Source organism: Cheilinus undulatus, linkage group 11 (genome assembly GCF_018320785.1).
Source record: "Cheilinus undulatus linkage group 11, ASM1832078v1, whole genome shotgun sequence".
In the NCBI taxonomy this organism is placed as follows: Eukaryota; Metazoa; Chordata; class Actinopteri; order Labriformes; family Labridae; genus Cheilinus; species Cheilinus undulatus.
Genome location: NC_054875.1, coordinates 39453267 through 39525355, shown reverse-complemented (window position 1 = coordinate 39525355; position 72089 = coordinate 39453267). Strand labels below are relative to the sequence as shown.

Genomic DNA, 72089 nt, shown 5'->3' with positions numbered 1-72089 from the left:
TGGCCCACCTTAGATAATCAAGCTTGGCTCAGCTGTATTGTACTTTTTAGTTTCAGCACTAGGCAGTGCTGTCATGTTGATTCTATAAACAAACATTTTGACAAGAAATCTTGATTAATAATGTCCTGATGGATTGTTTCAGCAAATAGCAGCACCAATAGCATTTCAGGGGCAGAGCCAGTAGTAGCCAGGGCCAAACAGGGCCCCTGAAATCTGATTGGTTCCCCTTCATCCTGCTAAGCATGTATTGACTTACATTAGATTAGTCTTACTTACTTAAATATCCTCAATGCGAGGAATATGAAAGTGGCCCCACCTGTCTTATATATTTCTATATGTGGCCCTCAGTGGAAAAAGTTTGGACACCCCTACTCTAAGCTATGTGCTCATATTTGCTTGTTAACACGCTCGCAATAGACTAACATGGCAGGTAATGTTTACCATGTTTATTATCTTGGTTTAGCTTGTTAAGCCTGTTAACCTTCATATAACCTCTCAGCATGAAACCCATCCAGTGTCTGAGCCAAACTTCTGCTCATCTGTTGCCCACAAGAGAAGATAAAACAGTAAAGGCACAGATAACAACAAAAAAAAAAGCAAGAGCTGTTAGCATTTATACAAAAGCAACTATTTCAAAACAGAAAATCGTAAACTACTTCAAACATTACATAGAAAATTCCTGACATATTTAAAGACAATAATATATATATCATAGGAAAAAAACGCAACTGACACAAAATATTTGACTTAGCTTTTCTCTTTCTCTCTCCGTTTTGGAGGAAAATGAAAAGGTCCCTGCATCCCAGTCTATCACATGGCACATCACTGGAAAGCCCAAGACGTCCTCTTTAAAATACAACTGGGATTGTTAGAGTAGCTTAAAAGAGTTAAAGGAGACGCATGTGAACTAATATATTTACATAAGTAAATGGGCTGGGTCTGGATATTTTCTTAATTTCTAGTAGTTCTGATGCTTACCTGTTGCGCCCCTGCAAACTTGGGTGGTGAAGCCCGTTTATCAATCTGATATTATGGGATGCCCACGTTCATTTACATAAGGGTTGGTGGAAATACTTTAAAATAAGTTGGTTTTTCAAGGAAAAGTAACATTTATCTATAACATGCGTTTTTTAAATATATTTTTTAATCTATTCCAAATATTTCTGTGACATTATTGATTTGTTGTAATTTATTCAGTTCACTGAGTCGCTGTGTTATGCTGATTGTAGCTTGTTTTATTATGCTAATTATAGCCTAGCTTGTTAACTAACCGTTATCTCTGTGATTTGTTTCCGTGTTTTAGCTTTTTTGGAGCTGCAAGGATGACTGCGACACACCCTATATGCTTCTATTGTTATCAGGTACATAACAGGTAACGTATGGAATAATAAAGTTATTATTATAATGCCCAGGTGCATTTTTGGAGCTTATAACAAGAGTAGCTGTGGGAGAAACAGCACATATTTCTGTTTTATGTCGTTTTGTTGGCAAAAGTAAAAATTCCCCAGTGCTCTAGGAATACACAACACTTAAAATGTAGTAAATAATTTATTTTCTTTATTCATTTTTTCACAGATGTTACAGTGCCTTAGAGCAGTGATACTCAACGCGTCATGAGCCTCATGTGCCTTTTTTGTAGCAACTTGCGGCTCTTTTAGGTCGAAATTAAGCGTCTAATTTAATCGTCAACGTTTAGTTTCTGGTCAGAAGGTTTCCCGTTCCAATCCTTGAAAGGTCTTTAAAAGTTTTCATTGGACTAGAAGTATTCTTTTTAAACTGCGAGAGGTCTTAAATTATTGTTGGCTCTTTGACTAAGACATGTCTTTTTTTTTTTTTTTTTTTTTGCTTTTTTTGTTTGATTTCAATCCTTCTGTTTTGCCTTTTTTTAAGTGGCCTATCAAGCCTGCCACATTGTGCAATGATAAATATCCTTGTACAGTATATAGGTTAAATCAAGGTATAATATATGTCAAAATTATAAAATTTTGGTGAATAAAACAAAGAAAATTTTCTATACCGTTTGACATTTAATAAGCAGTGTATTAAATCTGCAAATTCTGACCCGGTGTACTGCAAATCCTGCATGTCTTTCCTTTGAAAGCTTTGCTGCAAAAAGTGATATTAAATTTTCTCAATTCAGGACGTAAAAAGTAAGAAGTAAATGTCTTAAATTTGAATTGTTAAAGTGTGTAGGAACCCTGTGTTTATTGCTAGAACATTTAAGATAAATATCACTTATTCTTGAGAAAAAGGACAAAACAGGTTCCAAGCTGGAGTTTGTACTTTGGTTTCACGACAACTATTTAAGCTGTTTATTTGTGTAGTTTGAGGTCTCAACTAGCAGTTGTTTGAAGGAGTAGATTTTTATTCAGTATTAAAAATTATCAATCATAACCTGTTTTTTGTTAACTATCAGACATACTAAAATGTATTTAATTTAATTTTTTTATGAATTTAAGATGGATGTCAGGCTTTGAGTCATCTAATACTGGTTTTCAGTAATGATATTTAGCAATAAAAGGAATCAATTTCACTTTTTTTTACTCAGCTGCAGTATCTAATCCTAGAATTTTATGACTTTCTAAATTCATCTTTAATATGAATTATTAAATATTTGTAATCTTTTTTTAAATGAATGAGTCATTATTGCATGTAGATTAACTGGTCATTTGACAAATAAGCAGAGCAGAATGAACAGAGGATAATATATTTTTTTGTAAAATAAACAAAACCATCATCTGACAGAGCTGACAAACATCTGACAGAGTTGAGACTAGGGGTATAAAAGGTTATGTCTAGAATGAGACTTTAACCCGAATACTTATCTTAATTGACTGTAGACAAATAAAATATTGAAAATGAAAGCTGAAACCACGCTCTCTGCATTCTCTGATTAATATTTATTTGTTTAGTAATAATGGGATCCCTCTCCCAGGTTTGGATTGTGGCTCTTGTTAAGGTATTTATTCTACAATCTGACTCTTTGGTTGGCAGGGTTGAGTACCACTGCCTTAAAAGGCTGTGTCAAACTATGAGGAGTTTCAGTCATTCATGGATCAGACAGATAATCATAGCCTACTGTAATAATGGCCACGTCTCGCTTGCATACACCCTTGTCATAATGAATTTATTCAAACTAAATACAGAGATAAAATAATTAAATTAATTAATTAAAACAGAAGTTGACCATTTTAGATGACTATACTACCTCTACTTCTTATGACTATAAAGGAATAACAAACAAAGTAACTGTAACATATATAACACCTTGTTTGTGCAGTGTAGGATGTGCAAAACCTGCAGCTACTTCAGCCCTCGGCTTAATATTCCTGATGCAATTTAGCCCCTATGATAAACCAGTGTGTTACCACAGTTAGCTCTATCAGACTCATAAAAGCAGAAAAGAATATTAATGATAAGACTTATTATTTATTAGTCTGTGTCTGATTTCTGTTTTCAAGCATCAACAGGCGTCAGATACAGGCCTGGTTGAAAAGGTTAAATCCAGATAAGAATAATCTAGAGTTGGTTATCCATTTTTTCCTGCCAAGGACACATTATCCAGATTACTCTTATCCCGGTTTTTCAAAGAAAAACTCTACAGGATCAACCTGAGTACAGACTTTTGAGGATTACCAGTGTTGTACAGACTTCAAACACAGCTGACTTTGTCCACAGGGGAGTGCCAAAATCCACACAAACTGAATGATCCACTTAGCTGCTTCACATTAGAACAGGGGTTCTTGACTGGTCAGGCATCAGGACCCACTGCCTCCTCCTTAGAGAAATCACGCATCAAATTTACAAAATTTCCAAATGTATTTAATTTAAAATGTTGCAATTTGAACCCTGAATAGAAAAACTGTTAAACAAAGAGGACAGGACAATACAAACATGTTAAAACGTATATTATTACAGAAGGACTTCCATGCATGCATCTCATTTCAATCCATTTTCCAGAAACAACATAGATATTTGGTAATTTCTCCAGGAATTCTCTTTGGAAAACCAGATTTATTTTCCAACAGAAAGTGGATGAATAGGTAGAGATCTTGGAACAAATACTGAAATTTACACATCATAACAGGACAAACCTTAAAAATAAATGATGGACTTAACTGTATGTCCACTCAGGGCTTCTGTAGATAGTCTTTTTTGCCCCATCCAGTTATAAAATCCACCGTAGTTTGCTTCTGAACCAGCTTATTTTAATGTATAATTATTTTAGAAATAACTTTAACCATGTAGGAGTACTTTCAACAATACGGCCACGTAGTTGTTGATGGTTTGTGTGTCATTGTTGTTTGAGGATTTCACCACTAGGTGGCTGTCTGAGCACACTTTAAATCCCCTCTCTGATCTGCCTCAGTGAGACACCTCTTTTTCAGTCTGACTTAAAATCAGTGTTGTCTAAAAGCAGTCATTCTGTTTGTGTATTTCCTGTGTGATTCTGAAATGACAAACCAGACAGAGAGCTTTGTGTTGCGCTAACTCTGAGATGATCACTGGGTTGCAACATTCAGAGGTGTTGACAGATAATGTCATGCCTGTAGAGTCATACTGTAGAGCAGTGGTACTCAACCTTATTCTACCAAAAAGCCACATTGTCTAGAAAAAATTTTAGCAAGAGCCACAATCCAAACCTGAAATGTAAGGTAGATAATAGATCAGTTCATCTGTAGTTGAAATGGAATGAAACTGTGGATTTGTGGATAATTATGAGGTTAAATGGGATGCAAATGTCTGTATAGTGTCAGAAGAACCAATATGTCACTGATAATGAGCATGTGTTTATTTTATCTATTACTGACATCAGGCTAAAACCTTGTATCTCAATTTTTCATTATTTTAATTTGTTTTTATAAATCATATTTATATCATTTTATAAATTATAAATTTTTCATTCCCTGAAAAGTGATCATTTTGGAGATAACAGTCTTTGGCCCAACACCAGCGTTATGAAAGTTCCACCTGGCCTAAAGATTTTTTAAGATATTAGAATGTGCTGGGTTTGAGCTCTGAGATGCTTTTCAAAGAAAATGATGAATGATTGTTGTCTATTTGGGTATTTATATCTCACATTGGGGCATTTACTGCAGTTCTGTGGCTTTATTAACATAAAAGAGATGCTTTATAATTTTTTCTGCTCATTTTTAATTCTTTAGTTAAAGGGGGAGGGGCCTCATATTGGTCTTTGCCCTGGGCCTCCAAATGACTAAAACCAGCCCTGCCTCACACCTGCAGCTCTCCAGACACATTGTTTCTCTCTGCCTCATTTTGGAGCTTTGGTTTTATATTTCTGCTCTTTTGACAATATTTATGATCATTAGTGCATTAAAGATCAAATAAAACACCCATGTTTGAACAACTTTCACTAGATATTAGATAAGACGTTATCTCCACATGTGATCCATATGTGGTATGCTGGTTGATGACGTGCATTGGCGTAATTGTCATAAGATCTGGGTGTGAGAGAGCATCGGCAGGATGGGGCTGGAGAAAAAGTTAAAACGAGGAAATGGGAAGCTTCAATTTGAACATAAGACAGCAGACCTCAATGCAGAGGTTGCGCTGGACTTTTTTTTTGTCCGTCACTCCTTTAAAATCCCGCTGGATCCATCCTGACACAGAGCTCTATACAGCACACACTCATGCGTCACAGCACAGAGACAAACTGGAGAGATGGAGAACAACTTTCTAATTCTGTCTCTGTTATGACCTGTGAGTAGGTTACAAGCATATGCCTTTATCTATTAGATTTCCATGACTGATATCATGGAAACTACGGTGTTAAAGTGAGGTTTCAGAGAGAGAGAGAGAGAGAGAGGGTGGGGGTGAGCGAGCAAGAGAGAATAAAGCAACAGGCGCTGATCTGAATATTTCCATGGTTGATATCCACATGATAAAAGAGCAACTTTGGTGTTTAAAGTGAGGTTTCAGTGGAGTGCAAGCGAGGTGGAAGCAGCGGGAACTGTTTTGAATCATCAGTCATCTTGGACACATACGAAATTTCGCATAAAATTGAACCTGTTAAAAAACGGGAAATAAAACAACAATTTCGGCATCAGTGTGCAGACATGATTAGAACAACATGAAACAGGCTCACTGTGCAAAGACCTCTGTATGCTGACCTGTGTACTGAAACACCAGCAGCAGCAGCCTCTCAGTGCGCTGTCAGCACGGAGACCAACGCGCTTTCATTAAGTTACGATTTTGAGAACAGTGAGAGAGCCCACTGGCTACAAGATTTTTAATAGATTAAATAAGCTCATTGATAGTCCATGTGTGCAAAATGGAAAAGGTGCATCTGTCTGAGTGTGTGCGCATCTGATGGTCATGATATATGGATTTAAAATAATCATTTAAATTTGGAAGTTAAAGCCAGTCTTCTTTGTGTGGGAAGCAGATTTATTGATGTGACTTACCATGAATCTTTACTGATGACAGTGTTTACCTTCATAAATATTTTTAGATGAAGTTTTTTTTTTTTCAAGTAGGCCTTTAAAGAGCCGCAACTGGTCACTAAAGAGCCACGTGCGGCTCGCGAGCCGCGGGTTGAGTATCACTGCTGTAGAGTGTGAGCTACAGGAGAGTGTGATAATCTCTAGTCTGACTGAGGTTTTAGATGTTTATTTGAAAACACAACCACAAAAGATACCTGATAAAGGGTTGGTAAAATGATCCAACTTCATATTTATTTACAGAGTACTTTTAAAGGACAACAACAACAAAAAAAACAAACACTGCACAACCAAAAAAACAGCATAATAAAAACGAACAGATTTAAAAACAATAGAACAATGGTTGGTTAAGTGTTCAGAGCAGCTGGAAAGTGAAAAAGATTAAAAAGACAAACTCCCGCCAGGCCAAAAGCCAACTGTGTTTATGTTATTTTTTTTTGTTTATTTTTGTGTTGCTTCAACTTTTTTTCTCTTTTTCTTAGATAAGGCAGCAGGATGTAAAGGTGTGACACGCAGAGGGGAAAACCACGCGCCTCGAGAAGCTGTAGCTGAACTTTGTCATGCAAAGTAAGAGGAAACATATTATGTACACTCTCAGCACTAAAAGTGCTGGTCCAGATGAAAATTTGTGCTGCCACACCCACATCTTCCGTTTCAGAGCATTTCTCATTGGCACCTCTTATTTCACAAACAGTGACTCCTGCATTCCTTGCTAGTGTCCATTATGTTTTCCTTTTACATGGCTACATTAAGATTTTCCTCTAGTCAATGAAAATTCACTCAATATAAAATATAATAGGATATATCATAAATCCTGTCCTGGCATTAGCATCAGCACTAAACCTGGAAACTCTACTCCCTAAAAGACAAAATCCGGTTAGTTTGTCCTTCTCCATTATTGTAACAAGCTGTAATAAGAAGCCCCGCCCCTTCTTGATTTTGATTTGATTTTGATTGATTTTGAAACGTTTTAAACAACGTTTTTGACACAAATTTCAGGTTAAAGTAATAATGCAACTTCAGCGATTTGAAAATTGCAGCAGACCATATTGTGATTTAATCACATTTTTGATTAATTTCCCAGCCCTACTAGGATCTGAGAATAATACAAGTTATGAATAATCAGAGCCATGTAGCTGTTTGTCAGCAAGGTTAAAACTTATCTCAGCTCCACCTCTTTTTTTTAAGAGGCGGTATTTTCAGTATGATGACCACGGCAGATTGTCTTTAAAAGATGGCTTCAGTAACCAAATGGCTGGCGTCCCTTAGACTCCTTCCAGTGCTTTACACAGCCCATTTTTGTGCTTAGTACGCTGAGTGCAAAAAAGTTGCATTATGTTGGTTTTGGATTGAAAATGACTGCTGCTTGCACGAGAACTGTCAGCAATGTACACAAGCCCTAGAGAAGCCATAATTCTTAAACTGGTGAAAATTTGTAGTTAAAACACTGTTGGTAAATGCAGTTTGAATATCAGAGGTTTGAAAATGTGTCAATGTAATGTAAATGCATGGATGACATGGTACCTCACAGTACAATTTAAATATAAAAGGAAAAACTGAAATACATTTTTGAAATAGCAGATGTACTTTTGACATGCAGGCTCAAGACTCCAAAATAACATAAATAACATTCGCTTTGAAGCAGATTTGAAACCAGGCTTGCCTTTCCAAGTGCAAAAGCAATAGAGATTTCTACATGTTCTGTAACCTCTTGCACCATCTGTGTATAAGGGTGTGAATTTCACACCAACCCCTCCACTGAAACTAGTTTGTTACTGAATTTGTGTAATTGTTTATCTGCTCCACTGAGACACAAGTTTTATCTTCAGTACAGCGTTAGAGCCAAACGGCATACGTTTTTTTTTTTTAATCCTTTATTTTTAACATGTCAAAAGAGGTTATCATTTAAGAAATGATTAGTTTAACTTCTTTTGAAGACAGAAGTGAAACAGAAGCGACTAAACAATCCACAAATAGGAAAGTACAATATTTGTAATAACATAAGAAAAATGTAGATTTTACATCTTCAGTGCAGGGAATTGAAAAATAATCACCTTCATTTATAACTGGACTTCAGTCTTAAATGATTATAAAAACATAGTTTTGCAATTTTAAACATTTTGCAATACACAGAGTATTGTGATACCATCTATCACGATATATTGCTATCGATACCATTTTTTCAACTGTTTAGCTGATTTAGCAGTAGCCTTGCCTTCATTTTTATCATAATGCCGCAGTATTTTGTTTTCCTGCGGCACTCCTTGCAAACCCCATGTGTCATGTCCACATTCATGCCCTGCTTGCATTCCTTTCCATGGTGCTGCCATATCGGTTGCCATTGCCATACCCCTGCCGACCTCACTGGACAAAGGGCCCAACAGCATCATCAAGTGCACAGAAAAGCAACTAATGCTACTTATCAGGTATCAAAGACTTCAGTTCATATTAGCAATTAATTTGAAAAAAATCTATACTTGGCAGAAGATATGATACAATATATACATAGCTGCTCAAAATATTGCGATACCTTGCTGTATTGATTTTTTTCCTCACCCCTAATAACAATGTATACTTCACAGAATAGAAACACTTTGCTTACAAATATACACAAAATTAGAAATCCTTCACCTAAAGTGCAAATTCAAGTAACTGCAGAGAGACGTGATTTGTTGAACACCATGCTGTGATATGTATCGTATTGTAAATTAAGTGTATTCCATAGCTAGGGTGCACAGATGCAATGGTTTAAAACCAGTATTGCAGGGCACCCCTGGAAAAGGGACCACAGTCTCAGTGGGTTCTCCCTGCTAAAATAAAGGATAAATATATTATTAAAAAAATCACCCAACATTGGCCCTGTTGACAAACATCAGCAATTGGCAAATTATGTTACATGACCAGTGGCCAGTATTTAACTGTTGTCTGATCAATTCAATCTGGCACCTGGTACATCTGACTGCTGTTTTCTTATTAGGAAGAAGACCTCCCCAGTTAGACAAACTTTGGTTTGTTTTCATAGTCAAACATGAGATCAAACACTGGCACAGAGGAAGTCTTACAACAAAAAACTCATGAGTACATAAAAAAAGGTTTCAGTCCCAGTTTTCACTTTTTCTCTAGTTACATACCAGGTAATTCAGTTTATCAGGCACCACAAATATGAGTTAACTCTCACTTTAACAGCAGTAATTAAATCTGATTACTCTGAGGTGTTCTAATAACATCTTGTAAATAATTATGCATATTATTGACATATCTGTTTTTGAGATTATCTTAAAAATGGAAAAATCTCTATCAGCAGATATTAATTCTTTTCCCCCCATATTAACATCCCATAATTTGTCTATAAAAATCTGCCTATATCAGCTGTAAATATTGGCCATAAGAACAAATAAGTTAGGCTGGACTAACGGACCTATGTCATCTGAAGTCTTTTTCTTTATTCATCATTATTCCTTTAAACTTTGAAGCGTGGTTTAAAGACCTAAATTTGTTAATGTATTCATTTTCAAACTTTACATTGTGTATTCTAAGGAGGAGGTTATAGTTATAAACTACATTTAAATAAAAATGTCCGTATCAGCTAAAATTTATTGGGAAATACCAGCATATTTACAATGATGGTATAGTATTACAGTGACCAATACTTCGTCAATTAACATCATTCTTACTTCTATAATCATTACTACAACAGTTTCATTGACTCCAAGAGCAATACTACTTTACTGCTATATTGATAAGTACTGGTTCTCCCTGCTTTATTACCATCCTAGCTGCTTATCCTAATACTGCATTATTATGTTTTCTATCACGTCTGTTTTCTATCAATCGTAGTAGTTCCAATTTTTCACCTATTGCTACCATCATCTACAGATAGGTTTATGGTCACAACTGCCATAAATTTTTCTTTCATTTGGTGTTTTGTTGCTTCTCCTGTCCCAGCCCTATCTTTCCCTCTGGCCCTTTCCAACCCCTGGTCTGCTTGACAGTCCTGCCCCCTAAGGAAAGGTTTATATCGCCACTTTAATGGGGCTAAATACTGGGGCTAGTGCTGTGCTTATGGTGATTAACACTGGTATAAGTATAATAGGGTCCATATTATAGTAATAATGATTAACACTGGTCTGTTTAATAGGCCTCATCAGAGAGTATGGTCTAGACCTGCCTTCTTTGAAAAGTGTCTTGAGAAAACTTCAGTTAATTGGCACTATAAAAACAAAGACTGATTAATTGACTGATTAGTATTTCAGACTTACAAGAAAAAATAATGTTTTTTACTCATTGCTAGATAAATTAAAGCATACCAATATTGTAAGTGTATAAAACTAAGCTGGACAGTAGTCATCATGGGAACAAACACATTAGAAAGAGTGCTGTAAGATATTTGGGTTGCTTGGCATCAGTTCAGTTTCAGTTAAGATGTGAAACTAGTTTATCTGATAGAGTAAAAAACTGAGATCTATTCTTATTATTTTTTGTCTATATGTGGTTGTTGAGTTGTATGAAAGCAATGAAACACCAGAAGACAGGATGTTCTGGATATCAGCATAGTGCTGAATTTCAGTGCAACATTTATCTGCTTTTCATGTAAGATTGCTAGATTTATAACTGTAGCATTGTGTGTGTTTGGGATGTGTTCTGTAGTTTTGTTCCTTTAAAAAAGTTTTATTTCCTCTTTGGCCAGTTCCAGTTTTTCAGTCATTTTGATGGAACATTTTAACCTCTTTAATGCTTTAAAGAAAAGCAACAAGTGGTTTGGTTCGGCATAGTGATACAGACTTAATGGACAAAATCCATGAAACTTAAAATAATATAAAACATTTTATAAATAATAAAAAAATAAAAACCATCTTCAATTCCTGATTTAAAGGACCCAGTATGAACAGTCAGACAGTCATCTTCACCAGTGTAGCTGCTGTTGTCTTGAGTACCTGATACTAACAGCTCGAAATATCTGGAAGAACACAAAAGGGGAAAAAGTTAAATGTTACTTGGTATTTGTAAAAAGAAATCAAAAGAGTGGTTAAAGCTTGAAAGAAGCCTCCCACTGTGCATGTTACACAAAAAACAGTACCCCCGAAGAGGAAACGGTGCTTCAGAGCGGGAATTACTCACCCACAGGCTGTCTACAAGCAGTTTAACAGCAGTGGAAGATTTGTCAGAGACGTACTGTATTAGTCACCTTCAACATACAGCCACTTATACCTCTAAGATGTATGTAGAAGCACATGTATATCCACTTAAAAATCATCCCTGGCGAGTAAACATCATGGTGACTGAGGGTTTTTGGTAGGTTTAGTCACACAACAGGCATTACAAAAATGTCTGAATGGATGAAGTGTTAATTTACGTTGCAACAACATAAAAAGGCACTATTTGTTCATTCATTATAACTACAGCAATATTCAATATTAATCTATATTCTTTTATTTATTTGGTAAAAATTGTGGCTTCATTTCTACAAAAATGATGTGAACAGCATAGCCTGCAACATCTATCTAACAGTGATTTCATGCAAGGCATGCACCTTTTGCACAAGAACTGTTAATTTTGTCAAGATTTCATTTTATTTTTAATGCATCCAGAGATCTAGGTTCAAGAGACAAGTTTTGTATTTGATTTAAGGTTTTATCTTTTGATGAAAGATAAAGAGCAGATCCAGAGAGCAGTTTGTTTTAACTGAGACATTTCCAACAAAAAAGTGCTTTTTTGTATATTTTAGCATGTTCTCCTCCCAGACACTTGGTGTTTAACTTTTTTAGTTATTAACTGTTTATTATGTCCAGTAATTGCAGTGTGCCTGTCACTGACTCTCACTAAAGGTGGCAGACATCTTGTTCAGTGCTCAGAGAGAAAGACTCAATAAAATTTGAGTTAGCTGTTAAACCCTACAAAGTCCCCCCCCCCCCCAAAAAAAGAAAAAAATAAGGAAATTCTGCAGCAGAAAAAAAAGCTGTCCAAAAACTCACCTCTATGCTTGTTTCTTTTATGTTTAAAAGCATTGCACTGATTTCCACAATTCAACTTCTATTCACCTTCAGTCATTTGTTTAAACCTCAATTTTCATTCCAATCTTCAATTTCTATCTCTTTTAATTGTAAATGGAGAACTGTTTTCATGTACTTCAGTGATTAATTACTTCTGTCCCTAACCTCCAACAAACACATTTTTATTTACACTGTGTATCTATAAAACTTGTTTAATGTGCTTCAGTAATCAAATAGACTATGTCTGCCTCATAACCTCTAACAAATAAAAGTTTATTACCGATATGCTGATGACAGATAAGATGATTTTGAAGAGTGCCACTATCGTGATGCATGTCACGATCCACAGCACAGGCAGGTCCTCCTCACATTCATGACTGGGCAGTTGAGTCGAATTTAGGGTAGTTGTCTTTGTTGTCAGTTCATGCTGTGCTGCACACACTGTGTTAAACAATGTAAGAGACAGAAAAATAAGATATCGGTGTGTTCATACAAATTTCAGCTAAGAAATCCAGAAGTCTTTTATTTAAAAATCATTTCTTAGAAAGTTAAGCAAAAATGTCACAAAGTTTCTTTGCTAACATTTTGACTTTACCTAAAAAATGTTATTTTATCATGCAGAGGAAGAATGATAGACGCTGTATTTGTGAATAAATACAGGAACCAGTATTAACTGAAAGTGTTGTGGTAGTACACTAGAAAGGAAATATCTGTAAGTTTTTGAGGCGACGTCTGTTTCCTGCTGTGTTGTGTGCCTCTGCTGTGAGAGCAGAAATGAGGTTAAAGTTTTCCAAATTAGGTCATACAATTTTCAGCTAAATGAGTTCAGCTCATTAGTTCATATTTTCCCAAGTGCACTTTCATGTATTGATTGTATAAATAAAGTAGTAGATTTTTTAGCTTTTTTCTGAAGGTGTAGCAAGACAAATACATTTTTGGACAAAAGGTGTTGAAATTCACCATTTATTCTTATAATATCGTAACGTTTCATGGTACCAATAGTTATGCTTTGGTCGTGTCAAAATTACTTTGACTTTGACTTTTCTATTTAAATATGTTGTCTCTTTACTACTTTGTTCATTTATGTCTTCCAGTGTTAAGGTCGTCGACTAAAACTATGATTTAAAATGTCTGGCCTTTTTTCCATGAGAAAGACTAGATTAAGACAAGCCAAAATAGATCTTTGATGACTAAAACTAACTAAAAGTAAGTTTAGTTTATGTCAAGATGTTTAAAACTAGACTAAAATGTACTTTATTTTTCATTGGACATTCAAAGTCCATGATATTTCTCTACTGTGGGTAAATCTGTTAAATTACAATGCATCTGCAGCTCTTCTGCCTCTCAGCTGTAGAAAGCAGGGACCCCAGATCTGGCAGGGTGCATAGAACACACTGTTATGGTTTGGTACCAGATTTAAATGCTTGGACTTAAAGTCAAGACTACAATGTGAGGACTTTTATGGACTGAAACTAGACTAAAATGTTTTTGAGTTTTGGTCAACTAAAACTGAATTATTAAGGGTAGAACTGACTTAAATTTGACTAAAATTAAAATGCATTTAACTTAAAGACTGAGACTAAAATTAACACTGATGTCTTAAAGGTCCCACCCCTACCACCCACAAATAAAATTATGGATAGGATTTTTAAACTGGGGAGAGAGAGGGGACTGACATGTAGGAAAAGAGCTGCAGGTCTTAAGATTGAATTAAATTAAAGTAAATTAATTGTCTTTTGGTGATTTGTAATTCCTCAGATATTTAAATCATGAAATGTAACTTTGGCCACCAGGAGGCTCTTAATCAAAACAACAGTGATGCACATTATTGGATTTTTGCTGATGTCCATTATGCCAACATTTCCAAATTGCTTTCAGCCAATACAGATGCTGATACCTATATTTAAAAGTAGTTCAGATTAAAAACTTCAACTCTCAGAATTTGTGCTCCATGATTTGGTAATAATGTGCTATTGTGAATATACTGGATAATATTCAGATTTCTCATTGTGATTACGCCATAATGCAGAAATCCTATCATGAGTCTACTTGCTTGCTTATCAAGTAAAATGTAGAGAATAATGATAGTTTAGAAGTTTGTTTTTCCCAGCTCAAAACATACAAATATCAAATAGCATTGAAAAAACACAAAACCTGAAGTCTTTACAGTTTTCAAAGTCCTTTCTCCAGACATTTTTTTTTTTTTTTACCTTTCTAGTACTATGTAAAACAAGAATAATTGCAGCAGATTATGTCATTGTGAATGTAATTGTGACTAGAATACACTTTAGAGTTTAAGGAAGGAGGATGAACAAAGAAAGAGACTTCAGTTTATATGGGTGCTTTGGTCCTGCCTCAACTCTAAAAATATAATTTTACATACAGTTAATATTTGCGACTCATATAGGCCAATATTACAGTTGTAAATATTGGCAGACACCATCATATCTGCCGGTCCTGCTAGTTTCAGTTAACGCTGATATCATGCAGATAATATTACACACCCACACAACAATAATAAAAGATGACAAGAAGAAACATGCATCCACATCCATCCACCATCTTGAATTAAGGATTCTACTTGATAAACGACAACTGCCCTCTTTAAGCTGTACTTTGTAAACAGTAAATCACTGTTTTCATTTTGCTGATGAATTTCACATTATGAGGGAGAAAAGCTGTTAAAAGTGGGCTCTGGTTAATGCTGTAAGCTACACTCAAAGCATTCAGGGACCATTCACAGTAGGGCTGGGCAATTAATAGCAAATTAGATTAAATCGCAGTATGGCCTGCTGCAATTTACAAATCACAGAAGTTTCAATATATCTTTACCTTGAAATGTGTCAAATTACGAGTTAAATACGTTCAAGTTTTGCAGCAGCAGAGTTTTATTCACATTATGCAAACATTCAATTGTTTTTCTTTTAGAATGGTTTAAAAAAAATCCTCCTTTCTTGAGCAAAAATTATTGCAATTAGATATTCTTTAATTACTCTGCCCGAGTTCATTCTAAGTCATACCCCACAATCAGCTGATAGCCAGCTGATAGCAATTTTTGCCTCCTAGCTCCCACAGCTAATCACAGCTCTTTCTCTCAACACAGTGGTCCTTTCAAATATGATGTTTTTCTCACTAATCCCTGCTTGCATCAATGCTAATGCAAAACGTTGTTGCTGGCAAAGCTTCACATCCCCCACCCCAGCCACCTCCTTTATAGCATATAGCTGCACCCTCATATTCACATTCATGCTTCTATTGATTAATTGCTTCTGAAATCATTTCATTGTTTTCAACACACATTCTCATAAATGTATCTATACATACAGGGGATTCTAGCTATGCACTCCCTGGAGAGTCAAAGCCTGCTGCTTGACTAATTCAGGGAGCATCTTTTCAGCAGAGTCTTCTCTGCCAAGTAAAACTGTAGCTCCATTTTGCATAAAATGGTTGAGTGTATGATAAGAGAGTTCCTTACTAAATGTAGGTTGTAATATAGAATAATTTATTGCTTGAATTAGTTGAAAAACACATAAGATGAGGAACGTAATAATAATTATTAAATTGCAATCACCATTTTGGGGAAAAAAATTGAGAGGCATGTCTCTTCTCAACTTGGAAATGTTTAGTGGGCCACAATGTTACGCGGTAAGTGGGAGGTGGAGTTAGTTATTACAGAAGAAGTTCGTTTGACAAAATGCAAAGCTGATGGCAGAGAATAGTCGTGGTTCATCACAACTAAGAGCACAAAACCTGAATGAGATACAGCAACAGAACAGCAGCTTTCAATAGTACCTCACACGTCTTTATGCTGCAGGCCTAGATATACCATCCAATATTGCCACAACAATTGTAAACATGTTATGTCTTGTGCAATGGCCATGACATGGCATAGCCCTTATGACTCTAAATATCAAGGATTTCTTTGGCTTCAGAAACTGTTGTCAGCATATGAGGTGATTTAAGTACTCAACTAGAAAATATAGTCATCAAAAAGAATGAATGTAGATGTTTCAGTACAAAATTCTGCATATTTGCATACCTTTAAACTTGTGAAAATGATGACTTAATCACAATAATTTCTTTGTTATTCAGTTTGAAATATACTGCTAATCTGAAACTGACATGTTTAAAGCAGGATAACCAATTTGAATCTCACTTGTTATGATTATCATGTCACAAAATCATACAGTTCAGCTCAAATGCTTTTAATTTGTAAACTTTGGTGGAAAGGGTCTTCCAGGCTCACCTCTGACAGTCAGGTTGACTCTGGGATGTTGATTTTTATGCCCCAGGACTGCACTTATTTCACACTCATACAGCCCTGAGTCTTCAGGCACCACACTGCTGAGAAATAAACCGTACATCTGTCCAAACTGAGTTGGCCGAGTGAAGGGGTAGGGCATGGTTTTGTTCTCCCCTTTATCCCTCCTGATAATACCTGTAGATACCGGCTTGTTCACCTGTTTAAAGAGACAAGTTGAAAATGTCATACATCCCTGTTGAACTAAATGAAACAAAAAAAATCAAATGAGCCATCTTCCATTTGAATATTATGGTGTGACTAACCTTGTACCAGGTCACTGACAGAAAATCCATGCTGTCTAAACCTGAACACTTCAGCGTCACATTATCTCTGCACTCTGCTACGACTTCTATCTGAGTCTGGGTTGTGAAATGCACCAACAGCACCTGAGATCATAACAGCAGAGAGCACAAAGAGTTAGAGGAAACAGCAGCCATGAACTGAGCTGCTTTTGTGGTTTTATAGAGATGCTAAAGTCAGCTTTAACTCACCTTAACGAGCAGCACTTTTTTTAAAAACATCCTGCGCACTACATGAGAGTCCTCCGTTCACTGAATCCAAAGATGTTTCTGCTTCCTTGCCTTTCATTTCAGAGAAACAGTCAAAATTTCCCTTGAAGGGGCTAACAAAAGCTGAGGGGGCTTATCAGGAGGAAGTTTGTCAGCCACCGTGTGGTTGTGGAGAGAAGAGCATCATAACTGTCAGCCTGTGACATCACTGATGTCAGAATATTTTCGAGAAACTGTAAAAAAAAAAAAAAAAAAATCATTTCTTTTAAATTAGTTATCAACTTTTACTTGCAGCAAAGGTCTCTTTCCTCTCCGTTTAAAAGACACTTCTATGAATGCTATCAGTTTAACACAAAAGGTTCTTTTGTGTGTAAATAACTGTATATGTCTTGTTTTATTTTATGACTATGTAAATAACTGTATATATTTTATTTTATTTTATTTTATGTCTATGTAAACAACTGTATATACCTGATTTTATTTTATTTTATTCTAAATACTAATGCATGCACCTTACCTTATTTTTATCTTTTACCTATTTATCTGTTTTTCTCCTATTTTTATCTACCCTGCATACTTTGCACCAAAGAACACCAGAACAAATTCCTTGTAAGTGTAAAAAACCTACTTGGCAATTAATCTGATTCTGATTCTGATTCTTTCTGAGGAGCTTCTCACAGAGAGAAGAAAAACATTTCTGCTTACCTCACTAATTATATGCAACAAATCACAAAGCAAGATGATGAACAAAAAATATTAAAAGTGTAACTGGTAAAAAAAAAAAAAAGAAGTTTTTTCTTGAATTTTATTTCTATGGAAGCAGACAGGTACAACAGCAGGCAGCACCCTGTTGTACATGGGAGCTCCTATGCAGGATTAGGCATAGACCAGCAGAGGAGAGGGTCATGATTACTGGCACCTGTAGGTTTTTCAAGTGTGTGAGGAGAGAAAAGTCAAGGTCAGACTACACAATTTTTGTCTAATATGATCGCCACTATGTCAGATTAGGTGATATCAGAGCCCTAAATACATGCCATGACTTTGACCCTAGTAGGAAGGGGCGGGGCTAGATCACACCTGGAAAGAAGTCCATAAACAAACATTCTGTATTTACTGTCCTGTATTTGTTTGTCAATCCAAATTTTAAGGTGGCTGCTATGGTAGCTTTATGCTAATACTAACGGCAGTTGCTAACCGGGTTGCTGAAGTGCTTCTCCAACATTTTTCAGTCTATGGTGGTAGTCTGACACACCATAAAGGAAGTGATGTTGCTACATAACTTGAAACATTTTTCCTGTGTCTCATAGTTCCATTTCACAGCATCATCTTCATGCCTCGTCTTTTGCTCACTTTGCTATTTAGTTTGTTTACATTTGTGACTACTCCATGTTTAGAGCACTTTGTTCTCTTATTGGTCAGCATTACTGACATCATTGGACATATTTTAGAAGGCAGGACAAAATTCAAACATGCTAGACTTTCTGTCGGGAGGTTGTGAGGTGTCTCAGACCTGTCCTTGATTGTTGTTCACTATGAAACACTACACAAGATGAAAAGACAGATTTTTGGAGATGGAACAGGTTGGGCTACCCCAAACTTCAGTATGCTGTAGCCCAATTTTTGACCTATAAATCTTCTGGGGCCCTTTTATCAATGATATTTTTGTTTCATTAACTCGTAATTTCAATACACATGTTTAATTTTCAGATACATTATAATAACTCAGAAAGTGTTTGTGAGGTCACAAAGTACAAGTAATGGACCACTGCCATTTCTTTTATTTTAATCAGGCATCTGCAAAGCCACTTCAATTTTTCTTTTCTTAGATTTATCTCTGTAAATCTGAGGAGATGGGACATGGGCCTGATGAGGCCTGGATGATGGCGATCAGGAGGCCGGAGCAGTACAGGACCAAGGTCGACACATATGCTCCCATACCTGACTTGACCTGAAACTGCCCCCCAAGTAGCATTAATGTCTCTGAAGACACTGGTGAATTCTCAAAATCAAGACGCAAGGGGCAAAGTAAAATGTTTGACAGTGTCACCAGGTAATCCAACAGCAGGTAACTGTGACACTGGCTCCTTACATCAGGCAAAATATATAAAAAGGTGACACTAATTAAAGCTCACAGCTTTCCTTTATTTTTCCTGCAACTTAAAATGTTAACATGTAATCAAGTATTCAATGGTCATTTAAAATGTGATTTATTAATTTTTTAATTTCTATGATTTTTACCTGTGGTAGATGACCTCCCGTGGCCCAACCTACAGTATCTCTGGGGCCCACACTTTAGAAAGCACTGCTCTATAATTCTGAAAACATGGACACTTACTTTTGACTTAAGGAATACAAACATGGCAGAGGAGCCAAAAGTAAGCACGATAACTGAGCTAACAAAACAAATTTATGACTCTGTGGTCACACATTCTGACATGGTGACTGTCGTTACAGACAGAAATATTGTGTAGCCTGACCTTGGCTTAATCTGATTAATAATATTTGTTGGCCTAAAATTACGGTTCACCATTTTGAAGTAGTTTCTATATGCAAACTGTGGCTCAGTAGGTCAAGGAAGTCATCTCTCAACTTGAAGGTCAGGGGTTTGATCCCCAGCTCCTGCAGTCACATATTGCTGTTTTCTTTTGCAAGTTTTTTAACCCCAGCTTGTACCAAGTGCAGCACCAGTTGCATGTAAAGGTGCACTGATGCATATGAATGGGATTAGCTAATACTGATGGCTTCTTTACATGGTGAATGGGAAGTAGCTGAGGTAAACTATTATGAATGGGTAAGTGTGACCTGTGGTGTAAAAGAGCTTGGAGTAGTCAGACGACTAGAAAAACTCTATACAAACTCGAGTCCATTTACCATGTTTTTATGGTCCCTAGCAGCGCCCCTTAAACCCAGTTCGGACCAAAGATTCATGATGAGCAAGGCCAACCATAAGGGGGGATTAAGGGGAGAGCTTTCTGGGACCCAGTCAAACCCAGCAGCCCATGTAGGTCAGTGAAATCACAGTTCATGGTAAAGTTAAGTTGTGATCATCATATTTCATTTTCAACCCAAATAATAACCATTCTTATCAAAGTTTATCAATGCTGTGTTACAATTTAGCATCTTTAAAAATGTGAACCCCTTAAATTAAAACAGAATTAACTTTTTATTGGTGATGTTAACAATGTGGATGGATGCGCTGATATTAACCATTAGGATAGAAATGTTAGACTTTATAGCAAAGCCATGATGTACACAAATATCAGGATGCCAAAAAATAAAGTAGAAGGAACTGAGACCGTTTTTAGGGAGAAATAATTAAATAATTCCAAAAAATACCAAAATGGTTAAAATTGGAAGCAATTGGCAAAAAAAAAGTGGTGAAAAAAGATTAAAAATGGGTTACAAAGAGGAAAAAAAATAACAGCGGCAAAAACGGGCAAATGAAATTGAAAAAATGAGTTAAAAGTGGCAACAAAGTTGTAAAATTTGCCAGATAAGGTAGTAAGAAGGTGTTGATGTTCTAATATGCTGTCATCACATTGCAAATCTTTGGTCTGAACTGGACTTTAAAGAGATCTCTCTGTTAACCGCAATTTAAATGCTCTTTGCAATATTAGCAAGGAAAAAAAACTTTAAAGCAACCATCTTCCACGACTGGAGCCAAACAATAAAACAAAAAATTCTGATGAGCCTGTCCACCTAATTTTGGTGCAACAAGCTCAAAAATAGCAGTATTTCTTCAAAGCGGATTTATCTGTGTATAAGAGACAAACAGTCTTACATACTGTAGGGTCACATCAATCACACAGCCCCCACCAAAGCACACATACACACAGAATCTCTTATGAGGCGAGCTCATCCTGTTGTTTTCATCTCAGGGAACTCCCCATTGTCTTCCTTCAAGCAAATTATTTGTATGCGTCGCTCTTGTTGACAAAAGAGGTCGATATAGGTTATTAATAGCAGAGCAGCTTTATGGAAAAGGGAAGAGTGAGGTCTTTGGATTCCCCCATCTGCATTAAACAATGCCTCATTCAGCAGCAGCTGGCACGGCCAACACAGGGACGCAGAAATTCACTGATGTTACTGCAGAACAAAAACAGAACAGGAGTGGAAATGAGGATTTTTTTTGGCCTCTTCCGATTGGACAACAGGAACTGCAGCTGTGAGGGGTTTTAGATTTATGACAGAGCTATGATCTCAAATACCAGCATGATACTTGACATTTTTTGAATATCACTGTCTGTTTCAACCGCAGATGTTCTGATTGTGAATTTCATCTAAAACAAGTTATAGTATGTGTTATAAGGAAAACGTGCCGTTATAAAAATGTGAAGTCTTGGACAAAATCTGCTGGAACATGTCATCAAAGTTGTGATTCTCTGCAGGGTTTCACGCCGGGTGTAAATGTGAGTGAATGCACGTGTGATGTGTGCGTGTCTGTGTTTGATTCTGGCTCTATGTAAGGGTGTTGCACGCCACAATAAATCCCAGAGGTTGTTAGCACGCCCAGCTGCTAGCACAGGTCTCCATGTTTCTGTCAGCGAGGTTGTTCACTGCACACTCTCTCGCCTCTGATTGAGGAAATCCTCTGACTGTTTGCTCTGTTCGCTGAAATGAAACGTCCCAATGGTTCCGCCGTCTCTCCCACAGGTCCCGTACACCGAGACTTTCCCATGAAGACTGTGCATGTTTACAGGGGTGTGACAGATATATGACTCTTTGATGGGCCGTAACAGTACCAATGTTTCAGAGCTGGACAAGCTCAGAGATGATGTTGTTGTCAGGAGGAAAACACACCAAAAAACAGGTATTGTGAAGGACTTTGACTCACCCTCAACTGAGACCTAAACCAAACTTATTTCAAACCAGTTCTTACTAAGGTTGTCAGAAAATGGTACACTTTTCTGATCACTCATTTTGAAAGGATACAATCTAAGCCATTTTGTTGAGCAGTAATATCTGAAAGTACCAAATCTTCAAAAGACTACATCTGTATGAAGAGACAGGTGCAGAGGAGATGAATCAATACTTTGAAAATGCAGGCCCTATCACTGGCTCATTTACAGAAAAGCATTGTAAACATTTCAGCACTATGAGAACAGGTAACAGAAAGAAATTACCCCATACAAGATTAAAAAAAAGAAATTCTAATTTTGTTGCAGTTGTGACAAAGCACACATCTATAGAGGAAATCAGTCAAACAGCCCCTCCTGCTCTCTGGAGCAACCACGACCCCATTTGGGTGAAAACAACCCCTAAGTATGTATTGGCAATAGATAATAAAACATTGGTAGCGACAATTGACTGTAAAAAGAACTAGACATCGCCTGTGTGATGTCAGTCGTTTGATAAATACAGTTGAAACCAGAAGTTTACATACACTATATAAAAAGGCACATAAACTTTTTTTCTCACCGTCTAACATTAAATCAGATGAAACTTTTCCTGTTTTTGGTCAATTAGGATTACCAAATTATTTCTATTTTCTAAATGCCAGAATAATGAGAAAATGATTTTTTTAGACAATTTTTATTACTTTCTTCAAAGTCAGTAGTTTACATACACTAAGATTACTATGCCTTTAAACAATTTGGGAAAGCCCAGATGATGATGTCATGTCTTTGGAAGCCTCTGATAGGTTTATTGACAACATTTGAGTTAATTAGAGGCACACCTGTGGATGTATTTTAAGGCACACCTGAAACACACTGCTTCTTTGTGTAACATCATGGGAAAATCAAAAGAAATCAGCCAAGATATCAGGAAGACAATTGTGGACTTGCACAAGTCTGGTTCATCCTTGGGTGCAATTTCCAGATGCCTGAAGGTGCCACGTTCATCTGTTCAAACAATTATACGCAAGTATAAACACCATGGGAATGTCCAGCCATCATACCGCTCAGGAAGGAGACAGGTTCTGAACGTGCTTTGGTCCGAAAAGTGCATCTCAACCCAAGAACAAAAGCAAAAGACCTTGTGAAGATGCTGGTTGAAGCTGGTAAGAGTGTGTCATCATCAACAGTCAAACGAGTCCTGTACCGACATGGGCTGAAAGGCCACTCTCCCAGGAAGAAGCCATTACTCCAAAAGAAACATAAAAAAAGCCAGATTACAGTTTGCAAATGCACACAGGGACAAAGACCTTAATTTTTGGAGAAATGTTCTGTGGTCTGATGAAACTAAAATTTAACTTTCTGGCCATAATGACCATCGGTACATGTGGAGAAAAAAGGGGGAAGCTTGCAAGCCTGAGAACACCATCCCAATTGTGAAACATGGGGGTGGCAGCATCATGCTGTGGGGTTGTTTTGCTGCAGGAGGGACTGGTGCACTTCACAAAATAGATGGCATCATGAGGAAAGAACATTATGTGGAAATACTGAAGCAACATCTCAAGACATCAGCCAGGAAGTTAAAGCTTGGGCGCAAATGGGTTTTCCAAATGGACAATGACCCTAAGCATACTGCCAAACTGGTTACAAAGTGGCTTAAGGATAACAAAGTCATTGTTTTGGAGTGGCCATCACAAAGCCCTGATCTCAATCCCATTGAAGATTTATGGGCAGAGCTGAAAAGGCATGTGCGAGCAAGGCGGCCTACAAACTTGGCTCAGTTACACCAGTTCTGCCAGGAGGAATGGGCCAAAATTCCTGCAAACAATTGTGAGAAGCTTGTGGAAGCATATCCAAAACGTTTGACCCAAGTCATACAGTTTAAAGGCAATGCTACCAGATACTAATGAAATGTATGCAAACTTCTGACTCTCAAGAAAATAATAAAAAATTGTCTAAAAAATGATCTCTCTCATTATTCTGGCATTTAGCAAATAGAAATAATTTTGGTAATCCTAAGTGACCAAAAACAGGAAAAGTTTCATCTGATTTAATGTTAGACGGTGAGAAAAAAAAGTTTATGTGCCTTTTTATATAGTGTATGTAAACTTCTGGTTTCAACTGTAGATGTAATCACAGCTTAATAATAATAATAATTTAAAGGTAGTTTTATTCTTTCCAGGATCATTTTAAAGCGAAGTTCTTCATTGTTATGATACAGTACAATACTATGTGGTGCAATACAGTCCATCCATCCATCCATCTTGTTCTGCTTGGTGGTAGCAGGTTGAGCAAGTCAGCCCAGACATCCTTCTCCCCAGTGACACTTTCCAACACCTCCTGGGGGATCCTGAGGTGTTCCCAAACCAGACAGGATGTATAATCCCTCCAGCGCATTCTGGGTCTTCCCCGAGGTCTCCTCCCGACTGGATGTGCCCGGAAAACCTCCAAAGGGAAGTGTACAGGAGGCAGATGAACAGATGCCTGATCCACCTAAACTGGCTCCGTTCAATGTGAAGGAGCAGCGGCTCTACTCCTAGTTCCCTTCAGATATCTGAACTCCTCACCCTATCTCTAAGGCTGAGCCCAGCCGCCCTGCAGAGGAAACTCATTTCGGCCACTCGTACCCATGATGTAATTCTTTCAGTCATTACCCAGAGTTCATGACCAAGGGTTGGGAGGAAGCTTGACTGGAACATTGAAAGCTTCGCCTTCCGGCTCAGCTCCCTCTTTGCCACAAAGGTCCGGCACAACGTCTGCAAAACTGCTGATGCTGCACCAATCCACCTGTCAATCTCACGCTCCCTTTTCCCCTCACTCGTGAACAAAACCCCAAAATACTTGAACCCCTTCACCTGAGGCAGGGACCCACTCCCTACCCAGAGGGAGCAATCCACCGTCTTCCAGCAAAGAACCATGGCCTCGGATTTGGAGGTGATGACTCTCATCCCAACTGCAATACAATACCAGTAAATGTTTTTCATTATACTTACAAAATACAGTGCAACATTAAAGTATTTGCCAAGTTTTTTGCATAATTGTAAATTAAAATGTTTATGATCACATATGCTAATATTAGACGAAGATAACCTGAGTAAATACAAAATGCTGTTCTAAATGAACCACAGCAGTGGTTTTGCCTTGGTACTCCTCCATGGATGCCATTTTTGCCCAGTCTCTTTCTAATTGTTGAATCATGACTGCTGACCATAAGTGAGTAAAGTGTGGCGTGCAGGTCTTTAGATGTTGTTCTGGGTTCCTCTGTGACCTCTTGGATGAGATGTCGATGCGCTCTTGGAGTGATCTTGATAGGCCACTCCTGGGAACCACTTTTCCAAGTTTTCTCCATTTGTGGATAATGGCTCAAATCAGGGTTTGCTAGTCCCAAAGCCTAGAAATGAATTTGTAAACCCTTTCCAGACTGACAATCACTTTGTTTCTCATCTGTTTTTGAACTTCTCTAGATCCTGGCATGATGTGTTGTTTTTCTGAGATCTTTTAGATTTCCTACTTCCTCCTACTGGATGCCTTTATTAATCCGACACACCAGATGGATTTGTTTCACACATTCATCTGGGAAAGCTTCAATAGGAAGCGTTTGAGAAAAGGCAGAGGCTTTGAAAAATCCTCTGAGTATGATTGGGTGAACGTTCTGTCCGTCACATCTCTACGGTCCAATCAGAGCAACAAAGCACGTGACGTAGCCGCTAGCAAGCTGGTGTGTGCAGCTACTGAGGAATAATGCGAAACATGGCAACTATAGACATGTAGACATGTAAGTTCTCGACTTTTGTCGTTTTTGAAAAGAAAACAACTCACTGCTGTTCTTTGTTCTTCTTTTATTGAAGAAATGTCAAGTTCTGATAAAACTGGCGCTTTAGCAGCATCCACGTTAATCTCTTCCTCCATAACTGCACCAGCTCTTGCTGCTGCTTGTTTACATCATCACTCTGCTGCACCTAAAAGTACTGCCCCTCGATTGGTCCTGTCACTTTCTAACCGGGCCCAAACGGTTCAGATGGGAGCTTTGCAAGATGGATTCGCCAGTGAAAAACAAGGAAAAGGGTGTATCCATCTGCTTTGCAAGGTTAGGCCTTTTATCCCTTGATGCAGAAATCATCAGTGAAAAACAGCATTTTGTATTTACTTGGGTTTTCTTTGTCAAATATTAAAATTTGTTTGATGATCTGAAACATAACGCAAATACAAAATTTACTAAAAAAAAAAAAAAAGAAAGAAATCATGAAGGGTGCAAATACTTTTTCAAAGCCCTATAAAATGTATCTGAAACTTGGTGACATTTGTTTTTTTTTCCTGTCATGCTTGATCTCATCTCTTCTGCTTTCAGCTTCTTCTTTGGCCACATACATTGTTTCATTTTCATCTGTTTCATTTATGCCATTACAGTTAGTTAGTGTTTGTTCTGTCCTTCTGGATTGGACTGTACCAGATTGAAATGAATTCCATCTTTGTGGGGATTTAAGGCTGCAGAGCTGCATCTCCCTGGCTGTTCATCTGTTTATTTAAGGAAGTAAGAATCTCTCTTTGTGTGCTAGCTGGATTCTAACCTCTGCCTCTGGGCTTTGGCAGGCAGCTGATTCCTGATTGTCCGAGCCTGAGGCAGAACAGAGCTGCTTTACCTCGATCTGTATTGTTCCCTAATTTCTTCTCTGGGATTTCCTCCTGCCAGCTCCCCCTCGACGCCCACCCATCCTATTTACTGCACAGCCCTCCATCATCCTCCCTCCGTCTGGAAGCCTTGCCAAACTCTCTGGCACATTACAACAATTGTTCTTGTATGTTTGAGGAGACACAACCTGCTTTCTCAGACGAGCTTTTCTCCCCCACAGAAGCTCAGCTGACGGCCGGGCAGACAGACTTCCTCCTCGAACTGCAAAAAACATGATCTTGTTCAGTAAAATCGGAAGCGAGGTATCCGAGTCCAGAGCCCCTGAGTGACTGTGAGACATTAATATCTTTGACATGCAGGTGGAACGGGAGGCCATCTCCCCAGCCAGAGTGTTTGAAACATGCTGAAACAGACTGTAAGTGCAGGAGCGATTAAAATACGGCCATGTGCAGGTTTGTTTCTAACAAGAGCTCTCTGGCAGGACTACAAACTCCTGAAGGTAAGCACCCATCTGGGAGTCAAGACTGCGCTCCCAGATGAGGCTGAAAAAACGCTTTACATCCTTCCCGTTTCTGGATCATCTATTTCAGCTTTTTTCCTCTCCTTTTTTTGTAGAGAGGAGGTAAGGACAGGAACATGTCTGAGTAGTCATCGCAGTGATTTGTGTTAAATCTGGAAATGTTTTCATGGAGATGTTTTTCAACAAGATTCACTAAATCAGGCTTTCTGAATAGGACTGTTTAATTTTTGTTGTTTATGCAGCTCAGTAGTCAGCACTACCAGGCTGAGATGTTTAAAACAAGAACATCGAAAAGCATTCTGTAATGGACAATAAAACACAGATACAAATCAGACACAGTAAGGATTGCTTTAGTTTTACTCTTTAGTAAACTTTATTGTCAGTTTAGTTTCACCGCTGCTGTGCAACCATCTGGCACACAAACCCAGAGAACATATTGTTTGGAAATGATTAGATATGTTGCTTCCTCTCTAGTTTATCTTCAACATGAAATCCTGCACACCCAAAAAGTTAAATGCTGCTTTATGGAGAGCATTTGCTGTTGACTGTCACCAGGCCTGCCCACACATTTGGCTGGTACCCTGATATCGGAGAATGGGCCCTCCTCAGTTGTGGTTTATTGATGACATCAGTGCATGTGTGATGGATCAGCAGCACTGGTGCCAGCATCTTGGAGATGAAAAGTGTGCCAAGCTAATATTGGGTTCTAATGTTAATTATTCATTTATCTACGGTTTAACTCATTCACCTCTTTTTCGCCATCTGTTTTTGCCACCTTTAACACATTTTTTGTTGATTTTGCCCCTTTTTCCCACTTCTTGCTACTTTTGTCCAGAATTGACACTTCCTTTGCAACATTTAACCAAAATTTGCTGCTTTTTGTCCTACTTAACCACTTTTTTTTGGCCATTTTTAAATACTTTTTGCTGCATTTTGGCCATCTTGCCACTTCTTGTTGCTACTATTTTACATTTTACCACTTTTTTGCCCCATAATACATTTTTCTTTTTAACCATATTTTGCTTTTCTGACTCAAAATTTCTGCTTTTTGCTCATTTTGACACATTTTTGACACATTTCCAGCAACTTTTTGCACATTTTTGCCACTTCTTTTGGTCCCCCTTTACCCATTTTACTCTGTTTTGCAACTTTTGACCCAGTTCTGCCAATTTTCTTTCCCCTTTATTACACCAGTAACCCATATAGGCTTCTGACCATTCCTGCCAATTTTTCTGCCCATTTTTTAATCATTATTTACCATTTCATGGCAAATTTTTTTTTCCATATTTGTGCCCTAGTTAGCCATTTGTTTTGACATCTTTCAATAATTTTTGCTGCCTTGACTCTATTTTGCCACTTCTTATTGCTACTATCTACCCATTTTACCACATTTTTTTGACATTTTTAATACATTTCAGCCTATTTTGCCCTCTTGGCCCAAAGTTGCTGCTTTTTGCTCATTTTGCCCAATTTTTGACACATTTTCAGCAACTTTTTGCACATTTTCAACACTTCTTTTGGTCCCCCTTTACCCATCTTGCCCTGTTTTGTGACTTTTGACCCAGTTCTTCCCATTTTCCCCCCTTTATTACACCAGTAACCCATATAACCAGCAACCACTTTTGACCCATTCCTGCCAATTTTGCTGCCCCCTCCCCCCCTCCCCCTTTTAACCATTTTTTTTGTAAATTTTGCCACTTCTTTTCATCTCCTTTAACCAATTCTTTTTTTTTTTCACTTCTTTTCCACTTAGAAACTCTGTTTTTGTTGCTTTGAAAAGAGTGATTATTATTCAGGTTAAAAATAAAATACAGTTATCACAGCTTACTTTACAGCGGGCCTGCAGTAGGATCCATAATGTCTGTCTGTCTTTCCTCAAGGAAATTTCACAAACACACAACTGTAAAGGATTCCTATCCTGGCATTAAGAGCCGCTCTGGACCTGGGAATTGTTTCCTCTCCCTAGAGAAAGATGAGTCAGATCAGGTTCTTCCACAGTTGTTGACAAAGATATTATCAGAAGTCCTGCCTCTTCTTGGTGTTGATTTTTCAATGAGGGCAAGGTAAGGTGGCTTTATGTGTACTTGTAGAGTTGGCCACCTTCCTCATACAATCAACGGCACAGGACAAAACATGATAAAGTGACAACAACGCAATACTGGAAAGGCTAACCCTTAATAAAAACAAGATAGAGAAATAACAAGGGAAATAGAGTGCCAGTTTGCTCAGTTGGTAGAGTGGGCATCCATATACAGAGGCAACTGTCATTACTGGTCGAAGGATCGATTCTTGATACTGCCACTGTTTGGTGCGTGCCTTTCCCCAGTCTCTCTGTCTCCCCTCATAGTTCCTGTCTCTCTTCTGCTGTCCTATCACAATAAAGGCAAAAGTCCAAAAAATAAGCTAAAAAAAAAACAAGGGAAATAAAAGCAAAAAAGAATTCAGGAAGAATATACAGAGAGAAGTGACACTGACTTGATATTAGTGAAAATTTCTGTCAAAGAGGCAGGCAGATTTTTTTTCTTTTACCAAAGTAGAGCCTAATGTTAGTACAGAATTGAACCGTTTGTATCTAAATGATTTACATCTTTATTTAACTCATGTAGAATACACCAGCAGACTTTTACTTATTGTAAGCAATGCAAGCTTCATTTTTAAATACTTCACTACAGTGATTACAAATTAATTATAGGGGACAGCTACTCTGCATGGCATTGTATTTATATGTCAAAATTCTTATTTATGACCAATTTTGTCAAATTTCTTGCCAGAAGTATTTACTTATACCTACCTTATGGAATTTATGACAAGAAATTATAGAAATTCAGTAAAGTTAGTAAGTAAACTTGATTTGATTTGCACCTTACCTAACGTCACAAAGTCGTTTCACAAAGGTTCAAATAAAATCACAACTATTGAAGTGATATAAGTTGTTATTTTTCTGATACTGTTAAAGAACTCGAGCAAAGAGACATTACAGTCATTTTCTGAGTGTCTGCACTGCTGCTCAGTTTCACTTCATTTCTGATAACACTCTTCCTGCAGAAGAGGCCTTCAGGGATAGAGACATGCCAGGATCCGTGGAAGAGGAAAAACTCACCATAGTGAAGCAGTAAAGCTCTGCAGCGTTCCCCCGGTGGATCCTCTCCTGTCAGACATGTTAAACACATCCACACTGACCTTATTTGCTTCCTTTGCTCTCCTCCTCTGATGGTCCTTGCCATCAATTTGTTACCTGTCATCTTCAAGAGGGGAAAAAAAAGAGTCTTCTTCCGAGTTTGTTGAAAACTCACTCTTTGGTTGGCCTGGCTCTGAAAACTACCACCAGAGATTTGTACATCTGGGTCCCAGTGCCGGATGATGTCAGGACTGGCGCTGACCCAGAGCTCGTCGCACTGAGAGTTCCTCGGAGAGGTCGGCTGCACGTTGTTTTCCCTTCCTGTGCCTCCGTGACATCTTCCTGCTGGGGGGAGCCTCGGGGAGCCATTTGAGGAGGCCGGGGCCCCTAGCACGGAGGACTTAGCACAGCAAATTCCAATTAGCCTGACAGGAGCAGGTGGGGGAGAGGGGAGCTTGGACCCCCAAGCAAGCACCTTTAACTGCTTTAAGATTCACTTTCCATACAGTCTCCTGTGCCACCGGGGAGCGTCTCTCTCTCCCTCTGATTCAAGGGTGAAGTTTTCAGTGTGATTCAGAGCGATACCAGACAGGAACTCAGGCTCAGCTGACTGTGTCTGAGTCGCAGCTGCCTGTTAGACCCATCATGCTCTGTCCTTTTAGACCGAAGGAGACCAGGAGAGGTCCAAAGAGACGGGGACGGTTTTAGCTTCGAGGACTTAAATCAGTACTTCTGAAATGTTTCAGAGTGGGAGGTCTGAATTATCTCTCTGCTGTGGAGACAGAGAGAGTAAACATAATAACTTCAGCTGAAGACTGTAAGAAAAAATATAAAACATTATCTGTCATTATAGTAGTATTAATGAGCCATGTCTCTCTCTAATTTCTAACACAAATGATTCATCACGCTTAAAGCTACTGTGAGGGCTTTTGTCTGGTTATGAAACAGTCCAAAATGTATTCTTAAATCTCTTTATGTACTTAAAATCAAACAGGATGATCAGCATCAAGATGGATTTTGTTTCATGTATTTATTGTGAATGCTTGAAACTGCCGCTGTGGGGTAGGTGTCAGACAAACTGCAAGCTGCCAAATCATTGAAGAGGATTAAAACCAGAATTGAGGGGAAATATAAAGCCGTGCACTTTGAGAACAAAGTCGAAATGCTAAGAAAATAAGGAAATGTCAAGATTAAAGTTGAAATGCAGTTTCAAGATTAAAATGGAAATGACAAAGAAAAAGTCAAAAAGTAGATATTTTAAGAATGTGGTTGAAATACAGTTCTGAGTAAAAAAGTCTCTTTTTACAAGTCAAACCGTATTAGAATAAAACAAACCCAGATCTTGTCTGTCTCCACAGAACACCTTGTATTGATGAAGAGATTCTTTCTCTTTTAGTTCAGTAACATTGTGGTTGGTGTGAAGATTTTAAAAAGGAGAAATCACACAATGTTGGAAGATGTGGCTGTTGTCTTATCCTTTTCTGTAGTTGTAGTCAAAATAGATTTGAATTTATTCCCAAAAAGTGACTTTTTCTCAAAATTGTATTTCAACTGTTCGAAAACATTTCAACTTTATTCTCAACATTTTGAGATTTTTTTTCCTTGACATTTCAGCTTTAATCTTTAAACTGTATCTCAACTTTTTTTTCTTAAATTTTCTACTTTATTCTAAAAATTTCAACTTTTCACCCCATATTTCATCCTTATTCTCAACATTTTGACTTTAATTTTGAAGATGAAAATTAAAAAACGCTTTAAAGGACAAACAACAATGCAATGCACACAAACGGCAGGCTTTTTTTTGGTAATTTTCTTTGTGCAACACATAAAGACACTTATTTTCATTTATTAAAGCTAACTTTTCTTCATATGCAGGGTTCCTTTAATAAGTCAGATTTCTCAAGTCCAGTTTTGATTTAGAATATTAAAGGACAGAATTAGCCTGAGTTGCTTTTAGTGGCTAAAAATATCTACCAGCACATTAATCGAAATTTACAAGTTGTGTTTTTTAAATCAAAGCAAAAATCTGATTTTTAGAAACCTAACAAGTAAATGTTGCTTACTGCGTTGGCTATTCAGGGCTTCATTTTTGTTTTTAGAAGAAAAAGAGGAAGACAGATGATGCTGTTTACCCTGATAGATGCTCATAGGCCAAGAATACACTGATGCACATGCAATTACATCCAGCACACAGGCATTCTATCTGTGTATAGATACATGTTCTGTAAGCGCTGAGAGAGACTTAATAATTATAGAGTGATTATATATTGTAAGGACAGGACAGGGCTAGATTAGCTTTCTGCCTTGTCGTGAATGCATCATGTGTGTTTTCTGCATCACAAATGTTCCATGCTTTGACTATGAGAGTCTTTTGAGCTTATTGTGGAATTGGTGATCTGTTCTTTTTTGTCATGTTTAAAACAGAGATCATATCAAATCATTTACAAACATAAAGTCATGGATTAATGGATTGAGGGGCTACAGTGCCTTTGAAAGAGCACACAACCAGTTGGAGGTTCAGTACCTGGCTCTTCACTTCAGCAGTGCTAGGTGAAGTGAAGTGGCACCGCTTAAGCCACAAGATCAATCCTGCAGATGAGACAACTAAATAACTGTCAAAATCTTAGGATAATTCAATTTATGTCATGTTTATGTTATATTTTTTCAGTTTCAGATTTCTTTTATTATTTTGTTCTTATGTTTTGATGTTTTATATTTCAGTCCCTTAGTTCTATTCAGTCTAATGCCTTTTCAGGCTCTAAATGGTTTGTTTTCAACTGTGTAAAGCACTTTGATTGCTTTATGTATGAATGGTGCCCCTAAAACAATCTTACCTTGTCCTGTATCTCATGTTCTGAAATGTCTTGGATTAGAGATAAGACTAATATACTTGGTAATATTTAAGTTTTTGCAAACTCAGACTCTTTAGCATGAACTCATTCACAGTCTACTCCACTGTAGTGATAAAAATGCAGCTCTTATATAAATTCCAGTTTTGAAAATGCATGACACTGGTCACAGTGAACCTCTTTGACACCAAATGCACTGCATAAGCCACTAGAATAGCTTATCCTTGTCCAAAAAAGGAGCATGCAAAGAAAAATTAAATAGCGTGTCTTTCACTAACAATCACAACAAGACAGTACTAGAGCAGAGAAGAAGATCTGAATTCAGTGGTGGTAGAAAACATCACCTCTGTGCCTCTAGTGGAGAGTGTAATGTTAAACTTGGCATAGGAGACTTCTTTATCTAGTCTTCTGAGTACAAGATGCAGACAAAGGGTTTGAAACTTTTAATAAAATCACTTTCTACCTCTGACCGATGGTTCAACCACAGGATCCCCTCAAAGCTCCTAACGTTTTCCAAAGAAACTGTAGATACTTGACTCTTAATTTTTCCTGCACAGATGTTAGAGCGGTGTTGTCTTTTCATTTTTGGAAACAGAGTGAATAAGCTCCAAGAAATAACAAAAGAGAATCATTTGAGCACAATTTGATCCACAAAAGACACCGTGAGGTGGTGTTTATCAAGCTACTGCTGACATTAGCTTAACTTATATTTTTTGACATTTCTCTCGATTTTAAGTCAGGATTCCTAACTCACAAATCTGAGCTAAGCCATGCAACAATCTGCATAACAGCATGGCTGTGGGTAGTAAAGAAGCTTTCAGAGGACATCTATAGTTTTTGTTTTACTCTAATTTCCCAGGATAAAAGGTACATTTTAGTGGTTTTTCTTCAGATCTCAACTTAATGATCTCATCTTTCTACTTATTTCATTATCTAATTTCTAAAGATCTAAAGAAGTTAGTAAAATTAACTGTGATCATGGGAAAAACAAGCATTGATACCCAAAGATAACAAGATTTATATGTTGACATTTTGAGAGAAATAAAATCAGGAGAAAATGGGAGGATGAATGTCTTCTTAGGGCTTCCATAACTAAAACTGTCAGTAATAACAAAAGGATATTTTGTCACATTTGTGCCAGAGCTATTATCAGTCCTGGCAAATGCTTACAGGCATCAGGAAGGACAGCTTTACCAGAACTTCTTAAAATAAATTTACCGAGGTAAAAGTTATTGATGATAAACAGCAGCATTTTATCTGCATCATTCACTGTCATGACACATCCGCAGAGTTTCACTTCATTGCTCCACGGTGACCTCAGACCTCTCACCCCATCTCTCCCCCGTCCATCGAGTCCACAGCAGTGATTTATCCCTCTGACATACCAACAGCTGTGTTGGGGGCTCCGAGCAGAGTGTGGGCTACTATTTGCCGTGACTAATCGATAACAGACTTCAAAAAACAGCGATCGTGAGAGCTGGAAAAAAAAATACACCAGTCGTTGACACCAGAAACCCTGGAACCTTTGCTGTGACTTCACAAACAACTTCTGGGTAACATGGCTGGAAACAATGGAAGCGTGTGTTTGAGAACCAGGGATAGGCATCTTTCCAAAAAGACATCAAGGTTGTTAAGAAAATAGATATTTGTAAAAAATCAGGTGAAGGTGCTGAACTTATGTTGAAAAACCTAAATTATTAAGTACTTAGAAAAGTTGAGTGAAGCCAATTTTTAAACTTCTGTTATCTTTGTGTTGCACCCTTTAAAATGCCATCGCCATTCAAACATCATCCACTGACTGGTACCAGAAGTAAATGTTCCCATCTCCTCATTTTGTTTGACATGTCACAGCTGAGTTTGTGCCATTTAAAAGGCTAAATTAATAGGATAAACTCTGAGAAAACAACAAAAAATAATCTCCTATATTCATAAAATATATTTTATTAAAACTTTTTGTGAGAGAATGAGGAAAAAACGCACAAGTTTCAAACAAATGCACTGCATCTTTGAAAGGCTTATGCTTAAAGTATAAATAGTCTCTTCTTTGGTTTTTATCATTTCATCCAGCATGTTCACAGGAGGCTTTTTCGAGTACATGTACGTGTAGGTTTGTGTGCATGTTCCAATGTGTTTGTGTGTTTTGTAACACCAGCTATGACTCTTCCCTGAGAAAGTCTTTGAGGATTTTCAGGTTGTAATCATCCACTGGTCTTCGGTCAGCGTCTCATTCTCAGTGGACCCAGCCCTCGCATTTTTAAACAGTCTTTGCCATCCTTTATCTGGAAAAGAAATTATAAAAATAAATGTCTGTGTCATATAAGTTTCCAACAACATTAACCTAACTGTGCAATGAGTTCTTGTGGAGTAAAAGCACAGTTATATCTACAAACTACTTTGCCTCACTTTTTGATGTCAGTTTGATTTCCAAAGCAAGAGAAATACATAAACTGTTTCTTGTGGCATATTACTAGTGTAATAACACTGGAGTTTTAAGAGGAGAAAACGAAAACAACTGAATTTTAATGTGGGAGGAATTTACAGCAAGGGCTGAGACATGTGCAGTGCGTAAAAGCGCCTTTTACGCACACTGTCCAAGATGAAGTAATGGAGTTGCAGATGAAGTGCAAGGAAAAAAGTTACATAAATCCTTCACGAGGGGTGACATTTCTCCAAATGAGGCTCAAGATTAAAAAAAAAAACTTTTCTGCTTAGAGATGATCACCCTTTATCATGTTGCCATGACGCATTTTACGCACGTGTTTGATAACAGATCAGACATAAATAAAGCAGTATTTACCCCTTTTCTCTGGTTGCTCAGACAGAATGTGCAGATGGTCCTCGGTTGCTGCCCCCCGCTCTCTCCCTGCGCGTGAACCACGCCGAGGCACGGCTGTCCGTCCGGGCCGCCGTCCCCCAGAAGAAGCACGTTAGCCAGATGAGAAATGTAGCTGGACGCCAGACGCAGAGTTTCGATTTTTGACAGTTTTCTGTCCACAGGCTCGGTGGGTATGAGAGTCCGGAGAGCTGTGAAAGCGGTGTTAACACTCTGGGTCCTCCCTCTCTCCCTGGCGTTAGCCGCGCTCCTCTGCTTCACCACCACCGTCGAGTCTCCGTCCAATTTGCGGGAAATCCTGCGTCGTTTCTCGGTTGATCCGCAGTAACTTTGCTCCGAGCTGCCGTCGCTCTCGCTGCGGTTTTCGTCATCCTCGGACGTGACGGTGAAGTCTGAGTAGATCAAGTGTGTCGCTACGGGCCGCAGCATGGCGAAAGTCATTGTAAAGCGTTCAAGTCCAAACTCCAAATGTTCAGTTCGATGAGACCGGAACCACGTGCAGGGACTATCCTCACATCTCAGTATGAAAAGGAGAAAGCATGTCACAGCTACAGAATAAAAATGTTTTCACAGAGCGTGCAGCCTCCTCATCAGTCAGTACCAGTGTCCTGTTGGAGGGATGAACTCTGACTACCTGCTCAGCTGGCTCTTATATCCGGATGGGAGGAGCTGCCTGCAGCATTCAGTGTCAGAGCAATGTCTCCACACTCTAACAACACAGATCATCACTCACTGCACACGTTATCAATACTTGCACAACTGATGATCAGAATGACAGATTAAAGAGAAAGAGATGGTAAATAAAGCAATCATTCTTTGCTAATATAGAAGAACAAGTTGTGGATCAATGCAAGTGTGCACGTGTTTATGAATGAAAGTTTTGACAGTGTTGTAATTTTTGCTACATCTTGTAGAAAAATGTCCTGATGAGCTTCTCAATACTGTCAGACTTCAGAGCTGTGACTCGGAAAGATCTTTGTTTGTTTATTTACCTATTTGATAGTAATTAAAATCAAATGATGTGTTCTTTTGTAGGCTTTACTTAACAAGAGTTCCTGCATTTGTCTATTATAATTTATGCAGTACATTAGTGATGGAACCAAAAGATCTCACTTCATCAATTTATCGCAATCAGTTAATATAAATTATTTAATTAGCAGTGCTGCCATAGTTATATCAATGTTAGTCAATTCATCAAAGTGAAAAACCAGGCTGTGAAACAGTTAACATTTTGAATGGCCATTAATCTCAGATTTTCTGTAGTTGATCGCCATTATGCCCCCTTTCAGTTAGGAGCACTCTCATCATACATTTAACCATTTCATTGCAGAATGGATCTACAGTCTTACTTGGCAGAGAAGGCTCTGCGCTAAAGATGCTCCCTGGGTTAGTCAAGCAGTATGCTTTATCTACCAGGGAGTGCATAGCCAGAAACCTCCATATGGATAGATACGTTTATGACATTGAGTATTGAAAACAATAAAATTAGATCAAAAACAACGAATCCAAAGTAGCATGACTCTGAATATGAGGGTGCAACAAGCTTTATGCTGTAAAGCAGCGGTTCTCAATGTTGGGGTTGGGACCCCATTGGGGGTTGTGAGACGCTGAGATGGGGTCTCCAGATGCCTTAAAAAACTAAGAATTTTTAAAATAAATTTCACTGTTGTCACTTTACACCAATTTGGCCAAATTTAACACATTTTTGCCACTTAAACCCCATTTTTCTCAATTTTTAAACCCTTTCCACCAGTTTTTTTCTGCCTGTTTTTGCCACTTCTAAACCAAATCTTGCCACTCTACACCTATGGCTGTCCCATTATTGCCACTATTAACCCCTCTTTACCACTTTTTATGCCACATTTCACAATTTCATATGCCCATTTTTTGTCAGTTTAACCTATTTCTTCCAATTTCTTCCACAGCTAACCCTTTTTTGACCATTTATATGAATCTTTCATCCCATTTCACCCAATTTCCACCTATTTTTCTCACTTTAACACCATTTCAGCCACTTTTTAATCCACTTTTACCACTTAATATGCCTGTTTTTGCCACTTTAACCAATTTTTGCCCTTTTTTTTGGTTATTTTTTACCACTTTTATCTATTTTTTGCCATTGTAACCCATTTTATGGGACTATGATTTTGCTGGTCCCCAGTTTGGCTGGGCCCCAGAAAGCTCTGTTATTTTTCCCTCCTAATGGACGGCCTTGTCTGCACATGACTATTTTTGAATGTTCATGGCTGTGTTCAGCCACCTTCAGGTACAGTGGGGGTCCCCGGTCTCTGGCACCTTTATTTTGGGGGTCGCGGGCTGAAAAGGTTGAGAACCTCTGCTATAAAAGAGGAGGCTGGGGTGGAGAAGGTTAAGCTTTGCCAGCAGAAGCAGTGTGGTGCATCATTATTAATGCAAGCAGGGATAAGTGAGAAGTGTGTCATTAATACACAGCTGTGTTGAGAGAAAGAGCTGGGATTGGCTGTGGGAGCTAGAAGGCAATAATTAGGCTGAGCTGGCCGTCAGCTGATCATGGCTGGGTGTATGACTACTGTGTCCTGCATGAACTAACACTGAGCTTCATTAATGTCAGATTCTGAAATTCAATTTCCTTGTATTTGACTTTTTGTATTTTGGATTTTTTGTGGTCTTTACTTAAGGGTTTCTGACTTCCTGTTTGGATACAGACCTGCTTTTAATTTGGAAAAAAAACAACAACAACAACAACAAAAACACTACAGGTAGATTGGATAGGATAGATAGGAAGATTTTGATTTAAACTTACCAAAGAAAAAGGAACTTGTTATAGATTGAAAGGGGAAAATTGGAACAGAAAACAAAGAAACATTTTTAATAATACAACAAGAAGAAGATGTATTTTGTCTTGTCCACAGAGCTGTCTGTGAGATTTTTAGAGAGAAGTGTACAGAGGGGGATTCGGGACAGGGGTGAGGGGAAAAATGATGCTGTGCACTTTGAGAATAAAGTTGAAATGATGAGAAAAAGGTCAAAATGTTGAGAATAAAATCAAAATTTCAATGGATAAAAAAGTTGTAAAAGTCTTCAAAATTTTCAAGCCTCCAGTGAAAGTCTGTTTCCACAACTGCTTGTTTTTAAAGGATGCTGAAAATCCAGTCGAGTGTATTTAGAAGAATTTTGGGTAACAGGCTTTTTTATTGAGTGACTTTGTTTGAACATCCTTGTAGTGTGTGTTGGATTAATGGTATTTGGCTCATCTTATTATAAGACCCTCATTGGCAGATATTTTAACTAATCACCAGCAACACAGGCCTCATATTCTGTGCTTTTTAATCTTGAAACAGGATGTTTATTTCATCTTGTCAGGTACGTGTGACTTACAATAGATGTCATCAGATATTCACTGACAAAAAATGGAACTGATACACTCGCTTACGTTTCAGGTTTTGTGGTCTAGGGTGTTGAAATGTCATTTGGGTGCCAGTGTCTGCTTTGTACTTATTTCACTGTCTTTACTGTTTGTACTCTTGTGTTAGTCTGACATGTTTACGCTGCAGCCACCTGCTGAGGTTTGTTTTTGTTGGCTGGTTCCCCACACTGATACAGTCAGGACTAAAATGAACTAAAATTTCCTCCAAAGTAAACGTAATCACGCAGGTGTTTGGGGATCATGTGCTGTTGATGCATATGTAAATCATGTTTTCCTTACTGACTCTTAAATTTCCATTGGAGATGGCAAAGTCAAATGCAAGAAGATCTTTAATTTGAATGTGTTTTTTTAAGGGAGCATGCCTCTTTGTTCGACCATCTTAAAGCAACAGATTCAGGAGAGGTAAGAGTAAATAACCCTGCTGTTAGGTCCACATATTAAAAGCTGCCACTGGCCTACAGAGCTCAGAAAGTGAAGTGTGGGTAAACAAACATGGAGCAGATGATCCTGGAGAAGAGAGGCTTTATTTGCTCACTGCCCCGAGTTTAAAAAAACAAAACAGTGGCAAATGGATGATTTAAGTCTCATCTGCAGACACAAGTCTCCTCCAGCCACAGCCTGCAGCACCAGCAACCACTTCTGTTTGTCTCAGCTGCAAAAACAGTCGGACATCAGACACCCAAAGTGTCTGCAGAGCGAGCAGCGAGGTCTTACAGAGGACACAAAGCAAACACAGCGATCTGCAGGGACAAAGACTGTGTGAATGTTACAGTTAACAATGAGAAATTGTCTCTAGAGATTTAACTTTAATCAAATTAATCCAAAGAGCTGTAAAGATACACAAACTGATGCACACTTGTTATCTGAGGATGCTGTAATAACACATCAAAGGTCAAAAAAATAAATTAAGTTGCAAGTCTCAGACACTTTGCTGTCAGGTTAATTGAATTTACTAAGAGCCCTGAAGCATCGATTTGGTGTGTCTTAGTGGGGTGTATAAACTAATGTCAACTGAAGATGGTTTAATCTAAAGCTGATAAAAAACAACTCTTTAACCTCACATAACCATGAAATCGTCTTTTGGTCCTTCAAAACAAGTAGAGACATATTTCTGTACTGATGAGGCAACAGTATGTTGAGTTTGCCTCCCGCCGAGGTCCTTGTGGTCTCTCAGGAATTTCCATGAACAGTGGCTCATTTTGAACCACCAAACAAAGCAGAAAGTTTTCTCTGTTTGACCTACAGGTGGTTAGAACTATGTTTAAAAGAGTGCATGGGATCAGTATTATCTGGGGACCCTGTGGTGATATGTAACAATCCCGTGGGATGCATTTTTTTTTATCCCATGTGAATTGACCATGTCTGTTAGATGTGGAAGTAAAAATTCCAGGGCAAATTGCTTTCAGTGTTTAACATTGTTATAAATGGAGAAATATGCAGCAGGAGTGTAAGTACAAAATGACTCATTGAACTCCAGTGATCGCCTATTAATGAGGCAGCATTGAAACTTTTCAGGAGTTCATGGGTAGTTGTTTTTTACTGTAAAAAGTAACCTAGTCAAGGTAATCTAGCTGAGAGATTTTATAAAGAAAGCGTTATTTTTTTATACTTTTACTGTGTTTTCTGTGATACTGTCTTGAGCCTTCTGTTAAGACAAAAACGTGCATTTTTTTAAGGAAAATAAGGAACTTCTGGTAAGGTAAGCCCAAATACACCGTTGCTGTACAATGCGCATCAAAACTATCGCCCCCATTATCTTTTTTGAACAAACTAACACTGGTGATGGCAACATGTGCGTGAATGCGCCATGGCACTTTACATCACTGCTATATATGGCCAGCCGAAGCTGGCGGAAATGTTTTCCTGATCGAACAGCTGTTTAGCCCATCTCAGCTGCTGTAGTAGCAGCTCTGTTTGAGAGCACAGAATTAGAAATAAGCACTATCTTTTTCTCGGTGTAGGTGCAGAATAAGTGGGAGGCCTCAGCTGTTGGTGAAATAACACTACTCATATCGGTTTTTCTCTTACCGCTCTTTGCCCTGGTAACAAGCAGTGGGCCCAGCAGTGGCTGATGGGGGTTTGACTGTGACACACTGTCGGTGTGCTAGGAACAGCAACTGAGGCGCGTCACAGGATGTGAGGTGATGGTGTGGTGATAGTGTGTTTTGAGCTGATGCAACTATTGATTAGAACTCTGGCTCTTTTTCGAGATCTGAATCATGTCGCTCTGCTCAACAAGATCTTCATCATCATCATTTGGCTTCATTTGATAAGCCAGATTAAGCAGTGTTTGGCCTATGACTGATATTTGTTTTTGTATTTTACTCAGATTGTGCCTGAGCCTTTAAATGAATCGTAATCTCATGTAATATTTTGTCTCCCCAGTCAGATGAACCCTGCTCACTGGCTGAGCCGTATGATGCCCCTCCCCCAAATAATTATGCCTGCGCTGGAGGGCTGTGGAGAAAAAAAATTTGAAATTTGTCAGCCAAAAAAAAATAAAAAAAAGGCTCAGTGGGATCTGTTTTCCACCATTTACATAAAAGAAACCTGCTTGTTAATGAATGACACGTCACGTAGCTACGCTTTTTGCATACTGGTGGACCACCACGGATTATGCCGTGTGGCATCTAAACCACCAAACCCGTCAGGATGAAAACATCCTGGACTACCTCCTTATGCACTCTGAGCTATCTGATATCAGATCAAACACATTTAGGTGCATCCAAACCTAGCTTTAAGGATTACCACTTGGTATCTGAATGCCCAAAACGAATGTAAATGCAGGATGAAAACGTCTGTCCAGTCATTTGATTTGGATCAAATTAAGTGTTGGTTTTTTTTATACCATTGTTATTTTGGGTCTTTTGCCTGTATTTTGATCAGAAAGCTGAAGAGAAACACGGAATATGGAGGGAGAGAGTCAGGAAGACATGACCCAAAGCTGAGACCAGTGTGTTGTAGACTGTAGCCTCTGTATTTAGGTACTTGCTCTACCAACAGAGCTAAATCAGTGTCCCATGTTACCGCTCATGTACCTGCCTGCATTCAAACATGAGGGTACACAAACATGAGCAGATTCCAGATAAATATAGCAGGTAGTGGCAGAAGAATGGCAGAGAAATGTCTGATCTGGCTTAGATTTGAAGTGACTGGTAACAAAAGTGAACAGGTTCATGTGTTTGGTGGAGCAGCGTCTGCATTCTTGCAGTTAGATACGTTTCAAACTCTTCTTAGTTTCTTTACACTTGCCTGCTCCAGGTTTTTTTTTTTTCACAGCTGCATTAGTTTTGTTTCTAGGCTTTGGATATTTGTGTATCTAAATTTATATTTACTTCCAAAGCTGCTTAGGTTGAGCATTCCTTATCCTGCTCCTCAGCTTTCATCATCAGAGCCACTGTTTCCCTCAGATGGGTGTAGTCTCATTTGAGTCACTAAAAAAGGAAATACTTCAGTTCATAATATAAAGCATCAACAACCCTCTGGTCCAGCTTTGGTCACATTTGCATATATGTAATACTGTAGCCAGGAGAGCTGCTAAATGTAATTTTCTTAGAAGTCTGGTGATGTCTTTAAGCCAAACAATCCCATTAAAAGCTGAATACCAACAATGTTTTGATCCTGCTAACAAGCGTTGCCTGTCCCGTGCAGCCAAAGCCGGATGAAGTTTAATTCCTTTGTGCGATAGAGCTCCATTGTTTTCCAAAAACTATTAAAAACACATCAATGAGCCTCAGTTACACTGGAAGACATGCTTCTTATTACAAAGAAAACAGTTTATTTTCAGCTCATCCCACATTTACAGTCCGGCTGGTGAAATAACTCTCATCAGAGAGTTAAACATTTGGGAGGAAACCCTTCATTAAATACACTTTTTGTCAGTTTCAAGTATCATTTGCCAAAGTAGAGAGGAAGGCTATTTTCAGAAACTGAGCAGCAAAATAGAGCCAAGCTGAAATGACAAAAAAATTACAGTTTCTTTAAGATTTATTCCTGTGCTTTGTGTGGAGAGGATGGAACAATTTTTACCATAAAACTCAGGGAGAGAGAAGGGAATGACATGTTGGAAAGGAGCCACAGGTTGCAAGATGAGCATCTGTACTTGTGGTGCATCCTAACCACCAGGCCATCAGTGCATCAGTTAGCTTTTGGAGGTCTGTTTCCTGTCTCTGGATCTGGCAGAGCTCAAGAAACAGAGAAACAGTTTGGGGAGTGTTCAGGTAAAGCTGGAGGAAAACACAAATCGATAACTGGAAAGCCACAAACCATGTATTTATCTCACCTTAGCTTATTAAAACAGCAACAGAGCACATCAGTCATCATTATTGGAGAAGAACCAGAGTCGACTTGCATGCTGACAGTTGAATCCATGCACTGCTGTTTTAATCAGCTGTGTCATTAAACAGTAATGCAGACCTTGTAGCATGGTAGATTATAAATGTTACCAACTGAGACTACAAAAATTAATCTTCCTCTTTGCCAAGGATTTTACCAGGAGACAATTTATCCAAAAATAAAAATCAATGTCTCTCTAACCCTCATGTGCAGGGCCTCAGGGCCTGTGAGCAGATGCGCTGCTAATGTTCTCTAAGGTCATTTTCTAGCTGCTTTTTAGTGTTCATAATTCAGGGAAATTTCCTATATTTCAGCTAAATTATCCCCCTGAGGTCTTACCATCTCTAAAGCCAGCAGACCTGATTATTAACAATGCTAAAAATGACAAATGAAGCTGTTTAAACATGTCTTTTTTTTTTTTTTTACTTTAATTGTTCGACAAAACAAGTTTATTTTGAATAAAGGGATATTCAGTTGAAAATGAGACATTCCAGGGATGTATTGGGTATTTTTGGGTAAATTTATCAACAAGAAGTATTCACTCCCTTTGATGTTTTACTCTTTAAGTGATTTTATAAATCAATTATGGTCAATATCATTTGGTGTTTTTGACAAAAAAAACCTCTCTAATATCAAAATGAAAACAGATTTCTACAAGCAATGCCAATAAATCAAAACAAGTGACTTCATAAATATTCATCCCCTTTAAAGTGGTCCAGACAATCGGTGCTAGTAGTCCCACAACTAGTGAAATGGGGATCATCTGAGTGCAGTGACTGTGTCCTAAGTAATAATAGTATATAGACACCTGAGTCTACTGGCTGATCAGTATACCTGGCAACCATTACCATGAAGGCAAAAGAACACCCCAAACAACTCAGAGAAAAGGTTATTGAAAAGTATAAGTCAGTGGATGGATGCAAAAAAATTCCAAGTTACTGAACATCCCCAGAGTTCAGTCAAATCCATCATCAGGAAATGGAAGGAATATAGCACATGTGTAAATCCGCCTAGATCAGACCGTCCTCACTGAGTGACCTCACAAGAAGAAAACTAGTGAGCAAGGCCACGGAGACACATATGACTACTCTGAAGGAGTTACAAGCTCTGCATACAACTGTTGCCTGGGTTCTTCACCAGTCAAAGCTTTATAGAGAGTGCCAAAGAGAAAGCCACAGCCGAAGAAAACTCAGATTAAATTTTGAGTTCACCATGAGGCATACGGGAGACTCCATGGTCAAGTGGAAGAAAGTTCTTTGGTCTGATGAGACCAAAATGGTGCTTTTCAGCTATCAGATGACACTGTGTTTGGTGGACATCAACCACTGCAAAATCGCCACAAACACACCATCCCCACTGTGAAGTACAGTGGCGGCATCATCATACTGTGGGGATGCTTCTCAGCAGTTGGACCTGGAAGGCGTGTAAAGGTAGAGGGAAAAATTAATGCAGCAAAATATTGGAAAATCCTGGATGACAATCTTATTTAGTCTGCAAGAGAACTATGGCTTGGGAGAAGATTTGTTTTCCAGCAAGACAATGACCCAAAGCATACAGCAAAAGCTACACAGAAATGGTTTAAAGACAATACGGTGAATGTTCTGGTGTGGCTGGACTTGCAGCTGTGATTGCAGCCAAAGGTGACTCCACGAAATATAGACTTAAAGGGGGTTATAATTTATGCAGTCACTTATTTTACATAACATATTTTTATTTAATTGACATTACTTTGTAGAAATCTGTTTTCACTTTGACATTAAAGAGGCTTTTTTGGTAAAAAAAAAAAAAAAAAAAGCCAAATAACATTGTCCATGGTTGATTTATAAAATCACTGACAGAGTAAAACATCCAGGGAGGTGAAAACTTTTTAAAGGCATTGTATGGCCATTGCCCTTAATAATGCAATTCATGCTGCTTTCGAGGAGCCCTGGCAAGTTATCACTGTAAGTGGCATGGATAAGAAAAACATCAGGTTGGAAGCTTGTGTGAAATATAGCCTATTGCTATCATACCCCATGTATTCATTCACAAGTAACTTAGTAATGGAGGTTTGCACACAGTGTGTCACAGAGCATGCTGTGGTGAGGTCAGAGGGTGGAGACGGCGTAAAAAAATCTGGCACAAATTACACGCCTGCAGCCACTGGCGGTCTGAGGGAATTCCGGATAGGAAGCTGTGAGAAGTCATCAGCCAAACTCTTTCAAGAGGATTTGGATGTAATACCTCCTCGACTGGAACAAATGGGTGAGCTGGCTAAACAGATACTTTTGTAAACAGTATTTTAAATGTGGAGGGGGTGCCTATGTGGTTGAGGGTCTTTTAGGGTAGTTCACAGACCCACAAGTGTGGAGACTACAGAGGGAAAGGCTCCACTCAAACAACAATTCACTACAGAAGAAGTCTGCCAAATAACACTGCATCATTGTGCCCTGAATCCCGTTACCATTTCAGCTTGTGTTGGAATAAACATGTGAAGACTACAGTCCAACTCTCTGACACGATATTTTCAAATGTACAAGAACTTCCTGGAGTATTTTACACATTTTTTTCCTGCCATCCTCCTTGTAACGTTTCAAAATGAAGTGAGCTGATGTGTGAACACCACTGACTGTATATTAAAATGGACGGTATTTCTCTTTCTCATTCAGTTGTTAATTGAGGCTTGAGTTCCCCATCACAGGTGCTGACATTTTGCACCAACCAGCTCCCTTCTGGTGATGCTAAGAAGGGAGCTGGCTGGTCAAAATACAGAACTGACACCATGCCCTTCTTTACAACACACCATAGATCACTAAGGTTGGTACAGACCATAGCAAAACTGATTTTTTGTTTTGGTTCAGAGCAGAAATTCATGGTTATAGAGAGTGTTATGACTGTTTCCTCTTCTGCTCTTTTAATTAGAAATTAGAAACGCTGCAAAAAGCTGCAATCATGGCATAATGTTGGCTATTTGTTGCATCAAATGACTAATCAAAAACAAAACAACTCAGAAACAAAACATTTGGGTATGAACCAGCAGGACAATAACATTCATAATGGAATTGAGGCATTAAAAAATATATTTGATGTATATTTTAACTTTTTAGTTTCTCATGTCCCATCTGTTAACATGGAGGTGGGGTTTATGATCTATACTGCAGCCAGTCAGCGGGGGGAGCTTTTAAATTTCGGCTTCACTTCCAGGTGGCTGTTGCTCTGTCCATCTTACTATACAGTCTGTGGTGAATGCAGTAGGAAACCACAGAGCAACTACTGCCATCGCAGTGCAGTATTTCTGCCTCATGATCCTTTATGCTGCAAGTACTTTAACAATTTGTTTGCTTATACTCCAAACACATCCAGCTATACACATCATAAATATAAAAGCAGACACTGTCATTGTAGTATCAGAGATGGTTGATTTGTCCACTTTCTTTTTAGTCCTTTTTATGTCATATCCTCCCTCCTGAGACCGACACACCAACAGGGAAAGTCTCTCAAGAGGTTTGTCCTGATAATTTCAGGAAATTTCCAGAAGTGTGCATGTTGACACAGATGTTCTGTTTAATGATATCTCCACAGACAGAGTATCAAAAGCTTTTATAACAGTGATCCTCTCTTCATCAGCCAACAATAACAAGTGTGATATTTTCACTGTATTGATATACAACAGAATGACTGATGGTAATAATTATGCAGATTTGGTAATCACTGTCTCAGATGAAGGAAAGCATATACGTAGGTGGTTTAATCATTCGGCAAATTAGGCAACTGCCTGGGGCTTCATGCTCCAAGAGGTCTTAAGATATAGTCATTATAGGTGTGCATCATATATGAGATAGCTATACGTCTTAAATCACTTTCAATTATGAAGACGTGTTTTCAATGTAAATAAGGAGCAGAGAATGAAAAAAACAGCTTCTAAATTGATTATGGTAATCCAAAAACATCCCTGTGGAGGACCGCTAGACCTAATAGCTGAGTCCAAGGCCCTCCAAAAGTCAAGTTTTATTTATACAGCACATTTAAAACAACCTCAGCTGACCAGAGAGCCTTACATGCTTAAAACGTTATGTTAAAAGATATAAAATTAAATAAACAATAAAAGCACAATAAAAGAGAGAATAAATAGAAAGACTAAAATTAATTGGACAAACAGTCGGGAATGTGGAAAAGAAATGAATTTGTGTTTTCCTTTCATATTTCTAATTTTGAATCTTAAAATTATGACTTAAACTTATAATTTTGACTTTTTTATCTCATATTTTGACCTTTTAGGTTCACAGTTTTCTTGTTGTCATATTAAGACCTTTATGACTCATTATTTTGAATTTATCTCACATTTTGACCTTTTCAACTCCTAACTTTGACTTTTAATCCCATATCTGGATCTTTTTGACCCACAATTTGTTTATTTTTCTCATATTTACCTTTTAAACTCATGCTTTTGAATTGTGTCTCATATTTGGCCTTTAAAACACAATTGCAACTTTCTATTTCATATATTTGCCTTTCAATTTTTTTACATTTAAACAATGTCTTGACCTTGTAAGCTGATAAGTTAAATTTTTTACTCTAGATTTTGAGCCTCCAAACATATAATTTGGACTTTTTTTTTTCATCTCAAACTCATTTTCATCAGTGCTATGTAATTCCCCCATTAACTATTACTGTTGAAAATAAGGCTGAAAGAATATGGCCCTCTTAGACTCTCAGGTTAGACTTAAATTCAGAATCCGGAGTTTGACAGGAACACCTGCCTTAATATTTTTACAAACCTTTATGTACATATTATTTCTTGACTTCATTGCTATTTGTAGCTTGTTTTTACCGTGTTTAAAGGAGCACACTTGCTAAAGACTTTTCACCTGCATGTATCCTTGTTCACAGTGACAATAAATGTCTTCAAACCTTGAAATACAGATTTTCCACAACATGCAAAAACTAAAAACAGCCAGAAGGGGGCCCTGTAGACATATTAAAGTACTATAGAGTCATTTTAACCTTGAGATTTATTTTAAAAAGTCCATTATATCTGTTTTATTTTATTCCATCTTAAAAACAGCAGTTAAATAAAGCCATTAGATGAATGTGTTCAGTGTCTGTCTCTACATTACTCACTGGTTGTTGATTCATTTGTGCAACTTCTACATTTTTCTGTATTTAAACCTGTTCATTACCTTTCATTCAAATCTGACCTGTATAATAATCATTTCCACTGCCAGTTTCTGACACTATGGTTACCACTGAAATATTTATACTGTATTTATACCTTCCTCTTTTTAGTCTATGAACAATAGCTAAATACTTTAATCAAAAACATGAATCAGATATTTGTTGTTTTTTATGACATATCTGTCTCTGAAGTTTTTATCTTTTATTCTTAATTAGTTATTCATTCAGTTTATTTATTTTTCATTACTGTCATATTTCTTTCTAGGCTCCCTTCCTCTGTCGATGAACTCTACTAACACTTCATCTCTCGCTCCTAGTGTCATCAGCCACTCTGATTCAGTACACCTGGACTTCATGATCTCAGAGGGCATAAAAGACCAACCCCGCTGCTGCTTGGTCTCTTTCTCCACTTGGTCCAGACTCATCCCAGCTAGCACATTCACATGTTTTTTGTTACTTTTTTTTTGTGTAATACCTTTATTTTGCTGTAAACTTGTGTCCTTCCTTTAAGCTTTTAAGCCAGGTTGTGACAAATGGGGGCTCGTCCGGGATTTGTACCCGGGACCTCTCGCAAAGCAAAATGTGTCCAAGTTTTATTGGTGCACTTTTGATCAGAGGATTTTCTACAAAAGGACTCTGCTAGCATCTACAGCCTGTTGGTTGCAAACTGTTGCATGTGGAGTATATGTAAGCATATTTAACTGTCACCTTGCTGCTTTAGTACATGGCTAACTGGTTTTGTTGGAGAGGCTTGTTCATTACATACTAATTAGAAGAGATTTGTAAATTTTACACTTATGAAACTAGCTTGAATCGACTCAAAACCAAACAATTTTCAGTGTTTGTATTTTGTTTTTTTTTTTAAATAATTTTAATGTGCAGAAACTGTTCAGGTCAGAGACAACTGACCCTATCACAGGGGCATCGCCAAACTTTATGAAGTGGAAATAAAGATGTCTGACACATTAACTTCAGTCATCAAATAGCAATGCAACAGTGTCAGAAAATATTTAAAAGTTACCATTCGTGAAAATGAACACAAACACTTCCTCTTCTTATCCCCCTTAAACCCCCTTGATCTGTTTAAATCCTTAAAGATAAAACGTACAGAACCACCCATGGAAAACACTCCCAGAAGCAACAGGTGCAATATATGTTTTCATACCGGTGTTGCGTGTCAAAAAGCCTTTGAGGATATGGTTACTTCCAGACAGTGAGCGAGCCACAGGAAGTCTTCTCACACGCGACGATTCAGAGAAGAAATTTAGAGCCCTTTAGGGCCGCTCGGTAAAAGCTGCCCCAGGTCTCTCCCTTCATTTCCTCGATGGCCACAAAGGGAGACCATCAAGCGGCTCTGAGCGAGCATTGTGAAGGCACTGGTGTCGGAAAGGCCTCGTCTCTTTGCAGTGACCTACGATGTACAGTTTACTCATATCAAACTAACAGTTCCTTCCTCTGAGAGGGAGGGGAAAAGGAACTGAGTTGATTCAATAACAGGTCAGTTTCAAGGTTAGCATCAGCAACAAACAGGAATTCAGAGCAGAAAAAAACACTGACATTGCTGGTTTGCACGTTTAAAGATCACTAAAGGCTATCAAATCTTGATGTGGTATCTGTACTTTTAAATGGCATCAGGGCAAGTGAGGTATAAACCATCAATTAGATCATTATAATGATTTGGTTTATGGTGGTTTTATGATGATCCCATCCTGTGGTTGACAACCCCTTTCCTGACATCCTTATACCTTAGAAAAGCACCTTCCTCACCTTCTCCTCTTAGCCTGTTTGAAGCATTACTAATGTAGGCTAAGCATGAGATTTCACAAAAATATAGCATGCTCTATTGGTGGAATCCATGTTAACTATTCTTTAGGGGGGCTTTTTATTTTTTTAATAAGGTACATTTTCTACTCTTATTTTGCTCCTGCAGACAAAGCAGCTTTGCATCAGTGAGTTCTAAAATAGCTATCTGTACCTCAAGAGCAAAAAAGACTGATACCGGGTCCTTTTGATATAATTTCAGTTAAAAATAACTAATTTAAGATAACTGTACTCTAATTTCTCATTGCTCAGTATGAACTAAAAAGGTGCACTCAAAGGACAGGCACTTTCATCAGAAATGACGCTCTATATTTTCTGCTTTTCACAGAAGACTTTCTGACGTGTCACAGAGGGAAAAACAATGAAATAAATTATACAATTGTAGCTATTCTTCTTTGAGAGTCTCTAGTTTTAGGCTCTCAGGCTTTGTTTGAAGTTATTTGGAACACTTTTTCAGCTGGATTCAAAATGTGAAGAAGGAGAAACATGTGTTAATGTGATGTAAACATTTTTCAGTGATTGGAATAACATATAGAGGTTGTCTAGTTCATTTATACTGCTCCATGTGGAGGTAGTCAGGCTCTGCGTGTTAGGATCTTATGTAGATGCATTCCAGGTAAAAAGCCAATCCTGGACCTCATCTCTCATTACAGTGCCTTTAAAAAGTATTCAACCCCTTGGAGGGTTTACCCTTTATTGATTTTATAAATCAATTATTGTCAATATAATTTGGCTTTTTTCCAAAATAAATGCAAAAAACCTCTTCAATGTCAAAGAAAAAAAACAGATTTCTACGAAGTAATGCCAAGTGATTAAAAATATGGAATGTAAAATAAGTGACTGCAAAAATATTCACCCCCTTCAAGTCAGTGTTTAGTCAATGCACCTTTGGCTGCAATCACAGCACTGAGTCTGTGTGGGTAGGTCTCAATCAGGCTTTCACATCTAGACGCTGTAATTTTACTCCATTCTTATTTGCAAAACTGCTCAAGCTCTGTCAGGTTGCACAGGCATGAACAGCCTTTTTCAAGTCGAGCCACAAATTCTCTATTGGATTGAGGTCTGATCTTTGACTCGCCCACTCCAGAACATTCACCTTGTCGTCTTTAAACCACTTCTTTGTAGCTTTCGTTGTCTGCTTCAGGCAATTATCTAATGGAAAACAAATCTTCTCCCAGGCTGTTGTTCTCTTGCTGACTTAGATATGTCCTCCAGGATTTCCTATATTTTGCCACATTCATTTTACCCTCAACCTTTACTACCCACTAGGTCCGGCTGTTGAGAATAATCCCCACAGCATGATGCTGCCACCACCGTGCTTCACAGTGGGGATGGTTTGTTAGGGGTGAGGTACAGTGATTTGTGTCCAGCAAACATAGCGTCTTTTCTGATGGCCAAAAAGCACCGTTTTGTTCTCATTAGACTAAAGAACTCTCTTCCACTTGACCATGGAGTCTCTCACATGCCTTTTGGCAAACCTTACTTGAGATTTAATATGAGTTCTCTTCAACAGTGGCTTTCTCTTTGCCACTCTCCTATTAAGCTTTGGGTGGTGAAGGGTTGCTTGGAGTGTTCTTTTGTCTTCATGGTGTAATGGTAGCCAGAAATACTGATTAACCAGTGGCTGGACCTTCCAGGCAAAGGTGTCTTTATACTACAGTCACTACTACTAGCACCAATTATTATTTTTTAACTGACCTTTTTTGTAGAAATACTACAAATCAGATTTTTTTTTACATTAAAAAGATTTAAAGAGATTTTTTGGCAAAATGCAAACTATATTGATCATAATGATTTTATAAAACCAATAAAAGGGTTAAACACTCAAGGGGGTGAATACTTTTTTTGTCTAAATATCAAGGTAAGGTTGAGCACATTAGCATATATTCCAAATTTGACTGTAACCCCACATTCATTCATTGCATCTGTTATCAGTACAATTAAATAAATGGACTGTACTTTATAATAGTTAATAAAGGGTACTCAACAGGATGTAAAGGTTTTTTCTTTAATCTGGCTTTGCATAAACTTTTGGAGGGACTTTCTGGGGTACACATTTTTTGACAAAAAGCTTACAGAACTGTAGTTCCTTTTATAGACAGTTATTTCAGATACACGCAGGCTGACATTGTGTTAATCTGACCTGCAAACATCATCACCATCATGATATCATCATCAGCATCAGACGCTCATAACTCACCCCTGCAACTATTAGGTAATCCTCATGATAAACATACATCCCATTTGGAAAAAAAAGTAAGTTTTAAAAACTCAAAATAGTTGCATACAATACAAAATCTACATTTTAGCATTGACAGCCACTTTGGGTTATTTTAAAAGCCTGATTGATGCCTGTATCTATTTTCATTTGTTTAAAGAGATGCCCCGAAGAGTCACCAAGTGCAACCATATGGTGTGACGACAGTGACTATTACTAACCATCTATGAATAATATATCTTAATTGAAGTCCATTTAATGTGACTTCCCTTTCTCATCATTCTGCCAACATGCTGTGACTGCAGCAACGTACCAGTGTGACAGTGTCAAACTGTCAAGTCTTAATGCATCACGTCATTAAAACAAAAGGCATTAATTAATATTGTGTTAATATTACTAACACCTGTATTAACCCTGAAAAACCTGGTGTTTGATGGTTTAATCTATGACAAGGCAGGCATTATCTTGGACAAATATAATATGTATAAATAAAATAAAAATGACATAGTCACACATACATGGAAAGATAGAGTATTTCCTTTAGATAACTTATGGTTTCTAAAATATATTTAGGCTTCGCTAAAGAGTCACATTTCCCCCTGCTGGTAAATCCTGCACCCTGCATTCAGCAGCTGTGAAAGAGGAATCTGTGTGGGAGTCACCTGTAACAAGTCTCTTAAAATAAGCTCCAATCTGCTCCAGCGTCATCGCAGATCAGGTGTGGAAGCCCCCAGGTACGTGGTGAGGTCTGTGATGTTTGACTTGATGAGCTTGGCTGGGATCGTTGGCATGTTTAACCTCTGATAGGCGGCAAACCGGTGACAGCCTCCAAAAGAATAGAAGTAATTTCCCCCCTCTCTGCCTTTAATCCAGAGCACATCAATGGGAGGAACAACGGTGATGTCCGCGGTCTCCTGAAAGGACAGGAAAGCTGATGGTTGATTTGAACTACAGGTCTAGAGCAGAGGAGGACATTTTATGGAAAAATTGACTGTAATTCAAAACTGCTTCATAAATTTAAAGCATTTAACTCATAAATATTACAGCTGATGTGGCTTAATGTCCTAGGAGCTGTTGAAAATTAACATTTTATCATAATAACAATTGACAAAGTAATTATCAGTTTGGTTTAATTTCTGTTCTAGATATTTTCTTAAGAGTTATATTTACTAAAGATAACTTAAATGAACATTTAAATCTTCAAAAGCTAGTGAAATCTGCTAGTTTGTCGAGTCAGGTCAGTTGCCTGGAGGCTAACCAGTTTGAATACAGTTTTGTATATTTTACTTTGAAAAAGTGCTGTTGTTTCTTTACAATAAAAGCAAAAGTCCAGGCTTAAACCTGGGCCACCTGTGGACATGGGACATGACCTAACCACTAGGCCATCTGCACCCCAAGCAAGTCCTGTTTCATATATTTTTACACTTAAACGCATTTCTTTACAAGTATCAGGTACAGTAAAGTCAGCAGGATCTCAAAGCTAAGATGTTCAAATCTTATGTCTTAAGCCTAGTGTCTTCTTACAACTTTTAGATTGATGTGGTGGAGGAAAGCCATGCACATATTTTTTACAGAACCAATTTTATTTCTAGTTCCTTGCAAACATAAAAGAGTGATCAAAGATAATTATAGAAAGTGTATTAGTGGCAGATTTGATCATGTTTCCAACATTTTTATGATTTATCGATATTAGACTTAACTTGATGGCCGCATTAAGAGAGGAGTATTGAGCATGTGGCCCCTGGGCCTCCAGCTGCCCATCACTGATTTAGGAAGACCTAAATTTAATTTATGTGGTCACTAATTACAGAAGTCATCTGCTAAAAACAGCACACAAATCACAAAATGGCCTATCTAAATGGATATAAATTAAAATGTTCACTTTAAATAACTTATAATCATTCTTTTGACTGGGATATTCACACACTGCAGTGTTGTATGACACAACATAAGGGCTTTAACTGTTTTAATACGACGTCATACCCAAATATGTCCTCAGCTATGTATAGAAAATAACATTATTTACCTTTATTGTGTTCATCAGACTCTGAACTTTCAGTTCATCCAGCACAGGAGGGATCGGTCTGATGATGACGTCCATAGGGACGTTGTGAACCTCCTCGACGCTGTCAGAGTGAATCGACCTGTTAACGCACTTTCCAACGTCCCCCGCCGCCTCACCTGACTGAGCGGACTCTGTTGACATGTTTCTACAAGGTAAAACAAACAGCTTAAAACGAGTGTTACTGCAGTGCCACAGTCGAAACATTTGGGAAAACCTTCCGAGTGCCACTCTGTGTGCCTCTTGACTTCCTGGTGACTCATTTGTTTACGTAGTGCGTAAAAATCGTGTCGTCAACGGAACATTTTAATTGGTCATTGGCGCTGTCAATCGCAGACGCTCAACTCCCCCCTTGAGCCGTTAGAACTTTTTAGTGTCAGATATTTGAGGCCGAAAAACTTGATTTACATAAAGTTTAAAGGTGAAATTTTCGTTTGCGTTTAGTCTAAGTATTTTTAGATAGCATTTGCGGTCATTATAACAAAACCATGAGTGATAAAGCCCGGTAAATTAGTTAGGTAGCCCAAATGCAACTTCTTTTTTTTTGGCTAACATTGGCGAATGCAAGGGCCATATTATCACTTTAAAGTTAGCCATTCCCTTAGTAAGAGGTTTCTTGTCCATACCCTTACAACTTAAATTGCAAAATTGTCAGTACTTTTGAGTTTTGTTTAAGGTCCACTGAAAAGGTAAGTTTAAAGTATGGTCATTTTCTGATCAGCATTAAACTCCATCTGCTTTTTTGAAAATACCTAGCCGCTAAATGCTACAGTTAGTTCAGTAGCTAGCTCATAACTACATCTGCCTGTCATTTGATACAGAGAAAGAAATTTAAAAAAATATATATATATTTGAATAGCTAACACATTGACCTTTCAGAGGAGTGTGTGACCAAAAAAGAAAAACACCCTGAAAGTCATTTTTAACCTGTAAAATTGAGGGAACTGCATGTTAAAAGGGACAGTTTTGCAGAGACCACCCCTTCAAGTGACCCCTTTACTGAGTGACATTATTTTTGCCCTGTCATTCACATTGGTAATAGCTTTAAAATTAAATACAATAGCTGTTTTTCCACTTAATTTTTACTGTAAACCAGAGGTTCCCAAACTTTTTAGTCTGCAAATTCCAAAGTAATGAAGTCAGGGACCCCCACTATCTCAGAAAGTGGTAAAAAATACATTTTGTACCTGGTCTTTCCCAATACTGCATTAAAAACAACAGAAAAGAACGCAGCATCTCAAAAACCATAATATTATTTCATAAAATATATATTTTTTTGAGGGATGCATGATGTTGGATTTTTTCTTATATCTGATGTACCGATATTTACAAATCAATTTTAGTTGATACTCTATATTTCATTGTAGTTCCAACCTAAAACTTAAAATACACAATTAAAAAGTCTGAGGATACACAAATGAACAAATTTCAGTCCTTAAAACAAGCTTTAAGTGTAAAGAATGATAATGAATATAAAAAAAGATGTCAGTTGTTGTAGGTCAGTTGGTCCAGCCTAAAACTCTACTATATTATTTGTTATTGTTGACCATATTTACAGCTGATACACCATAAATTTTCATATCTGCCGATACTGATAATTTACTTTATAATCAAATATCTGCCAATACTAATGATAATAATACTGATGGTATTATTAATCTATATTTTTTGCAAGAAAGGCTAGAAGCAAAATGCAAGTATAGGCCATAGACTGGTGAACTGAGCTGACAGACTAAATTCAATAAAACAGTGATGCCTGTGTGCATTTTAAATAACTGCAGACCCATACATTATTTCTGTCCAGTGAAAGCTTACATGTTAAGAATTTTTTACTCTTAATTTCAGGAAAAAAACTCCCCTATTCACTATTATTTTATTTTAATCTTAACTCATTTTGTGGTTATAGTTTTACAACAAGTAAAATATACCATTTTAAATCATTTAAAGATTTTCTTTGCTTTTTTGGAAGGCAACTTGTGATCCCTGGGAGCTCCTGTTCCCCCTTAGAGAACTACTACTCTAAACCATGCTGACGGGTATTGCTGCAGCTTGGAGACCTCTTATGTACAGCCCTCTCCTCTACAGCCCTCCTGTGTGCCACCTTTTGTGACTTGCCCCACAGCGCATTGCCTGGAGATTTACAAAGGTAAGAATGCATGGTCAAAAGATGCTGCCTAGGCCTCGATTAAAATGCTCACAACTCACAAAAAATTAATAGATTTTCAAGCCATTATTCCTTTTTATGAGCATTAATCATCCAGTATACTTGATGTATTGAAAATCGCAGGGTTTTTCAAAATTCTTCAGCAAAATAAGGTTTCATATGCAGTGATTGGAAAGGTCATAGTTAATGTACAGGGGGTATTGCAAATTTTTTATTCAAACATTGGATGAAATCAGGCTTTTATTTTGAATTTCAGTGAAGTGGAAAGGTTTTGTTATGAGAATCACAAGGGGCAAAATAAATTAAGAATATCAACCACAACATGACGCACACAAATTCTTTTAATTTGATGTGAAATACATAAAAATATAATATATGCAGAGTATTTTTTTAATATTCATGCTTTTATTTTGAAAATCAGAGGAACCGAAATGTTTGAAAATCATCTCGGAAAAGCTCCGGGGGTGGGGCTTCAGCAGCTTCAGGTCCCCAGATTGGAAGTTCCTAAAGGAGAGGCCACAGAGAAGAGGTCTTTTGGCTGCAGCCATACACTCTTGAAACCAGTAGTCACAAACATTATTTCCTTGGATTTCCCCCCCCTGCTTGTTCAGAAGATAAGCTGAGGCCCCACAGGCCACTCCAAGGGCCCAGAGGAAAAAAAGGATGCATTGCTGTCAAAATTTAATTCAATTAGACTTGTTTTCATTTCATTGCTTCATTATTGCCCTAAATCTACTTTTTTCTCTCCGAAAGATCATTGCATAAACTTTCCATTAAGTTGTGATATTTTCTAGTATAAGCAAATCCTGTTATGACAACCTCAGAGCTGACAGAACCTCACATCCCCCTGGGATCTTTTGTGCCCCTTGAGGGGAACCTTGACCCCAGGCTGGGAACAAATGCTGTAGACCAGTGTTTTTTAAGATCAAGTCAAAATCTCAAGGCACACCATATCAATAGTCAAACAAAATAGCATCTTTAAACATGTTTCAGTAACTTGAGTTGTTGTGGTGTTGTAGTAATAATATATCATTGTGCAGTTTCCCCCAGCACACCGAGACAAGCCTTAAGGCACACTGGTGGGCCTTGCCACATCATTGAGAACCACCGATCTAGACCATTGGTTCCCAACCTGAGGCCAGTCATCTCAAGGGGGGCCCTGTCTGCTCTGACGTTGTCAAAATTAGATGTGGGGCCAGCCTAGAAGATTTAAAAAATAGAGACATTCTGTTTATTTCAAACAAAAACATGAGATTATAGTCAGGTATTTACAAGAAGCCAAACTCTGAACATCTGAGTTTAAAAGTTATAAATGTAAAAGAAAAAACTTTTAATTTCTAAGTTTAAGTTGTACATTTGGACATTATAAACTAAAAAAGATTCAAGTTTTTAAAGTCATACATTTATGACATTGTAAAGTAAAAGATGTATGAGAAACTAAACTGAAAACAGAGAGCCCATCTTACAGAAATGTCTCATTCAGATGATAATGTGATGATTCTGGGCTAAAATCACAAGTTTTTCATAAGTAGCAATAGGAAGCGTAGTTTGTTAGGCTCTCAGCTGCAGGACTTGTGTTATTTTCTTCCATGCAATCAGATATTTTGGACTTTATATTCATATTTTTTATTGTACTTTGGGCTATGCCTGAACAAATGTATTCCTTTTTTGATAAAAAAAAATGCATTTACAGACAAGTTTCTTCCAGGTGATGTTACATGATTGAGGTCAATTATCTCTTATGGCTGAAACACTTCCTACTTTGGAGCCTAGAAGACGAGTGCTTGTTAGAGGGCTGCCAGCCTCAGTTTCACACATGTTTGCAGCATGATCCTGTAATCCACCAACACAAGAAATGAGTCTTTTGCTGAAGAAAACTTCTAAAAATCAAAATCATATTGATAAGCAGTAAGCTCTGCACAAATTGTGGTGAATTAATCTGATAGCAAGTGTGTGTTTTTTCAGCTGTAAAACAGCAAATTCAGGTTAACAAGTTGGTTTCCTGGCATGCACACAGGCCTTTGTTGTTTGGAAGCTGTTGAATATTTCTTGGCATATATACATGTAATACCAAACACAAACTTTACTCCTTTTCTCAGACAACTTATTCATTCCATGGCCAAACTGTTTCTCATTAAAATTCATTCCAGCAATTAGTCATGCAGTTGAAAGGAGCCGCTACAAGCTCACAATCCTTTGGTGACAATAGTTTTTAATGAGGTCAGTGTTTTGTGTTGTCGACTGTTGCATGATATAGGCTTCCTCCTTCAAAGTGCACTAGTTGGTGATTTTCTATTTTTGCAGGGAATTCAAAGAGCCAGCCAGGTTGCTGTGGTTACAAAAATAAAGGGACGTCTGGGCCCGCAGCATTGCACAGGTAAGTGGAAAGCTTCAAAGATCTGTGGCAGTGGAGCGGAAACAGAACTATTGTTGTTTTCTCCAACGCACAGCTAAAGCGTCTTCTAATGAGACAATTAAAAATGATTTCTTGGACAGGAGAGGCAGGCCATTATATTGAATTATTACAAATACTTTGAACTACAATGGCAGCGTCTTTTATGTTGATTAATTGGTCACACGGGGATCAGTAGCAACATGAAGGAGGTCTATATATAGTGTTTAATCATTAGCAGTGGTATCAGTACATTATATACCCTTGTAGATTAAAACAGTACAAAATAAGCCTGTGATTTAGGTGCTGCAGTGAATGTAATCACCTTTTTTGTTTTGTTTTGCAGCTACAGCAATGATCTGTGTATAATTTTCCCAAAATGCCTCTTTCTGCCTTTTTTTCCACCTCAAAGAGCAATTTAGCTGACAGCACTATAGTATGAAATAACTGAAAACTCCAATTAGAGTGTAATATGCTGACATGGAGCATACCGCTTCCTGCATGACTTGGGGTTTCTGTTTGAATAACTACAGTATTGTAAATATGTATGGTGACATATCCCCCCTGGGCATTCAGCACTTTATACAATGTCAGATCCAAGTGGTTTCTTTGCTGTCAATCAAAAGCCACTTTATAACACGCTGAAAGATGCCAGCATCACATGAAGAGAAAAAAAAAAACCCTGTCAGTCAAAGCATATAGACATGTAAATCATCTCCAGTGCTGAGGTGTGTTTGGAGTCCCACTACACTCTGCGTGACCCTCTGCTGTCACAGCAGGACTGTATTCTAGTCACTAACATATCTCAATTACTTAGATTGAGTTAGTCACACAGGTACAGCGGCAGGTCATGGAAGAACAGTTCCCACATAATGATTTGCTGTTAATATTAGATTTCAGTCCCCGTGGGATTGTCACACTTAGAGCAGCTGGAGAAAATTACCTGCCAGCTTTCCGACAGGGAAGTGAGCTATATTTATTTATACCGTCGCTTTTTTTCTTAACACGCTGACATGCTTTTAAAGTGATAATTATTCTGACGGCAATTTTCAGTCTTCAAACTATAGCTTTGTGATAGATGAACATGTCTGTAATGGTGACATGGTTTAGCAGCAGAGGATGTTGCTGTGTTTCAGCTCAATGTGTGACTGATTTGTTCACTGATGTTGATTATTCACTGGTGGCCCTCGTAGACCAAACTTATGAAATTACTTTCTGCCCTGAACAGGGTTTCTGTTTAATGATCTTCCTTGCCTTGAAATGAAATTACTCTCCAAACCTCACCCCAGAGAGAGGAAGTGGTGCTTTGGAGTGAGATTATTTAGATGTGGATTAAGCTGTAGAAGTACACTCCACTTCATTATCTTAACCTTTGAAACAGAAGCAGGATATATTTTTTAAACTGTTCAGTCATAAATATAAACAAACAAAGCTTTAAAATATTCTCATTTATCTCTTAAACAAATGCTAAAAACCTTACATCTGTACTCCCTTTGCTTTCTCTGTTTCTGCACGTATAGTATATGAAAAGGAAAAAAGGAGCTATTTAAGGAATGCACTCCTTGACTTCTGCTTGAGTGCTGATGACAAGTTGGATATCTTAGATGCATAAAAATGCGATTTTGACATGACTTCAAAAAGAGAAGCATACGGATGAGGTGGACCCTCTGCCAACGAGAGACGGGGAAACAGATGGGTTTTACACAAACAGCACAAACATCAAGAACACTGAGTTAAAGAGCTTGGCAGTCTCACTTGATGAAACAGTGAGGAATGGAGGCGCTTTTAATGAGCATCTCTCCTGTGATGCAGAATGTGAAAAGACAAACTGTTAGCTCTTAAAGGGGCAGTTACAGTTGGTTGGCCCTGAATGGTGGAAGCAAATGGTTTTACCAACCTCTTGTTGAGTACTTTTGGACAGTGATTGCATATTTCTAATAACACGAATGCAGATATCATGAACTGAAATTTAGATCAATTATCTTGGCTACATAACCACTTAAAGTTGTATTTTTCAGTTGAACCGGTGGCATTATTATCATCAGACAAAGCAGGTTGTTGTTGTTGATTGTTACTGCTGGCAGTTGGTGCTTGGCCAACAGATGGCGCCAGATGCATGAGGAGGGTCAGAGTTAAGGCAGACACCAGTTGAAGGACTATTGATTTAAGTAGTGGTAGTTTTCTTTCAATAAAAATGGCTTGCACCTGTTAGAAAGTGAGAGACACCAGTTGCAATGGAAGCTCTATTATTTTTAAAATTTTTGTGTTATGTTTTGCCTTTAATTGATTGGACAGACGAAGAGAGAAAGAAAATACAGGGCAGAGAGTAGAGGAACACAAGCACCAAACAGATCAGGATTCAAACCTTCAACCAGTACTTTAAGGACTCTGAGCATGTGTGCCTTCTTTGCCAGCTGAGCCAAACTGGCACCCTGAATCCCTATTTTTTACAGTCATGGGCAATGATAAAGAACATGTAAATATTTTTTGCCTACAGTTTTTTTGTCCACTTCCTGCCTAATTGCCCATCTTGAGTTTACAGAGCCCATATAAAAGCTTCAAATGTCAAGTGTTGTGAGCCAGAAGGATCGCATTGTCAGAGTTACCAGAAAAGATCTAGTTATCACTATTAAGCAGTGTAAATGATCAGATAGCTTTAATTATGTCCTGCTGATAAGTATAAATTGATCCTCTACTGATTGCTTAATTAGGGCTAAATTTTTTTCCTATGCATTACAATAATAAACTTTATTTCCATAGCACCTTTTTAAAACACACAGTTACAACGTGCTTCACACAATCACATAGAACAGACAGGTGGAAAGGTACAGAAACATTCTTGGCTTGATGTTTGCCAATATCCGATATTACCAAACTCATTTCAGCTGATTCTAATCAATACATATTTTCTTTTTTATTGTAAAGAACTCCAAGATTCTCCTGTACTAGAAGTGACCTGTTCCTCTTATAATGATAAATATAAGAAGATAAATATAGACATACAGAGAAAAATGTGTTTTTATTGTAAAACCAAGCGTCATGCATCTTTTTGAGAGCAACCAACAGCACTGTAAAGACCTGCTGACAGGCAGTGAGCTCTGTAGAGCGCTAAATAAGAATCTGACTCCTTTTTATGGAGCTTTACATTTAAAATGAATTGTCCTGATCCTGAAAAACTGCTTAAAATAACAAAAAACACACTCTTCTCGGGTGAAAAAATACATCTAGTCATAGTTCAGACCGAAAGCCTGTGTCCTTAGAACACACTTTAAAATTTAACAAATAAGGGTAAACAAAGAAACATCATTTCCAGCTCATATGTTGGTTTTAAATATTGGCTGAAATGTTTGTATCTGACAATAGAGATGTTTAACTTTTTAAGCTATTGTCTGCCAATACCAATATCAATCGATTATATTGTGCATCCCTAATATAAACCAATGTGATTCACACAAAGCAGCATATATTCAGTTGTAAACACAAGTATAATCTAAGGATGCACAGATACGTTATTGTGATTTAGGTTTTGGCCAATTTTGGCCCTTTGAACCCAGGGTTCTCAAACCTTTCAGCCCGTGACCCCCAAAAAATAAACTGGAGACCCCCACTTTACACAAAGTGGTTAAAATATAGATGAACACAGCCGTGCACATTCAAGATTTGTTGTGTGGAGACTTTCATTTTAAGAATTTTTTAAACATTACTTTGATTTCAGTTTCAGTCTCACCAAATTACCATGTTTTATTTTACATGTAACTATTTTTATGCATACATTATTGTAGAAATGGGTAAAATACACAATCTGAAACCATTAAAAATATTTCTTTGTTGTTTGGAAGGCATCTGGCAACCCCCTCTCAGTGTCTTGCAATCCCCACTTTGAGAACCATTGCTTAATACAAACATCAGCCATTAGCAAATGATGTGAACATAAACCCTCATCAGAAGCAGATATTTATCTGTTGTGTCATGTCTACTTGATGCTGGTATTTAGCAAATCACTGCTTACCCGGAGAAGAAATATAACTGGGCTGAATTTGTGACCTGTTGGACAAACTCTGTGTTTATTTAGTATTCAAGAATGAGAGATAACCATGGCATTATGAAAGTGTCACCAAAACATTGGCATTGGCTAAATTGTTATTTAAAACATCACTGCTGGAATCAGCCCTGATTTTCACAGTTGGTGCATCCCTAGTATGATGCACATGCAGACAGGTTTGATAAAACTGCTAACCCATGGCAGCTGTTTAAAAGAAAACACAAATTCAGCAGAACTGACACTATGGAGGTGACTGCTCAGAAATTAAGCTAGCTCTGCAAATGTACCATCACCTCAGGATTTAAAACATGAACGAGGAACTGCAAAAGGCCCTGATCAGATGGTTAGAGAAGGCATAATAAGGGCTCAGTCATTCTGTTTATTTATGCAGGTGCCAGGTAATGCAGGGATTTGTATGGGATTAATAGAAGTTTGGGAATTTGTTGGATGGAAGCCAATGAAAGCCAGGGATGGAAGAACTGAAGTGATGTGGAAATGACAACCAGTTTGTGTTAACAACTTAGTCGCTGCATTTTGGCTACATTCAAACTGCTGTTAAGAGTCACCCAAATCTAATTTTCTTTTGCTCATATGTGACTCATATCAGATTTAGCACAGGTCACATTGAATCTGATCTTTTCATATCAGATTCAGACCACTTTCATATGTGATTCTTAATAAGAAACACATCTGATCTTTTGGAATTCAACTGAAGTGTGAACAGCCAAAAATTAAACAAAACCAAAAAACAAACATATCTGAGAAAAGATCAGAATTGAGCATTAAGGCCTGCAGTGTGAACGTAGCCAATGTACTGATTGTAGATGTAATATAAAGTAGTGATTGATGCCTAGTGAGGGGAGAGTTGCAGTACTCAACCAGACAAAGATTAAAGTGTGGATTAAAAGTTTGGTCTGTTTGCATGGGTTTGATTAAATCTGACCATGAATAAACACTGAGGGGCTAAGAGTAGCAAAAAATAATCATCACAAGCTAATCTATTTTTTTAATGACTGATCTTTAAATGTCATTTCAAAGTGCTTATTACAAGTATTTAAAAATCCAGAGCCTTGAAAATGTCCAGTCTACCATTTCATAAGATTAAAACAGTAAATATTCACATGTCAGAGGATAATTTATGGTAGCTTTGCTTAAACAGATTCTCAGTTATTAAAACTGCTCTTCATTCCTTTACAAACAATGGATCAATCAATTAATTGACCAGTCGGTCCAGCTCTACAATGATCTAGTGCTTCCTATATCTTGTATGAGAAGGACACCAGTTGTAACTAATATAGGTTTGCTCTATTGAACTTGAATTGGACAACAAATGTCATTATTAGCAGTATAGATTTTTCTCCTTGTATCCCACTAATTACTGCCATCTTTGCAGTAGAGATCATTTGTTCATGCAGAGCAGCTGTTCAGGCATAGTATACATACTGATCAAAATACACAGCTAGATCATCCATAATCTGGTGTTTGTTTGCTACCAGTTTGTGTTGTTTAATTTCTGTTACAGCTGCTGCTGTAAGAAGATCTGTGCAGTAACCTTTCAGCAACCCCTCACCCCATCAGAAGGCAGTTACATTTCTGCTCAGACAGTCACTCAGAAGATGATGGTGCTCTCAGGTCAATATCTTTGAAGTGAGCGTGTGGCATGCTCAATTTTGCAGGATGTTTTCAATAATTTACCTGATGTGCTCTGTGTGTGTGTGTGTGTATGGTGGAGGTTGAAGGCGGAGAGTTTGACAGACATGTATGACAGGAGAGCTACCTGCCTGCCGTCGCTGATCACTCATTGCTGCTTGTTCTTACACACACAGCACAACCTCGGGTGCAGTAATTGGATTGCATGGGTCCCCATTTTATAGTCCATTGCCGTGTAATGAAATCAGTTATTTACTTTCATCATAAAATGTGATAAGGGACAACATCTGCCAGGGTAAAGTTTGAGTGAGTACGCACATGAATGTTGATGTGCTATCTGCAGCACTCGGAAATTTTTGCTGCTGCACAAGAATCAACACGAGGTTTAAACTTAACAATTTATGTCGTTATTTGTTTAACTTCAGCAACACAACAAGCACAGAGGCGTGTAATGACAGCCCAGGAAATCAGTGCTTTCCAACGCTAAAGAGAGAAAACTGCAGCAAAGTGTCCCTGCTCTGCTCTCTGCCTGCTGTCTCATTATACTGCCGCTGTGCTGCTGGAGGACACTGAAGGACACAAACGATTGAATTCAAGTGTTGTATATTCCCTAGAAACCAATCAAGAAAAGCCCCAGAATAATAATCCCTGTCCTCTGTCATGATTCATTTTTATTTTGTTCCATATTTTCCTCCCGCTTTTGAGTCGCTCAGAAGGACTAGTTCCAGCATAAAATCAATGTTCCATTAAAATTTAATGACCGGGAAGGGCTTAATAGTGGTGGAACAGATGCCTCTGCTTTTGATAACGCCGACATCTCAGGAACTCTTACTCAAAACTGGACTGGTGTTGTCAGGCCCTCTGACCGCTCCGGCTCTCAGCTGCTGAGGAAAAACAAAAGGCTTTGGCGTTTTTGTGGCTTGTGGCGGGGAAATTTAAAGTTGGTAAATTGGCAGTAAAGCTTGTTAAATTCATCAAACATTGACAGAGGAGGCTACAGCTGATGGTACAGTACAATCTAAATTATGCTTCTTCACTATGTTGACTAAAGGCTGTTTCAACTGACACCATTTTCCTCAGTGCATTTCTAAAATGCACATTTATATTTAAGAGGAAAAGGTTTAAGAAAGATATTAAGCCTGAGCGAACAGGTGGGCCTGTCTGCATGCATCTGTGCTGAGTGTGTGTGTGTGTGTGTGTGTGTGTTTGGTTTGGACAGGTTTTCTCATTAGTAGTAAATAAAAAATGACATTTTTTCTTGTAACAAAATCAAATTTAGTAGGGATACACAGTATTGGGTTTGCTGATGCCTTTCTGCTGCTGATATTTCCAAACTCAATTCTGCTGATTTTAATACTAATATATACATTATACTGATGAGGTGAAGCAAGGGATAGTAATGTTTTTCAAACTCATAGTCAGTATTTCTATTTAAAAAAGACATTAAAAAGACATCATAATTATCTTAACTGTAATTTTTTTCATTATTTTTACCAGCCCCAGATTTAATGTGGTGACTATAGACCAGCTTAGCTGTTTTCTAACTGCCATTAAATAACAATAAGAAAGCAATTATGAAGAGTGACACAACTGTAATTCTAAGAACCTAACTTTACTGCCCTTAACTCAAGAAACAACCTTTTACTGAATATTTTTATGTAAACGATCATTTAAACAATACAGTCTTAGTGTTGTCAATGAAAATAGAGTTTCTCTAAAGCTTATATCAGAACCAAGTAATGCTAAATGTGCCAACTTGTTAATGACAATTTCCATTATGTGTTAGCTTCAAGCTAACAAACACAGATGCACATCCCAGTCCATCTCTTACAGCATGAGTTCCCATTGGATCCCCTTGGGTAGGTGCCAGAGATTTCAGGGGGGGCATGAGGGTGTGTTTACTCTGACGTTGTTAAAATTAGATTCTCTCATATTATATATAAAACTATAATAAAACAGTCATCAATAGTACAACACACATTTTGGTCTATTTTGTTTGGCTTTAAAGAGAAAAACAATTTAAACTGACATATTTTTGACAGCAATATATTATATTTCCCCATGGGTCATGGGGGGCCTTGGCTCTTCATAGATATAAGTTTGGGTTTCAGTGGAAAAAAAGGTTGGGATCCACTGTCTTAAAGGGCTCCTGAGGATCCTTGAAAAGTCTTAAAATGTCATACAGTGGACTTTTAAAATTTAACATCATAAAAAGTCTTAGAAAGTCCTATTTTTACTTTTAAGAGGTCTTATATTCATATGGCACTTTAAAGACTTGTCTTTATCCAATCTTAGTTTTCAGGCTACATTTATTCAAATTTAACATTTTCTTTGTGTTTATGGCATTTTCATGTAAAAACATGTAATGGAAGGGATAATCTAACCTTGCAAAGCAGATGGATACGCCCATTTCCATGTTTCTCACTGGCAAATCAATCTTGCAAAGCTCCCACCTGAACCGTTTGTGCCCTGTTAGAAAGTGGCAGGACCAATCAGCTACGAGGGGCAATACTTTCAGGCACAGCAGAGTCGTGATGTAAAGAAGCAGCAGCAAGAGCTGGTGCAGTTATGGAGGAAGAGATTGGTGTTAGAGATTGGTGGATGCTGCTAAAGCGCCAGTTTTCTCGGAACTTGACAACATGTCTTTGTTAAAAGAAGAACAAAGAACAGCAGTGAGTTATTTTCTTTTCAAAAACGACAAAAGTTGAGTACTTACATGTCTATAGTCGCCATGTTTCGCATTATTCCTCAGTAGCTGTGCATGCGCAGCTTACTAGTGGGTACGTCACGTGCTTTGTTGCTCTGATTGGCCCGTAGAGATTTGACAGAACGTTCACCCAATCATACTCCAAGGATTTTTTTAAAGCCTCTGCCTTTTCTCAAACGTTTCCTATTGAGGCTTTCCCAGATGGATGTGTGAAACACATGTGTGAAACACATCCATCTGGCATGTCAGGTTAGGGACAATCTGTATTTCTGTAAATTGTCTTGTTTGGCTTTACATAAGGTTATCTTCAGTTGGTCTTTATTTTCTATGATTTAAGCAGTACACACAATTTTCTCAATTAATTTATGTTTTAAATCAGTGGTTCTCCACTGGTCTAGAGTCAGAACCCACTACCACATCCTTATTGACAAATTGTGACCCACATTTCTTATATTTGACATCATAATCAAGTGTTTTTAATGAAAAATGGGGATGTTTGGACTTCAGTTGGAACAAAATATGTTTAAGAAACAGAAGAATGAGGACATTTCCTTCAAAATAAAAGCACATCATGGACTTTTTGCCACATATATTTTTCTGTAGGCCTAAATCCACAACCCACTGAAAATGGCTCCACAACTCAACCCACCAGTTGACAAAACACTGTTTTGAATGAAACTACTCAGTTTTAAAATGACCATGTGGAAAAACAAGCCAAATAAAGTTAATTCTTTACAGGAAATAGCATTTTTGTCTTGGTTATTAATCCTTTTTTTGTATTTTTCACCTAATTTCCACCAAAAATGTTGTAATTCAGAATAAAGGGAATTGGGTTGGATGCTAAACCCCTTTTTATTTTACATTTCTGACTGAATAAGCCTTGTCTGTTGTGAAACAATATCCAGTTTTTCATCATCTGGGTTACCAACTCACAAATGTATACAGTCCACACCTATTTTGACAGTACCTCCCTGACGGAAAGCATTATTGTCTATTTTAGAACTGAAACTGTTTGAAATCAGCGTAGCACACCTGCTAAAATATGTTATGATAAATATCACTTCACACTATATTAATAGAAAATGGGCATTAAATGTATCAAAGAACATCAAATTTGGGTGCTTATGACAAAAAAAAAGTATTTTTCTTTACTATTTGACATTTCAAAAAAAGGTTCGTTAAATCAGAAATTTCATCCCTTGTCTGGTGTACTGAGAAATCTTATCTGCCTTTCATTTTTGACCATATTTAAGTCTTAAATTAGATTTTTAGAGAGAAATTGTCTTACAAAAGATTTGTTCAGGTGGATAAATAAAGTATTTATTTTAGTAATGTTCTTTCAAATGCACATTCCTTACTGCTAATATGTTGGGCAGATATTTTGCTGGAAATCGCAGACATTTTTATACCTGCTTATTTCGATTTGAAAGAAATAAGAGTAGACGTCTGAGTTGTTCCTTGTGCTATTGTTTTTATTAATGTTATCATTGCTATTGTTGTCATCAGTATTAATTGTAGCAGAACAAGAGAAATCAAAACACCCCTCAGCAATCATGGCTTAAGTTTCTTCATACTCAGCTGGAACAGAGAGAGAGAAAGATAAAGACAGAGAGATAGAGAGAGAGAGTGCAAGAGCGAGAGAGAGAGAGAGACTGAGAAAGAAAGAAAGTGGAAAATCTTAATCAGTTTTTTTTCTTTGAGGACCATATGGAAGGTTTCAAGCAGCCAACCATATGTTGAAGGCTTTTGTCATGGAAATCATACTTTTTGGCACTTTTTCATTGCGCAGCCAAGCCGGGCACATAAATAAAAGAGAACAAGAACAGAAAAAAAATCATACAGAACATGATCAAATCTTTGAGGATACACAGAGTTGGAAGTTTTTGTTTGTAACTTACAACAGATAGCTTTTTTAAATCAAGACACTCCCTGATTCACATGGCCACCCAGACTGCAATTGGTACCTGTATTTGTCTCTTTTTTAATAAAAAAAAGACAACATGAATAGAAAAAGAGCAATTAAATGTCTACATGCATTGTCATATTATTGCTGTGGTATATTTACAGACATATTTACACAATCATCAAAGAGGAACAATGTTTCCCTACATCTGTAGTGAGAAGCCTCGTTTTCAGTAATTAGTATTTTCTCTTTAGACGATCTGTAACTCTGCCAGCTGGAGATACAAGCCTGCATACATTTTCCAATTGATGTTTTTAATGATCTCATTGCTTTTATCTGCCTTATTAAAACAGAGTCCCCAGGTTTTCTCTGTCCCATATAAAATAAAGCACATATAAAAAAGGATTCTGTTGAAAGTAATGATTTCTGCATCGGTTCAAGAATACAGCGTCGTGCCAAACGGTGTGTTCTGCAAGTAAATCAGGAGACAGGTGGTTTGGATGCTCTCATGCAGTGATTCAGCTGTAGCACTTAGACGACCATTGACAGGCGAAACAGGAGAGGAGAGGATGCATAAACCGAGTAAAAACTCCTCTTTTTTTTTTTTTCCTCCCTTTGTTTTTTAGATGTTTTCTTTTTAGGGCGAGCTCAGCATTACCGCGATCGTGTCATCCATTTGGAATATGCAAATAGCTGACAGTGCATTTGCCTGCTGGTGCTTGACCTTCCCCTTGGAGGTCGCTCACCGACTCAATTACGCTCCCTATCTGCAGTCTGTCTGCAAACACCTGTTATCCTCCCACACTCCGCCACCCTCCGCCAATCCCACTTCAGCACATCTCATCCTCGCTGTGTCTGTTTAGAGGCAGTTGGGTTGGGATGAGGACGGCTGGTATTGGGTTTAGGGGGGGTCGATGGAGGGGACAAATGATGGAGGAGTTTGTAGTGCATTACTGCGCGTCGCTTTATTACAACTATCTCCAAAACTTTCTCTGCAAAGTTAAGATATTTTGGCTTCAATAAGTGCTGTTTAGATTGTTTACTTGCCTTCTATCTTAACTTCTTCCCTTGACACTGAAGAGATGAATTTGGAAGCATTTTGACTTGAACTACATTTGGAAGCTTTGTTATGTTAGTGACCCAAATGAAATTATTGTTATCCTGTTGTGTAACCCTCTAGAAAACAGATCATACCTGCCCTTTAGCTGTGAGAAAACAGTTTAGTTTTACCTGGTTGCTTTACAAAACAAAAGAGACATTTAAATAAATAATAACAATAATATAGAAAAGCAGCTGTTTTCAGCCGAATTAACACCTACAGCAGTTTTAGACCAACTGTATGAAGGACTAAGTGTTTCTCAGAGTTTCTGCATCACCATCATTATTGCTTTTGCACCGTTAAACCTTGGTGAGGCTAGATTACACCTACATTATTTGGCTTTCTGATTTTGGATGGTGTTACATTTAAGTTCCCATGTGTGAATGCACTTTTGACGTTTCTGGGGTTTATTTATTGCCTGAGATTCGGAGACTAAAAAGGGGCTAAAATCTCCTGTAACAAGGATGATTTTGACTTTTGGAGAACAGCGAGATGATAACTATTTTTATTTTTGTTACTTTATTCATCTTTTTATTGCCCTTGATCGACTGAAAACAGGACCGCTGTGATTGTTATACATGTCAATCGCTGTGTCAGTAAAGTTATTGCCACAAAAACAAAAAATCTGCATTCATTCATTTGAATCTGCTAACACTGGTTCTGTACATTGTTCCTCTTTAAAAAACTAAGTCCCATGGACTCTCTACAGTTTTCATGCATATAAACATTTTCTTTGAAGATCAGCAGCATCTTACAAGGTCAATGGATGTTCATTTTTTAAATAATAATAAATAAATACATGATAATTAACAAATAAAGAAGTTTTCAATAAATACACAAAAATAAGGTCAATAAATAAATAGATAAATAGGTAGTTAAATAAAGTATTTACATGATAAATAGATGAAATGCATCTAAACCGTGGGCGGAGCTTTGAGCGACATATAAAAGAGACAAACAGAAGAATTGGAGTGTCACTTTGTAACTGAGGGTTTGTGTGTCCATACCTTCACTCTGAGGTATCACAGGCGGAGGGGGAGCACCTCAAACACTGGGTGGAGATTGCTCTTTAAACAGGACGATGCACC

The 72089-nt window shown here is 37.8% G+C and overlaps 3 protein-coding genes across 6 annotated transcripts in view; all 3 read right to left on the bottom strand.

The window, feature by feature from the left end:
- Positions 1-35164: 35164 nt before the first annotated feature.
- Positions 35165-36921, bottom strand: tcf15 (transcription factor 15). Its single transcript, XM_041799759.1, has 2 exons — positions 36013-36921; positions 35165-35494 (listed from the first exon to the last, which is right to left on the bottom strand). Exons 1-2 carry the CDS (start codon positions 36487-36489, stop codon positions 35432-35434), a joined length of 540 nt encoding a protein of 179 aa, XP_041655693.1. The 5' UTR covers positions 36490-36921; the 3' UTR covers positions 35165-35431.
- Positions 36922-40059: 3138 nt separating this feature from the next.
- On the bottom strand, positions 40060-55291 carry srxn1 (sulfiredoxin 1 homolog (S. cerevisiae)). 4 transcript variants are annotated; one of them, XM_041798510.1, is made up of 3 exons: positions 55009-55291; positions 53645-53896; positions 40060-40209 (listed from the first exon to the last, which is right to left on the bottom strand). In XM_041798510.1, the coding sequence occupies exons 1-2, from the start codon at positions 55249-55251 to the stop codon at positions 53687-53689; spliced, it is 453 nt and encodes a 150-aa protein (XP_041654444.1). In that variant the 5' UTR covers positions 55252-55291; the 3' UTR covers positions 40060-40209; positions 53645-53686. The 4 variants fall into 4 exon arrangements, with proteins under 4 accessions (XP_041654444.1, XP_041654446.1, XP_041654445.1 ...); XM_041798512.1 differs by lacking the exon at positions 40060-40209 and adding an exon at positions 43286-43629; XM_041798511.1 differs by lacking the exon at positions 40060-40209 and adding an exon at positions 43670-45202.
- A 14174-nt stretch (positions 55292-69465) lies between these two features.
- The window catches only part of scrt2 (scratch family zinc finger 2), an 8265-nt gene continuing 5641 nt past the window's right edge, over positions 69466-72089 (bottom strand). The window contains exon 2 of the mRNA XM_041799746.1: positions 69466-72089. This exon is cut by the window's right edge and continues 1905 nt beyond it. The gene's annotated coding sequence lies outside the window, so the exon portion shown is untranslated.

Coding starts and splice junctions, on each gene's coding strand:
- tcf15 (XM_041799759.1), bottom strand. CDS start 36,489: ATGACTTTCGCCATGCTGCGGCCCGTAGCGACACACTTGATCTACTCA. Junction 35,495..36,012: donor TGAGCAACCAGAGAAAAGGG/GTAAATACTGCT, acceptor TTTCTTTTCCAG/ATAAAGGATGGCAAAGACTG.
- srxn1 (XM_041798510.1), bottom strand. CDS start 55,251: ATGTTTCGACTGTGGCACTGCAGTAACACTCGTTTTAAGCTGTTTGTT. Junction 53,897..55,008: donor GTCTGATGAACACAATAAAG/GTAAATAATGTT, acceptor CTGTCCTTTCAG/GAGACCGCGGACATCACCGT.